The 72089-nt window shown below is 33.7% G+C and overlaps 4 protein-coding genes and 2 long non-coding RNA genes across 6 annotated transcripts; 3 read left to right on the top strand and 3 right to left on the bottom strand.

Moving 5' to 3' along the window:
• Positions 1-15881: 15881 nt before the first annotated feature.
• LOC124448060 lies at positions 15882-22041 on the bottom strand. The gene is made up of 3 exons (XR_006948909.1): positions 21930-22041; positions 21197-21330; positions 15882-15919 (listed from the first exon to the last, which is right to left on the bottom strand). It is a non-coding gene; the product is annotated as an uncharacterized LOC124448060 (long non-coding RNA).
• Positions 22042-25859: 3818 nt separating this feature from the next.
• Positions 25860-26549, top strand: LOC124449348 (secreted RxLR effector protein 161-like). The gene has a single exon (XM_047000277.1). The coding sequence runs from the start codon at positions 25860-25862 to the stop codon at positions 26547-26549; it is 690 nt and encodes a 229-aa protein (XP_046856233.1).
• A 2208-nt stretch (positions 26550-28757) lies between these two features.
• Positions 28758-32741, bottom strand: LOC124448048 (brefeldin A-inhibited guanine nucleotide-exchange protein 1-like). Its single transcript, XM_046999067.1, has 7 exons — positions 32695-32741; positions 32486-32621; positions 32016-32236; positions 31540-31578; positions 31142-31300; positions 30449-30591; positions 28758-29290 (listed from the first exon to the last, which is right to left on the bottom strand). Exons 2-5 carry the CDS (start codon positions 32607-32609, stop codon positions 31259-31261), a joined length of 426 nt encoding a protein of 141 aa, XP_046855023.1. The 5' UTR covers positions 32610-32621; positions 32695-32741; the 3' UTR covers positions 28758-29290; positions 30449-30591; positions 31142-31258.
• Positions 32742-35746: 3005 nt separating this feature from the next.
• On the bottom strand, positions 35747-59249 carry LOC124448046. The gene is made up of 3 exons (XM_046999066.1): positions 59004-59249; positions 50678-50679; positions 35747-37539 (listed from the first exon to the last, which is right to left on the bottom strand). Exon 3 carries the CDS (start codon positions 37202-37204, stop codon positions 36293-36295), a length of 912 nt encoding a protein of 303 aa, XP_046855022.1. The 5' UTR covers positions 37205-37539; positions 50678-50679; positions 59004-59249; the 3' UTR covers positions 35747-36292.
• LOC124448056 lies at positions 50418-51149 on the top strand. The gene is made up of 2 exons (XR_006948905.1): positions 50418-50578; positions 50773-51149. It is a non-coding gene; the product is annotated as an uncharacterized LOC124448056 (long non-coding RNA).
• On the top strand, positions 52914-53546 carry LOC124449347. Its single transcript, XM_047000276.1, has one exon. It carries the CDS (start codon positions 52914-52916, stop codon positions 53544-53546), a length of 633 nt encoding a protein of 210 aa, XP_046856232.1.
• Positions 59250-72089: the final 12840 nt, after the last annotated feature.

Genomic DNA, 72089 nt, shown 5'->3' with positions numbered 1-72089 from the left:
AGAAGAGTAGTAGTGCTCGAAGGGTTAGCATTTTGAAAAATTATATCTTGTTCATGACATATATTACACAATTCCAAAAAACTGTCAGTAATGCACAATAATATCTATAGAACTTGATAAATTTCTTCAACTACACTGTCAAATAACTATTTTGCCTTCATGCAGCAATAGACAGTGTTTTTGTCAGAGAAACCAATGCACTTTAGTTTCCAAGTTTGTAATTTCAATGGAAATTTAATGTAGTTCTGTTCAGTAATAGATCCAAGATTCTGCCAAGCTGTTTACAAAATACAAATTACCAAGCAACAGTGTCATGGTGTTTTGAATTTTTCTTTTTGTAGCTCTTCTATTTTAACATACTTTCTTTATGAGTTTTCAGTAGATTTATCAGGTAATGACAATACACTTATGATACTTATCCATGGTAAATTTTCAGTTGACTTATGTCGTAGGACTGAAGCAAACATTTTATCGCTTCCTTAGGAGCATTTTACACAGATTTATCCATTTGAGCAAGAAAAATAGTTGCACCAAACTGTTTACAAACAGTCAAACACACAGAAGCATGAAATAATGTATAAGTTTGACGAGATTGACAGGTCTACTAATGCCGTTTGATTTTCACTTTTAAAAGGTTAAAATGTCATAAAATAACTTAAATGTTACAGCCAAAATATGCGTTTCTCTACCGTCGATTTTCTTTATTTTCATGTGTGTTTTCACGCAATGCTGAAGCATTATTTTCACTGTGAAAATATTGCCCATTGCATGAAAAGAAGCAAAATAGCAATGATAAAAATAAGCTAACTTCTCTCGTGAACCGTGGAGATGAACAATGATATACTTTTTTGTATAGACTAAAGAGTTTAATCGATCAAACAAGTTTGACGCTGGTAAGAAAACGTCATACATGTGTAGCCGATATATAACTCTTTCGTCGATAGTTATAAATGCATCCTCGTAGGAGCAGATAACTGACAGCCACAGTTGACTCACTGTTATGAATTTAAGTTTTTACCTTGATTTTCATCAAAAATTGCTTGCCGAATCCCAATATACACATACATTTTCCTCACTCTTTCCTCAGGAGGGAGTGGGAAATTATGGAATTTTCGGAAAAGCGGTCAATTTCGGTAAATCTCAGCGGCAAAGGACGAAATCCGCCATTTTTTGGCATCATCAGATATCTAAGGCCGCGCTTGAGATAGCCGCTCCAGTTATTATAGAACTCAATGGTTTTGACCACCAAAATCCGCCATTACCGCCATGTTTTTGACCACGGGGTCCAGGCCCCTTTTCCCCTCCAGGTTTTATAGAACTCAATGGGAATAACCGACTTATAAGCGGGGTGGCTTGACCATTGAGTTCTATAAGACCTGGAGGGGAAAAGGGGCCTGGACCTAGAGCCCTGTATTAGTAAGAATTGGGACATCTATTGTTATCCGTTTAGCTTACGTTGATTGGGTAATATTGATCACCTGATCAATTTCCGCCATTTTGGTTCCTAGTTTTGAAATTTGAGCCAGTGTTTATACAGCAATTGCTGCTAGTAATACAGTATTTTGAGATAATATTGCGTTTTCTATTGATAAGTTTGTAATAACTGATTGTTGACGGCTACTAAATGTCATTACATATCGCCAGAATCGAGGATTACGAAAAAAATGAAAGAAATGCCTTTATGTCGAACTTACGAAATTTGATTGCGTATGGTGATTGTTGTGCTGAACTGCTTTTGATATAAGGCTCAATTAACTGACTCAAGTAGAGAAACATTTTGGGCCAAATAACATTGCAAAGTTCGTGCTGATGCAGTTTCAATAGTTTTCTTACTCCAAAGCTTGTTTTTTAATCGAAGATGATTTCTCATTATGTTCTGAAATTGGTCAATCTACAAACCTCTCAATTCTCAGCCACTTCCACACTAAAACAAACAACTACACCAAATCACAGAAACTCTTATGATTTTCCATGTTGTATTTTGTATTTTCCATGTTGTATTTTGTTCATCATTTAAAATGAAGTAATTATAATTAGGATATTCACTGAAACAGCTGAGTACAATATATTTTTGGTAATGAATTGTACAAATGTACCCTACTTCTGTAGCTGAAAGTAAAACATTACTTCTCTTCTAGACTTTTCAATGATATTTTAATTGTAGGTTTTTTTATAAGGTCACAGAGGCATATCTCCATAATTTCAGCTATTTGGGCTTTTTAATGTATATTACAACTGTTGCTGCCTTTCTCATATATATTAAAATATTGCTGGCTTTCTAATATATATTTAGGTGCTGCTAGCTTTTTGATATATATATTTCACTGGCAATACAAGGCATAGAATTTGAACAAATGGGGCAGAGCCTCCTCCAACACACCCTGTTTGATCATTAAACACATACAGAAGTTTTGTCATTCCTCAACCAATAAATTTAACTCATTGCTAAATTAAAGATTGGATCAGACTCATATGCTGTATAAAAGACTACAAACAGTAGCATTTATAGCAAACAGACTGTTCTTCAACAACAGAAATGTTTCATGTTATAGAAATAATATATTCATTTTAAAGAAATGCTTCACCAAAATTTTCAGCAGAATCCTTAACAAACTTTACTAGAAATAAACTTTAATACTTTATAAAGTGTTAAGGAGAAATAACTTCATATAAAGGAATAAAACGTTTAAGGTCAAATGCATCTTGGTCAAATCATTGCATATTTCAATAACTAAAAGTAAAAGTCTGTCATTTTCTGCTGAGCAAGAAAATTTTGTGATCTTTCAGAATAAAAATGCCATGCTTGGATTAAATTGGGGGGCATAAACCACTCACTACCATTAAATTGTTACAAATCTTGAACACAAATCTCTCAGGACCAAAACTGCATGATTACTATGATTCGAAGTTTCGAACGAAGTCTTGTCCAACTATTTGATAACACTGATGCCAGGATAACATTTCCGCTTGCCACCAAGCTTAAAGATCTTGAAAACTTGCTACAGAGTCCGAACATAAGCCGAGAAAACACGTTCACGTACGAAAAATACTTCTTACAATGGGTCATGATCAATTTGAAGAACGAACTAGTAAACCGCAAACGAAGCTCATACCAATGAAATTAAATCAGGTCTGCCGTAAATCGTTAAAAAAACGCAAAGAGCTTGCTATTATTCCTAATATATTTGATACTACCATGGAATAAGCTTAAATTGCCTTCTTCTTTGCCTATAAACCCAATTTCCAATAGTATTATTATAGTTTCACTTTGCAAGTAGGAACCAAAATGGCGGCTCCGTGCTCGCCCCAGACCGTTTGTCCCAACTCTTACTAATAGAGGGCTCTGGCTGGACCCGTGGTCAAAAACATGGCGGTAATGGCGGATTTTGGTGGTCAAAACTTCCACTTTAAAAATTTTTTTTAATATTCACTCCCTCCTGATTTCCAATACTGTTTATATGAACGATAACAAGTGAAATTACGATACCGACAGCATCATGTGAAAATAGTGCTTTAGCATTGCGTGAAAACACAGTACACACACATGAAAATAAAGAAAATCGACGGTAGAGAAACGCATATTTTGGCTGTAACATTTAAGTTATTTTATGACATTTTAACCTTTTAAAAGTGAAAATCAAACGGCATTAGTAGACCTGTCAATCTCGTCAAACTTATACATTATTTCATGCTTCTGTGTGTTTGACTGTTTGTAAACAGTTTGGTGCAACTATTTTTCTTGCTCAAATGGATAAATCTGTGTAAAAATGCTCCTAAGGAAGCGATAAAATGTTTGCTTCAGTCCTACGACATAAGTCAACTGAAAATTTACCATGGATAAGTATCATAAGTGTATTGTCATTACCTGATAAATCTACTGAAAACTCATAAAGAAAGTATGTTAAACTAGAAGAGCTACAAAAAAGAAAAAAATTCAAAACACCATGATACTGTTGCTTGGTAATTTGTATTTTGTAAACAGCTTTGCAGAATCTTGGATCTATTACTGAACAGAACTACATTAAATTCCCATTGAAATTACAAACTTGGAAACTAAAGTGCATTGGTTTCTCTGACAAAAACACTGTCTCTATTGCTGCATGAAGGCAAAATAGTTATTTGACAGTGTAGGTGAATGGTTATTTGACAGTGTAGCTTAATCTTTGGCAGAAAAAAATTTTGAGTTTTTTTCTCAAAAGGTGAATTTGCTGGCACTGTATGTGTAGATGGGTAAAGGGTTACAATAAACTTGCATGGTTTGAAGTCTGAGGTTTTCTACATCTATGAACTGTCCCTTGTAGCACCAAATTTCTAACTTAACTCATTACATAGATGTTTGAATGGAGGTATCTAGGGGGGGCTTATGCCTGACAACTTGGTAGAAATTTTTAAACACAATATCTTTTTTGGAATAGCATTATTGTAAAATAAATTTTATGTTCCTAGACATGCTATTGAGGCATATATTTGGCATGATAATGAGCCTAAATATTTTGCAAAACATTCAAGCATTGTTCACTTCAGGGTTTTTGAAAGAAACGTAAGCAAAACAATTTTACGATACGCAATTTAAATGTGGTATATTTGGGGTATATGCTAGACTAGCAATTTGTTAAAATATTTCGTAAGCGCGTGTCATGTATAAATAACCATGGTTGAAATCAACGATAATTTTGTGTTATTCAATTATTGAAAAATCATATGCAAATAGTTTCAAAATACTGCTCCATAAAATTGATAAAGAAAATCGACAACATGCAATGTCTTTATTTATATCGTACCAGAACGCAGCGTTGAAAGACGTGCTAGAAATATGGATTGTTACTTTATAGGCATATGAAATCAGTGCATTATTAAATCTAGCTGTGCAAACAAGGTATATGTACAACTTTTTATGGATTATTCATATATTATTAATAGAGAAACAAAGAAATAGCTAAATTATATATAACAAATCTTTCCTCTTCCAGGATCACATACATATGAACTATAAAAATATCTTTTTGACATTCTTTATCCTCTAGTCAAAAGTTCACCTCACACCATCAAAAACGCCACCACCTTCCTCGCAACATTGACATCGTTAAACAACGACCAGACACAATTATGATATCTTACGACGTGATATTATTCTTCACAACCATACCACTAGACACAGCCATGAATTACAAACGAACTATTCACAAACGACAAATCTTTGACGGCCACGACACAACATGACAAAAATGACATCTTAGACTTACTCAATCTTTGCCTCTTCACTGAATTCTCCTTACAGAACTCATACCATAGACCAATTTCAGGCACATAAATTGTGTCATCACTATCCACCTTCATCGCAGAAATTGTAATGCAACAACTCAAATCACAATCAGTCACCAACAACACAGACATTAGACTGAGGAAAAGATGTGTCGACGACATCTTTGCAATAGTCAAGAAAGACAAAACTGAACAAATCCAACACACCTTAAACAATACTACAAAGAGCATAACCTTGCCTAAAGATGAAGATATGAAAACAACTAACTTTTCTCCGTATCCTATTGACTAGAGCAGCACACTAAGCACACATGTTGTACTGCAATACGACCCACACAGACCAAATACTCGATTTCAACTGCACTCACCCAACACAACACAAAATAAGCTGTATACCAGCACCTTTTCAACAGAATCAACCCTCATTGTAACACCGAAGAAGCCAAGAAAGCAGAACGCAACCACTCATACTCCACATTTATAAAACAATCACCCTAGAAAGTTTATAAACAAAACTATAAACAAAATACAAAACAAAACACAAACCGACAAAAGTAACGAAAAACTTGATGAAATAAAAAAACGATCACATTACCAGGCATACATCAAAGGAACATCAAAAATGACTGCATGACTTCTTCGACCATTCAATACAAACGTCCTAACCCACAAACCAACAAAAAAACTCAAATCATACTTCACCAAACATAAAGGCAAAACAACAATTTATGATGCAACAGAATGGAGCGTAGAAAAACGTACAAAAAATTTTAACTAATTAATATATGACATATCAGTATATTATCAAGTCTAGTCTTGCAAAATAGGTATGTACAAGTTTTTATTAATGTTGCTAAGGATGTTAAAATTACCTTTTATACATTCTCGTTCATTCACTGCACCAACATTGATGATACTTTTACCATCATTACAGGGGAGACAACGAGTTTGTTTTGGGTATGGTTGATATGTATAGATGGGAAATTTTTCACATTTCTTACTTTCAAAGGAAAAGAATGAACCAATGGAACAATCTATAAAGAAGATCATCAATAATAAAACGTTGAACGACAATTAAAATTTTTGATCAACCATTATAGTAATGCTCGTAAAGAGATCGATTTATGTTGTTCTAAACGCCTTGTACAGTAAGATAATTAAGATTTCTGTGTAATTGTAAAATTTATTTCACCAATTTTTTATTTATAAATTTATGAATGAAAAATTATCGTGGTTCAGGAGGGGCGGAAGTGGGCGAGCAGGGGCGGTTATATCACACCCATCCGGGAACCCTATAACTCTCATGTCGTGGAAAATGTGACAGATTGTCAAGGGTAGACAGAAAATTAAGAGTTTCCAATTTCGATAGTTGTTGTTTGTTTGTAGCTTTAACCAGTCAGAGCTTTTGAATATAAAAAAATTAAGAAAAATTTGTTTTCTCAAAGATTCTAGCTTTTGGATTTTGCAAAAGGCAGTAGATAATTTTATTACGTTGAAGCAAACTTCAACGTTTGCTTTTGCTATGCCGATAGCTACTTTTAGTGCTCTGGCTAAAGATGTTGTATCAATCGTCGTTTTCTTCGATACATGATAATTAAGTATATACCCCTACGACACCTAAACTTTCTTCGGATATGTTTACGATTAGTATGACCAAAGTCCTATAGCTTTGTTATAAGAAGTTGAAAGCCTGTAACGTAAGAGAGAAGTTCTAAGTGTTCTCAAGTGAGACTAAAAGAATGGCCAATTATGTTGATATTCTCGAGAATGTACAACTGGTTAGTATTAAAGAGGCTACTGTGCTACTGGATCGATATTTATTGCCATAAATTTCGATCCTGTACGAGATCAAGAAAAACATTAATGCTAAGTTGAAGAAAAGATTTGATGACAAGAACATTGTCGTGATGAGAGGAAATCGCAATTACTGCTTTGTCCACCGATTTTACAACATTTATGCATGAAAAAACTTTCAGTTTTCGCTGACTCATTTAATGGCACAAGTACCAATCTCCTCTCTAAACGTTGCCATGCATATTAACACTTGCTATAAAGAAGTTAAAAACAATAAGGAAAAACAAAACAAATAAGAATATTCTTAAAGAAATTAGAAGAAGCCTTATCTGAGCGTTGACTGCCTGCAGTTTGCTCGTGTGACGTGTCATCAACTAAATTCAAATGGAATTTCAGCTCAATTCAAAATCAGAGTAGTCATTTTTGAAAACAAAATCTCACTAAACGATCTCCATCTAATTCATCAATAAAGCCTCTCTACTATATAAAATGACATCATACCAAAGCTGAAGCCTTCCTCATTATAACGTAATCTTCCATATAATCTTCCATATGTGAACTAAGTCTTCAGTCAAAGTCGTCATTGCCCTCCACGTTGCTTTACAAACCTAAACTCCAAGTCATCCACATACGAATTGGGCTTAGCACCGTCTGCACCTCACAATTCACAAGCGTAATTACATTAAGTAACAACCAATATTTATTATCTTACTCGCTTTACCAAGCTATCCAGTTCTCCATTTACAAAAACTCACTCAGTGTTGCAAGAGATCAAATCAGTTTTTATCTTGAACTCGATATTTTTTCTACTTGCACACAATTAAAAAGCTCACCTGTTTCAGATGTTACCAAACGTCAAGGAATTGCGGACAATCCAGTTGTAATCATCAACTCCCTCAACATTGTACCATGGACATAAATTCGTACTCAGGCCATGTTCAAAGTCACAGACTTTAGAGTCAACACTCGCTGTAGGTAAAAGGGAGAGGAATCAAGCAAGGCAAGTTATATTTAAATACAACATTGAAAAAAGAGTTTTTGTTTCATTCTAATTCGTAAGATTGCTTTTCACTGGCTATGTAAGCCAAAATTAGTGTAAAGAAATTAGTCTAAAGAAATTTTTTAATTTTCTTGCATACATACGTCGAATGAAATTTATTGGACAAAGGAGCTGGTTTAGAAAGAGAATAGAAACTTTACTTAAAAAGTACAAAAAATAAAAGCTTTGTTTGCAAAAGCCATTCTTACCTTCGATCAAATAAATACATCGTCTTTTTTATGTATTATAAAATACATACAATTTTTGCTGATATTATCAAAAAAAACTTTCAATGTGAAAAGGTAAAGATTTATTTAAGATTTAATACCTTGTGAAAACGTAGTACTGACCAACAGGAAAAATGTCAAGTCTATCATTTTAAGTGGGCTGCTGAAATGGAAAATGTGAAAAGTATGTTTCATTTTGTTGTCATTTTTTGAACACCTTTTATGCCTATAGTAGTCAAGGCTTCGATTACTTTATATATGCGATTTAAAGTTTAGAGATCGTTCAGTTTCTTCTTGCACCAGCCACAACACTCGCTTCAACATATCCGTGCGTTACCAACTCTGCATTAATACAATGTATGCATTTTTTAATCCGAAAACGAAATTTACAATTTTAATGAATTTTGAAAAAATTCGAATATTCATGAAGAAAAATTATCAAACAGCTCAACTATCTATTACTAAAGTTGGCACATTAATATGGCCACGAAAAAAGTCAACTTCCGCCTGAAGGTTTTTGTTCGTACGCAGCTTACATCGAAAAAGTATCCATATGAAACCATACACCATACCCGAGATAATTATCCTCGGGGATAGTCGTAAATACGAGCGATGATGAGGAATATCGTTTTGTGCGTTCGTCTTTTTGTCGGAAAAATATCGCAGCTTGTTTTGCTAACAATTTTTTATTACATTCTGTCGATTGACTCACTCTCAGAATAAGAGTAAGGGAAAACTAAATTTTGTGTGTTAAAGTTAACTAAAGTAAGTATTTTATCATTTAGTAATTACGCTTGCTCAATTGCACTTTCTGATGGAAGATTTATGGTATAATTGTACTGTGTGTAAGGTTAATCAAAGAATGAATATGAATCCAAGCGCACATACATATCATAGTATGAATGTAATATATTGGCTATATGTCAATGTTAGCACTGCGAAGTTTCTATCCGCGTACAAAGATAAAGCAAAAGCTTTTTTGCAATCACAAAGAGGTGGTGGCTTAATCCTAAGAAAATGTTGTTATTTTGATAAATATTAACTAAAAACATTACGGCCGAAAAATTGACTTGTATAATTGTACGGTATTGCCTGTTGTCATCTATTCAAGCGGAACTAAACATAAGCTCGATTTATCTATTGTACAAACAATCAAAACATTACAAACCTTCATAAGTGTTCTAGCAACTTGTACTTAGTACTTACTATGTTGTACTGTCTTGTATATGGTCGAATTAAGTATTATATGAATTATTTATACATTACTCTGTTGACTTATACAGACTTACAATACTCTGCTGGTGATTTTAATCAACCACAGAAACCAAATAAACTTGTTTTGCCGACGAATATTGTACGAAGTACAAATATTATTTGTGTCGATTAACAATTTTACATGAAGTAAAATATGAGACGTGTTAAAGTGCCCTTCCACCAAAAATTTTTTTTAGCAATATCAAATCATATGTTTTTAAGCCTCTTTGAGAAAAAAATTTTAATTAGGTCGAATCGTTTGATTTTTGTAAGCCGTTAAATTCTCTAAAATCGTATACTCTAGTGAACCATGTCCGGGATAATGAGGAGGCTGAAACCAGCTAATTTTCTAACGTAATACAAGGTAATCGTGTTACACGAGTCGTGTTTTCAATAGCTATCAAATTACTATTGCTAAAGCACAGCTAAAGACTATAAGATTCTAAAAGCATTGCCTTTGCACTAGTAAGAGCAGAAAAATGGTAAATAGTTGCGTTGCAGCCAATTGTACGAATAAATCAAGCCTTAGCTCTTGTATGAGTCTTCACACTACGCCTTATAATTATAAAACGACAGAGGCTAAGCGAAGACGGAATATTTGGGTTTTGAAGAAAAAAGAGCGTATTTGAACCTTCCAGTGCTTCAATATTTTGTTTGGCTCACTTAAGACCAGAGGATTTGGAGCGTCAATTTAGTAGTTTAATTGCCGAATCGAAAAGAACGCTAATATTTCAAGGCTTAAAAAAGATGAGATTCGAATTTGTGTTTTTCCGACCATCTATGCTTTGGAGTCAAAATCCGAATCATTATCGCTGAAGTTTTATTGCCTTCCGAGTTTTCTATCACGTATCCCGGTATAAAGTTTTTTGTCAGAGTTATCTAACTGAACACTAAATTTTGATTCCGATTCATTGCTTTCTTAGCAAGACATAATTCCCTCGAATATAATGATAAAACATCGTGAAAGAACGTGTATGCTTGATATAAGCTAAATATGCCCAAATGCCGACTACCTTGGATGACGTCAAAATACCTTCTAGTGCCAGTTTCTTTGTATTACAGAAAACGACGGCGATGGGCCAAAATGCACAACTTCAAGACACCATAAAGCCTTTTGATTTGATCAAATTCGAAATTTTTTCCCAGAGAGGCTTAAAATCATAGAAAGATTTCATAATGCTATAAAATTTTGGTGGAAGGGCACTTTAAACTATGAACAGAAAATGCAAAAGACTTTAATCACTTGAATTATAGTGCTTGCAATATGAAAAGCATTTTCTTTCGAACATTGTTTGACTTTTATGGACTTCTCAACATGTGATTTGAAAAAAGTAAAAGTAAACAGGACGGTCCATTAGATAAAAACACAACTGTCTATAATAATTATGTTAAGCACAATAATACAATTGTCAGTCTATGTATGTAGTCTAATAGATGTCATAAACGTGTTGATTTAATGGTTGCGTGAACAACAACACAGACACGTAGTAAAAATGTTTTGAAACACAACTATAGCAACTGATTTTCACTTCATTGAGTGCATAGTTGCCCAATTAAAATTTTGACCTTCATGCAACCACATGTGACGTACAAATGTGCTTCAATTTTAGACACAAAATTTTTATAAGATAGCAGAGAAAACATAGTATTGTAATTACCAAGATCAATGGCTCATCGAATATGTACTGTTTACATTGAAATAATAAAATCACCTGCAGATTTGATTAAAATCCAGTAAATAATAATATAGCGAGAAAATGCACCAGAAAATCAAAGTCAAAATGTTTGATTGCTGCAGTTGAAGTCAATTTCTTATGGCTGCTGCACACAGTTTGATTCGGCTTCATCATCAACTTCCTCAAGCAATGTTTAAGGCATCAATATAACGCATGTGGTTTGAATTACAAAGAAATAAGTTAATTTTTATGCACGCACAATATATATAAAATTTATTACTGGCATCAGTAAAATAAAATAAAACAGGAAAGTTGAAATAATGAACCTTGCAAAATCTTTGCACACTAGTTGTACAATAATAGATTACATTTCGAACAGGGTTATTTTTGGTAATCCAAAAGGAATAAATTTAACTTCCATGGAACTGTCGGTGATATTGTGAACTTATAAAGAGTGTGGTGCAAAACGTGGTTTTATGTAAACCATCTAAAATTTTCAAAACATCATCTAATTATAGCAAATATAATGCACAAAAATCGGATTAGATAAAGTATTGAATAATCATGATGTCGAGTAAAAAACGTCAATTTTGAGATAAAGTGTTCTTTCCCATGAAGTTAAATTTAAGTAAACATTCTAACCTAGTGGTCGTATCTTTCCATATATAGCTTATCCTCGTCATCATCATCAAGGTTCCTTTATTCGTCCTCACTTCTTTATATCGATAATATTATGAAATTCAATCAGCTTCCAAGCGAATTCTCTGAGGTGTTAAACCAAAATGAAGCATTTCATTGCTGGAGAGCGATAACCACCAACTGTTTTCAAAAGTCCTTCTGGAACTGTGCTGTGGTCATGAAACGGAAAATGCTATTTATGGATCGTGGAAAGTCCGTGAGGGTAAGCAATCGGGGAGGAAGGTTAAAAATTGAAAGTCGAACAATCCTTAAAGAGTATAATGCGGAATATGTAAAACACAGGATAGATAATACAACAACTAAAATATGGAAAGTAATATTTAGTTGAAATATAAATTATTACCGTGACGATGGATTTTCCAGGCGGGAATATTAATCTAATAATGAATTTAAACAGGAACATCATAAAACACATCGACTGGATGGGCTTTCTTTAAGAGGATACCAAGCGTTAACGCTGTATAAAAGCATTTAAAAGAAGAGAATTTCACAAAGACAAAAAGTTATTTGTGACATATTTACACAGCGATGTAAAAACAATGACAGTACAAACAGTACTGACAACAAAGTTTTGTCATCATGAGTAGCCTATGTTTTGTTTCAACTCAATATACGTAAGATGCTATTTTTTCCTCGCGAAAAAGTCGGAACTGATTTCTATCCAGAAAAAATATTGCCTGATTGTGTGTTTACAATTACCTTCATTAATAATGAATAAAAGTGCGCTCGGAAAGCCCGAAACATAGAAAATTTAAATGATAAAACACTTCAGTATTAGCAGTTCAAAGGAATATTGGTGCAAGGAAACTGGTTTGGAGATGTTGTTTGTGTGTATTGGAATCGTTTACGATAACACTTATTTTTCCAAAATTTTAATTATTTTTGGTAAAATTTTGCGACAATGCTAATTGTGTTCATTCTGATGGTTCATTCGTAGTCGTTGCTTACGTTGCATGACCTCAATAAACAGACTGTCATGTGACGATCATTTCCTTCAATGCAATGACAGGAAATTGGTCTGGTACATCGCCCACCGTTATTTTAAACCAAACACATGTCATATGAAAATATTCATGTGAGAGGACTAATGACTAGTGAAAAAATAACTGAGAAATGTGACGTAGTTTCTCACGAAGGTAAATTTACGTCAGTTGTGTCAGTGGTATTAAATAAAGCATTGGATAATTATGACGTCGAGTAAGAAAAACGTTAATTTTGAGGCGAATCTTTCTATAAAGATAACTTTAAATACATTCTAACCCGGTGCTTTTGTCTTTCAATATATGCTTCATCATCACCATCATCAAGGTTTCTATATTGTTTTTCACTTCTTTCTATCATTAATTTTTTCAATATTCAATCAAGCCACAAAATTCTCCAGTGAACTCTACAAGGAAATGAACAAAATAAAACATTTCATTGATGGACGGCAATAACCTCCATGCAAATTTTTTCAAAAATTCTGTCAAACTGTGATCATATGCCATCAGGATTATGAAACCAAAAATGCTATTTCTAAAATATGGAATATCCGTGAACAGATGGAGAAGTTAAAACATGGAAAGTGAAATGATCCTGACGGAGTAAACGTAGAATCTGTAAATCAGAGGATGTCAAAATAATGAACAACTAAAACGTATCTTCGGCAAGTCGATTAAAACCACACTATACTTCGAGGGCAAATTTACCAAGTCAAAAGTCTTCTTGTTCTCGTGTTACATCGACAATACTTGAGAGAGAAATAAATCTTTCGTCCTTAGCTCATTTCTGCTTCATAATTTATGTCATTGTATGGTAACAGAAATCGTCTTTCCCTTGCGTCTGCAACTTTCTTGTCACTAACTTATTTAAACCCGTGATCAACCATTAAAAACTTCGAAATTCCTCGAAATAGTTTCAATCATACTTTTCCCTTATAGCATTGTCACAAACATCTTTAATCATGACCAGATATAAAGTGGTTCATCGGTCACCATATTGGTAGAAAATCTCATGTAGTGAAGTGGAAAGACTTTTCTAGTGATTTCATTCTGTTGAATTAACATGAAAATACTCTATTATTCAGGTACGTATGTAGAAAATAAAATTAAAGTCAATGTTCGCTCTTTTTCAGTGAAAAACCATTAATTTGATTTGAGTGAACTGGATATTCATAAAACGAGACATCAGATATCTATATTATCTTACCTAAAGAAAGGAAACAGCTGTACAAGCTAGCATCATATTGCGTCTTAAAAAAACAAAGTTTATGAATTGAATGCTTCTCTTCTTTGCTCATTTATGGACATATCGTCTGTCTTTGATGATCGATGATTAATTAAGCTTGTGCTAAAGAAACAGGTTGTGGATGAAAACAGCATCGACATGATATTCATACTTTGTATGCAGCTAAAACTAAAAGTTTAATTGTCGTGCTTGTAATAGCAACGTATAAAAGGTCTACGCTATTTGCAATCACCTGTTTAAGCATAGAAATTTGCATTTTAAAATAACCTTTTATAAGTAAACGAAGGGGGATTTACTATAGCTCCGTTTTCCTTTGAATAAGCAAAGACAAAAGGAACCACAAGTTTTGCTTTTGTGCGCATGCATTTTTGCAATTTCAGAGCGGTCTGAACGATAATTTAAGTTTATATTGATGCCAGTTTGAATTCAAACTGTTTTGAACTCAGTCAGATCGGTTCACCAGACTGTACGACTTCAGACAGCTCTGAGTAATTTTTGTACATCTCCCATGTAAACATCTACGATAAATTATACGATAACCTACACGAGCTGAGACCGGTTTGACTTTATTCCGATCTCATGTAAACAGGGCTTAAGTCTCTCGAGCTGTTGTGTAAGGGTAAAGCACGCGATTAGAAATTAACGCAGAATATGGAATGCAGATGATGTTTTTGTCCTCGCGCATGTTGTGCCACACATATCGGCAGCATTATTCCAGTAAGATATTTAGGGTTTTCACTTGTTCTCAACCACTGAAATAACACGACGTCATTTCTTGTATTGAAATATTTTCGAGTTCATTGTGAAGAAATGACGTCATGTGATTGCAGTGAAAATGAAAAACCTAAAGTATTATGCTGGAATGATGGCGGCCGTGAGGACGCGGTACACACTTAAGTAGGCCTTCTGTATAATTTTTATTCTGTGCGTTTAGTTCGTAATAACATGGTTGCTGAGGTTTAATAACTGCATTGAACTCTTCCGTTTTTGCAAATGCCAATATCTTGATCAAACAAGTTTAGTGATTTGAATATAGACAACAAATTGATAATGTTCAAAGCGTATATAAATTGTTCATGGTCGGCGAGGGAGAAAAGGAATGAATGAAGCTACCTAAGTTAGTGATAAGGAGTTGCCGATGCGAGGGAAAGACAATTTCTTTTACAACTTAACGACATATATTGTGGAGCAAAAATGAGATAAATCTTTTAACAAGGAGTTCCACAAATTTTAACAAAAAGGCGAAATAATATACTTCTGTCTGTAATATTGATTGTAATAGTCGAACAATTAAGAGAACAGTTGGCATGGTAAACTTGCGGCCCCTAAAATAGTGTGTTCTCAATCGACTTTAAAGCGGAAAGTATCCTGTAATTAACCTTTTCCATTCACCAGAGTTGAATTTTTTTAGCTGTGGAAAGTTTGCCAGCTTGCGTTTAGAAGTTCATTATTATGGCATAAGAATAATCTGAATTGAGAAAAAAAAACAACAATTGCAAATTCTTCCAAAGTCAATAATGATTTCACCGGAAATCTCGATACGGCAGCTTGAGAAAATACAATTTTTTCAGGCGCTTAAAAAAACCAAAAAAAATTATTAGTATTTGTGGAAGACAAAAGATGACTTTCGTAGGTCTATTGCTTGACCAGACGTTTTCTAAATAGTCAGTTATTGCTTTGCATGCGATGAAAACTTCCAAATGATCTCGTTGGTATATTGGTCGGCCATTGCCAGATCTCGTCTAAATAGTCAATTAAAGTTGCAATAAAATTGCTATTTATTAAATACTTCCTAATGATCATCGGTGTCGGGTTTTAAGAACCGTTTAAAAGGCATTTACTGCTTCAACGTCAAATGTCGATTGTTTTTGCTTATTCTTTTTTTACCATTTTTTTGTTTTTCTTCATTCGCCATCTAAAACGACAACACAAGACAAGAATACAAAACAGAAACAAAATTGCAGCTACTGCACAGAAAATAACAATCTTTATCATTTTTCCTTTAGATTTGTGTGAAGGACCTGGAAAGAATAGAAAATCAATGTGAAAAAGTTTTTCGACTAAATACTTTGATTGAAATGTAAAAACTTAAGTTTTTATATTCATACAAATATTTGCTTTCTTCTTATAAACTTATTCAGCCTATTTTATTTAAGTAGCGACGAAATTGCCAGCATTTGACTACGCTAGAAAAAGAATATTTTCATTATCGACCTGCATGTTATTGCTATATCCCACAATCATCCAATCAAAACAAGGTAACCATTGATTATTCCTTTTATAGTGAAGTATGTTTTAGTCATCGTATCACTTCGTCATTAATACTGCAGCGTATACTAAGTATAATAACTATTTCTCCTATCTAAAATTACCAGATAAATAAATAAAGCATATAATTGTTGAGTGCTTTAGAACAATCGAAGAAAGTCATGAACAACTGTAGGACTTTCTCCACTTTCATGTAATCGCTGTGAAAGTGCAAATACGAAATGAATGTTTATTCACGCAAACTTGCCGAAAACTGGACTTGTTCATCAACTGATGCAAATTGTAATATACGTATATATTTACAGAACATCTTCTTCTGAACTCTTAAGCTTCACATATGGGTCAGAAGAATTAAAGAAAATACGATGTTTCTATCGATATAATTGTTTAACAATAATAATAAAGCAATGTGATGCATGAATGAGAAATGTATGATAACGGATAGTCGCGTGGGTGTAGATAAAAAGCGGGCGCGGACGACGGACGCGGACGGCGGACGCAGACGACGGACGCGGACAGCGGACGCAGATGTAAGACGAACGTCTGTTTGTACGAACGTCTGTTTGTACGAACGTCTGTTTGTTGTGGGCGGGAATTGCAAATGATTTATTGTAGGAGTTTGACAGTAATTTAAACGAGCTTTATCTTTCAGGGTATATTTTTTGACTTCATTATTTAAAGCAATTAAACATGCATATTTCAATTTCAGTCAGTCATATAGAGTGTAACGCAATGAAACCTCATTGTATTTTTTTCGTGTTTTGTCAATGGCATTTCACTCATGTTGGCCTTACGTGAGTGAGCCTTGCTTTTCCAATTTTAAAAAAAGTCAATCTTATATTACTCAAATCATACGATAAAGAAAATATGTATTAATTGAAACCATAAGTAAGTAAAAGCTTTGCATGCACTTATGCAAAGAATGTCCTAAAGGTAATTTCCTTTTTAAAGATAAGATAAGAATATTTGTTGAGGTCCCACTTCTCTGCTGGTCCACATTTCTTTAACACAATTCGTTTTAACTTTAAGTCACTGAGGTAATTCTATGTGATAGAAATAATTACTTGCATCCTTAGATACGAACGGTAGTTATATTGAAAAACATGAGTCCATCCTTCTTTTATAGATGAATCGCTAGCGTTACAGTTTCTCACGCATTGCAAAAAGAAAGATTCAAGCAAATAAACAAAGAACTTTTATATTGCTCTTTAGAAATATTAACGGAAAACTAACCTAGCGACGATATTTCTATTGCTATGACTGAAAGAATGCAGTGAAACAGAATTTTAAATTTGACTCTAAGTTATACGGAAATTACGACGGAAAATATCATAAAGGCTTTTTGAATGCGTTTGGCTAATATTCATCAAAAATTGGCATATAGCTACAGCAAACATGGAAACACATCGTCTGTACTCGGAATATACTCAAACTACCATATTTGAAAAACATGCTTTTCGTCATTTTAAAGTTGTTGTGCTTCTTACCTCAGTTTTGACTTGTCGGCTAGAACCTGCGTCAGATTTCTGCCGTTTGTCAAATTTCAGAGAAGTGGGACCTCAACAAATATTCTTATCTTATCTTTAAAAAGGAAATTACCTTTAGGACATTCTTTGCATAAGTGCATGCAAAGCTTTTACTTACTTATGGTTTCAATTAAAACATATTTTCTTTATCGTATGATTTGAGTAATATAAGATTGACTTTTTTTAAAATTGGAAAAGCAAGGCTCACTCACGTAAGGCCAACATGAGTGAAATGCCATTGACAAAACACGAAAAAAATACAATGAGGTTTCATTGCGTTACACTCTATATGACTGACTGAAATTGAAATATGCATGTTTAATTGCTTTATATAATGAGGTCAAAAAATATATCCTGAAAGATAAAGCTCGTTTAAATTACTGTCAAACTCCTACAACAAATCATTTGCAATTCCCGCCCACAACAAACAGACGTTCGTACAAACAGACGTTCGTCTTACTTCTGCGTCCGCCGTTCGCGTCCGTCGTCTGCGTCCGCCGTCCGCGTCCGTCGTCCGCGCCCGCTTTTTATCTACACCCTAGTCGCGTGCCTAATGTTCATATTATGTTCCGCTACATAAGTGCGCATAGGAAATTAACGTTAATTTATGCAACCTTGGAGCAAGTTGTGGCTACTTCGTGTATCAACTGCATCAGATGCCACAAGAAATACTACGGTTTTCGATAGACCACGGATTCGTGTTATTTACACAATTGTATCTCTGACAAAGACAATCAAAACTCAAGTATTATCTACAATATAAGTGTGTGAAAAACTGATAAATATAAATCAATAAGTCTAAATATAAGTCTATACAAACCCATTGGCAATTACAAATCATTTATAGGCTGCTGCAGAGTATTTTCGTCAAAAAACGAACCCCTTAGCCTTTAATATAATTACTTCTCACAATGAATGTCAGTTTTTCCAAACGCCATAGTTAGATACTAAGCATTGTTGAAACACATTTTATTTTCCAGGCTTAGGAACATTTTTTCTGGGAAACTTTGCACTATCCTTGGATCCCTAGTTATCTTTTGAGATTAACCTCTATTCTATTGACGCACTTTCTCTTCATTGATTATTAGCGTATTTGTTATAAAGTGTTTTTATCATACAATTTGACAACGGTTTCTATTACAAAGCCCTTTGTTCAAAAATTGGCATGCCATTGTTTCAACAAACATCTTTGCCATAGAAAATTAAATTGATCAAACAATTTCCAAAACAGTTTCTTATAAGAAAATTTTAACATAAATTAATTAAGAATGCATTTTAAACTTTTCACCTTACCGAAAAATTTTTGAAGCTTTCAGAATCAGTTACGCCGATTCGCGCACAAGGTTAGTTTGTGAATGCCTACGATTTTGAGTAGACCACAGCCGTACCCAAAATCCTCTTTATTTTCTTTGCTTATTTTCACATTTGTGTAGCAAAAGAAAAGTCGCGATAAAACACGAAAGTATACATTTGCGTATTGAAAATCAATTCCCATATTTTTGCTGTTACTGCATCAATTGCAAAACAAGCAAACAATGGCGTTGCCAGCTCCATAAGCGAAGGGGATTTTATTCATATATTTATGTTTTTCCTTATTAAGTTCTTTTGAAATCAATTGTTTCTTAGTGATTAAAACATGAATATATGAATATCGCTTATCTTTCTAGCGATACTATTGCAACCAATGAACAAAATATCCCATTGACACGAGAAAATAATCTTTGTCAAAGAAAACTTTGGCAAATAGACATTTTACTCATTTACATGGATATAGTCCTGCGGCATATAATTTTGCCAGAGAAACTTTGCTCGTGTAAATTACGCTTTACGCTGTCAGTCAGGTGAGTTTTCAACGAGTTTTTTGCGAGGAAGACGAAAGCACACCTTTATGATTATTTAATGTCGTAGCACAAAAAACGTTTTGGCTTCCATACAAAAATAGTTTTAAGACTTGTATATTTATAATTGGGCAATAAAACAAACATTGACGTTGGTATGAATAATGCACAGTCTCATTCAATAATTGTCAAATATTTCTCGCCTTTATTTTCATTGATCAATGTTTGTTTCATTGATCAATGTTTGCATCGAATTACTGACAGAAGAATTTCGATATTCATCAACACGTTTACCATTTGCTACATTATCATTCTTCAGCAATGGTTGATAACCGTCATTTTCTGTATCATGTTCATTTCCTGAAAGTTTTATCAAACATTTATATTGTTTACCTTTCTCTTCATTATTCATCAAATCACTGACAAAAGAATTTTGGTATTGATGAACACTCTCACCATTTGTTACATTACCATTCTTTAGCAGTGGTTGATAATCATTATTTTCTAAGTCATTTCTACAGCCTGGAAGTAATATCAAAGATGTATACTGTTCACCATTATCTTCATTAATCATTGAACCACGGACAGAAGAGTTTTCGCATTGATGAACACTCTGGTTCTGCGGAGACTTGTCAAAGGTTACAATAATAGGTTCCTCATATCCGGGAGGACGAGGTTCAAAGCTGATTTTCACAACATTGGAATGATTTTCGGGTTCCCATCTCGGTTCTTCATACACGTGATTCTGACTTTGTTGTGATTGAGACTGGAGCATAAATTCGTTGCCAGATACGTTTGTTGGATCATTTAAGTTGGTTTCAGAGTTGTGATCTATGACAAGAGATGGAAAAGTGCCGTTTCATTTCAATGACATTTAAATTTACATGAATACTATTTTAATATGTGGTACAATTTGTGACTTCTATAAACATAACATTTTCATAAAGCTTTTATGACATCAAAAGTAACAGTTACTATGTTGTATTTTTCAGTAACGTTTTCAACACAAAATTTAAAAGGACAAAGTAAAAGTCTTTCGATTTTTTCGTTCAACCAAAAGATTGTGTGTATGTATATAACTTGATATTATATATATTATGCATAAATAATATCGATGTTATTTGAATAACTGATGAATCCTTTTGTTGAAAAATAATTATGAATTTATTGTATAAGGAAGTTACTGTACCTTGACTTAAGATGCGATCGCGTTGGTATATGCGATCTCATTGCCAGATCTCGTCTAAATAGTCAATTAAAGTTGCAGTAAAATTGCTATGCATTGAAAACTTCCTAATGATCATCGGTGTCGAGTTTTATGCACCGTTTAAAAGGCATTTACTGCTTCAACGACAAATGTCGATTGTTTTTGCTTATTTTTACTCACCATTTTTTTGTTTTTCTTCATCCGCCATCTAAGGTGATAACACAACAAGAGAATACAAAACAGAAACAAAATTGCCGCTATTGCATAGGGAATAACAGTCTTTATAAGTTTTCCGATAAATTTGCGTGAAGAACCTGGAGAGAATAGAATATCCATGTGAGCTCATGATACTAATATAGATTGGACAAGCAGATATATTTCATTGGTTGATATGTGTTTTTTGGACTGGGAACACAATCTGATTGGTTAAAACTGTACATGTATCCTGGATTGCAGTCTACAAAAACACATGGATATTTTAAAATTGCAAATTCATGAATCATTATATGGCTGGTGTACATATACAAGGTGTAGTTGGCAAAGCATTTATGACCTTTGATATAGTCAAGATGGCTGATTGTCCCATTTTCAACTGTAAATGTACCATTGCGACAGGCAATGCATTTAATTTGACCAAAGTTAAGTTGATAAAAATTCACTGGAAAATATTCACATTGGTTGGTTTGAAGCGAGTAGAATGAACCAGCAGAACAATCTATAAAAGATTTTAAATACAAGCGACACATTAAAATGAGAAAGGAGCGCTTACGATAATAAATATTAGATTAGAAATGAATATACTTTTAGCAAAATATTTAATAACAAGTAACAGGTGAAGTAGTGAATTAAAGTATAATGACTACTTATCATCAAGAAAATAATTAACTAACTTCATAGTCATTATTTAACCTACCTTCAATGCATTGTGTCTTGTCAATAGCGCCAGTTTCTATGGTGATTTTGTTTATTCCACACTTAAAACATTTTGTTTTTCCAGTCTGTGGTTGATAACTATTTCTTTTACATTTCGTACAGTTTAAAGACGTTTTGTTAAAATAGGAACCTGCATTACAATCTAAAGTCAAAAAGAGTTTCATTAAGCCGAATTATTTTGATGTGTTTCAAAAACGTCAACTTACTTTGAATACAATCTGATTGGAAAACTGTTCCTTCCTTCTCTGTGATTGGTAGATTTATTGGACACACGTCACATGTGATCTGTCCTTTGTTCTCTTGTGTCGAATTTCGTGGACATTTTGTACAAACCACTTCAGACAAATTAAAGTAATATCCTGGACGACATTCTAAAAACAAAGTAAATTAATTATTGACGATATCAACATTAGATCCATGAAATACTGAAATAAACATACCTTCTTCACAGTGGGATATATTGACGTGAGAATCATCTTTATACGTCATTGTTGTTGTAAATTACACTCAGCATTCTTAACTACGTTGTTATGAAGTATTAACTATGTTGAAGGTTATATCGTGGGCGCATGTGTATGTTCGCACGACGTTCGTTGTGTGTTTTTCTTTTATCGTAATAAAAACTTACTTTTATGTTCAAAGTGTTTTCTCTGCTGAAATATATCGTAATACGAACAGGTTATGGGCCAGGTACCCTTGGAAATATTGTTTATTAAAGTAAGAAGTGTTTAGTGGATTAAAAACAGTTGAAATGGCGCAAGACGACAAGTTATTTATCGATAAACTTATCGGTGCAAAGAATTGGCAAGTGTCGAAATACCAAATGCAATCTATACTTGAATCGAGGGAATTGTGGAGACACGTCGATGGATCGGTGACTAACCCAGACGCTTCTGACAGCAGTTCAGGGGCAAGAATAGCCTTCTTAAAGGCACAAAAGAAAACAAAAGCCCTCCTTGTAACGAGTATCAACGGAACGCTTGATACTCGATAAATTGAAGGAACGCTTTGAAAGAAACACTGTGGCAAACAAATTGCTCTTAAAGCAGAAATTCTTTTCTATGAAAATGAGAGATTCGGATTCTTTGGTTGAACATCTACGTCACATGAAGGAAATCACAGACCAACTTGCAGCCATCAAGGCATCAATCCCTGAAGATGAGCATATTGTAGCTCTTTTACTCAGCCTTCCACGATCACACAACACTCTAATAACTGCATTGACTGCAAAGGGAGATGAGCTTAGCCTAGATCAAGTGCATCAAGCACTCATGAGTGAAGAAGAAAAGCGTAGCTTATACAAGAGCAAGGATGATTGTGGCAAAATCGATAAAGGTGAGATGGCTTTGCAGCATGATAAAAACAATCGAAGGCCCATCAAATGCTATGGACGTAGGGAAGAAAACCATGTGATGAAAAATTGTCCCAAAAAAAAGAAAGGGGAGAATAAGTATAGAAACAAGCAGGGAAATTTATCAAAGCATAAAGCAGCTTCGGTGGATAGTGATGGAAACAAAAATGAAAATTCTGGAGGTAATGTGTTTGTCTTAGGAATGACAGCAACAGAAGGAAACAATTGCTGGATAATTGATTCAGGAGCCTCGCAACATATGACAGCTGGTCGCGATATTTTGATAAATTACTGCGAGTTCCCAAAGCCAGAACCTGTTACACTTGAAGACGGTCGTTATGTAAATGCTTATGGGTATGGACAAGTTGACATCACCATGATACTTGGACGTAAACAGAAAGATGAACAGAAATCAATTTTGACAAAGGTACTGTACTTCCCAAAGATAGCTATAAATCTTTTTAGCGCACGTGCAGCAGCATCTAAAGGCAAAGTGGTTCAATTTGGACACAGTCTTTGTTGGATAAAGAAATCCAATGGACAAGCTGTAGCACGCGGTCGACTAGTTGGGAACATGTATCAACTTGATTGTAAAGTTGACAAACCGGAAAACCAAGCATCAGTTGCTAATGAAAGTGGTACTAAACTTGATCTATGACACCAAAGAATGGCACATCTAAATGTCGGTCAAATGAAAACTATGGCTTTAAAGCAACTTATCACAGGTATGGACATACCTAAATCTTGCAATTCAAGCTTTTGTGAGGCATGTGCAGAAGGAAAGGCACACCGCACACCATTTAAGACAGTGGGAGATATTCAATCAACCAAAAGATTAGAGTTGGATCATAGTGATGTTGCCGGACCTATGAAGACTGAAGCCTTGGAGGCGCAAGATAGTTTGTCACTTTCATTAATGATTACTCCAGATGTGTTACGGTATATCCAATGAAGCACAAGTCAGAAGTGCTTGGAAAATTCAAGGAGTGGGAGGCAGCAGTCACAAACCAATCAGAGTGTAGGATAAAAGCACTACGCACGGACAATTGGGGTGAATATACATCCACTGAGTTTGAAGATTTTTTAAAGGAGAGAGGAATTTGTCATGAGACAACAGTGCCACATTCACCCCAGCAGAACGGGATAGCTGAGCGCATGAATCGGACTATCCAAGAAGCAGGTCTATCTATGATTTTGCATGCTGGACTGTCCAAAGCTTTTTGGGCTGAAGCAGTATGCAATGCAGCCTACATAAGAAATCGAGTCATTACGACTGCAACTGCGGTAACTCCTTATGAAAGATGGTATGGAAAGAAGCCAAATGTGTCCCATTTTCGTGTCTTCGGCTGTACTGCTTATGCTCATGTTCCTGATGCGGTGCGCCAGATATTCGACCAAAAGGCAGTCAAGATGAGATTTGCTGGTTACAGCCTTACACAGAAAGGATACAGGCTGTATGATGAGAATCGACAAAAAGTCTTTATTCGGAGGGACGTTACATTTAATGAAACAGATTTTGGATCAACAAAAGCTCAAATAAAGTGTGGTGAAGATATTACCGAGTGTTCTAAAGAAGAAACAGAAACAAAGGGACAAGTTCGTGCAACCAGAAATGAACCAGAAGATCCCCCAAATGAGCCTCGACGCTCAGGAAGAGAGAGAAATCCACCAATATATTACCACGACGAGTATGCTGGGATCACTATATCGAGGTATGCAGCACTTTATGTATCTGAGATCACAGAGCCAGAAACCCTAAAAGATGCTCTTAATAGTGAATATGCAACGGAATGGAAAGCTGCTGCAGATGCAGAATACCAGTCTTTACTAGAGAATGAGACCTGGGAATTAGTCGAATTACCAGCTGGACGTAAGCCTATCAGTTGCAAGTGGGTCTTTAAAGTTAAATACGATGAGACAGGAAAGGTAGAGAGATTTAAAGGTCGTCTGGTGGCTAAGGGTTTTCTGCAAAAATATGGAATTGACTATGAAGAGACATTCTCTCCAGTGGTTCGTTTTTCGTCAATTCGCACTCTTCTGGCTTTTGGTGTATCTCGAGGTATGTTGATCCGTCAAATGGATGTAGTAACGGCATTCCTCAATGGAACATTAGAAGAGGAAATATACATGCAACAACCCCAAGGCTACGTAAAACCAGGAAAAGAAAAGCTAGTGTGTCGTCTCAAAAAATCGCTTTATGGTCTAAACCAAAGTCTACGTTGCTGGAATAAGGTTTTCAGAGAGTTTATGTTATCATTAGGATTTGTTCAGAGTGAAGCAGACCCTTGCGTATTTATTCGTTTTCTCAAAGATAAGCAGGCGATTGTCACTGTTCACGTTGATGACCTCATACTTCTGACTGAAACTGAAGAAGAGATGAATGATCTAAAGGCCAATTTGGCAAACCAATTCAAGATGAAAGATATGGGCGTACTCCACTACTGCCTAGGAGTTAGTATTACTATAAAGAACGGTGTGTTACAAATTAATCAAGAGCAATACATCAACTAGATCCTGAAAAAGTATAAATTACAAGACTGCAAGACAGTGTCTACGCCAATGGATGCAAGCGTCAAACTTGTTAAAGAAGATGGACACAGCAAATCAGTCGATGCCTCTCGCTATCAGTCAATGGTAGGAAGTTTGATATACGCGGCAATTGCTACCCGTCCAGATATAACTCAAGCAGTAACAACATTAGCTAAATTTAACACAGCACCGAACGAAGCACATCTTACAGCTGTGAAACGCATCTTTCGTTACTTGAAAGGAACTTGTAAACTAAGCCTGCAGTACCAAAAAATCAGTATCGATTTAGAGGGATACTCTGATGCAGACTGGGCCTCTGACACAGACGATCGACGGTCAACTTCCGGAAATGTGTTTATAATATCAGGTGGTGCAATCAGTTGGGCAAGCAAGAAACAACCAACAGTGGCTCTTTCAACGTCGGAATCGGAGTACATTGCATTATGTTATGCAACTCAAGAATTAGTATGGCTGCGACAACTGATGAAAGACCTACAAATAGATTGTACTGCGGCTACAACCATACATGAAGATAATCTAGGTACAATCGCTATCTCAAAGAATCCAGTACTACACAAGCGGACAAAGCACATTGATATTAAACACCATTTCGTGCGCGAGAAGTACTGTCCAACCAAGGAAATGAAGGCAGATATTTTTACTAAACCATTACCAAGAGAACAATTTGAATATCTGCGATGCAAACGGGGACTTGTATAAACATTATGACATATTGAGTGAGTGGGAGTGTTGTAAATTACACTCAACATTCTTAACTACGTTGTTATGAAGTATTAACCATGTTTAAGGTTATATCGTGGGCGCATGTGTACGTTCGCACGACGTTCGTTGTGTTTTTCTTTTATCGTATTAAAAAACTTACTTTTATGTTCAAAGTGTTTTCTCTACTGAAATATATCGTAATACGAACAATAATATCATCTGCTTATCTACTGAAAATGTGGATACACAGTCAATGAATACGAGTGGACGAGTATTCTGCCATTTAGTCAAACCTTTGATACAATATAACGAGTAGCTAAACAATACGGCTTTAAAATCAATGTTTTACACAATTTTACTCACCAAACATGACCCAAAACGACTATTTCTTCATTTCCACACTTATTATTTCGTTTCACAACGTAGAGTCAAGGTCTTATGTTGAAATATTTCTTCAATTTTGTCTTTAATCGTATTGTAATGTACACATTGAAATGTAAGGGATGGGCTCATCACGAGATCATTCTGATTTACTTCCTTGTTACTGGATACAGCTGAAATGTGGACAATAATCATGTTCATTGTTCATATATAGTTCTCACCAGATTTATGTTTTTGACATAGACTTTTAAAATAAATTACCAATATGATTCCGAAAAATTATTAGGATAGAAAATAGGCCAAAATTTATCCAAATATTGATACAAATCGCCATTTTTCGTCAAAGTTTGAGTTTCCAAACCAAAGATCAGCAGCTATAGTCAGACAATAGTTGTTACTACTTGAGTCAGTCATTTTCAAACGAATAAAAGGATCATGAAAAAAATACATAAATTATGTTGAATTCTTTGTGACTATAACCGTTTTGTGCTCATAAAAATTGGAAAACTGAAAACAGCAAAAGAAATGAGCAACAGACAGTTTTTTGCAACGTGACCTGCTTGTCGTAAATTTTATCAATTTATCAATAATAATATGGACGATGTAAAACTTATCAGTATAAAATAGTATACGAGAAGAAATTTTCATAAATAATAAAACAAGTGAAGTATCTTTCTCTTGCTGTGAGCACGAACATTACTAAAGAAGTAAGAGCATGGTAAAATGGGAACTATTTACGTTAAATTACGCACATGCACTTGTCATGGGAAGCTTAAAGCATTGAGTTGCTGAGGAAGACCTTCTTTCCAATCGTGGCAAAGAGAAAACTTTGTAATTTTATATTGTTGAATGTTTAGTATATATAGACGCTGCAAACGCTGTTTCTGGTTGTTTCAATACGCATTTTTTATGGTCGCATTTTATCGACGCATTTGATTAATGCATGGTAACTGGATAAGCATTTTTTGATTTTAATACTCGTGGTAATGAACCAACGTTTGTCTTTAAAAGAATCGTGATTTAGTATCCCGCACAACAGAACGCTTAGGTTGTGCGACAATGGCACTATAAATCTATAATTACCTATCAATGTTGTATAATGTATAATTGATGCATATCGTTCGTGGTTGATTTAAATATTAAAATATCGTCGTTTTGATAGGTAAACAGATTATTTGTGTTTATATGATGAAACGCAATTTGATAAACTAAGCATAAATATATATTATCGCATTGTCCAATAGATGTAGCGCTATTTCTCTTATAGCTTCGTTTCACGTTGATTTTTCTTTTCTCAGAAGTTAGAATCGTATTATATACGGCATAATATGATCTGTGTATCTGTGTATCTACTGAAAATGTGGATACAATTTTGCCTTTCTTCGTATTGTAATGTACACATCATCCAAATGTTAGGGATGGGCTAATCACGAAATCATTCTGATTCACTTCCGCACTTGTAACTGGATACAGCTGAAAAGTAGACAATAATCATGTTCATTTTCCATATATGGTTCTCACCAGATTTATATTTTTTGCAAAGACTTTACAAAATTTGAAGAGAATAAAAACCAAAAATTGTCCAAATGGAAATGGCGAAACTATTTTTCCGAAATTCCAGGGTCAAAGATCAAGAGATGTATTGATGTAATAGGTACTAAGCACCGATCGGCATAACAGAACTTCAATTTCTTATTGTCGTATTGTAAAGAATCTACAAAAATTTGACAAAACTTTTAGATTCAATACATTATTAACTTCGATAAGCTCCTTGAAAAATATGGGTATGTACCTTATACGGTTTTGATACATGGTTGGATACTCTTTTCTGTGATGATTTTTGTAAGTAATTTATAATAACTTCATAAAATAGAAAGTTTGATAAAGGCTTTAAAAATTAAATTAATGTCCTGTTTTTATAAAAGATCAACTTGTCTTCCTAGCATATTTTTTCTTATATTTATATAGCAAATAGCTCTTTCCCTTGAAAGAGACATCGTTCCTGCAAGTTCAATATAGTACGAGAATATTTTTTGTGAACCTTATGTTATATCTGGTGTAGGTGACGTAATATTAAAAATAATAAAAAATTACACAAAAAATGTAAAAAACATAGGGATACATATGTCGTTACCCTCGTTAAATTCCTCAAGGATATATCATTTCTCTCATTAAATACTTTAATAGTTTGACATTACTTTTATAAATATCTTTATAATTTGTGATTGAACGTTTACATCAGTATTTACACCGGTAAAGTAAGTACAAATAATCTTGATAATTCTGTCAATTAAACGCCTCTCTGGTTCAATGGAGTCTGGTGTATCACCAACAATATGACCATACGCAATAGGTTTCTAAGAACAAAGAATATGAAATATAGAACTTTATATAAGATGAATGCATGACCTACATAGACATATGGAGGGATAAAGGATTTTGGTGAAAAGACACATAAGACATTGGAGGATTGGAGATGAGTAAGTACTGTGGATAGATAAGAATAGCAATAATGACAAATTTTTTGAAGTATGGATCCTCTAGCTTATTCTGAAAGGAATTAGGAGGAAACTAACAAAAATGTTCTGTTGGAACTTTATTTTGTGCTATCCAATTGTGATGGCTTAGAGACAATGTCCTAACACATCAAACAAAAACAACTTACTTGTATACAGTCAAGTGCAATGGTAACAATCCTGGCACATTATGTTTGACAAACTTTTTCATTGATTAAATTTATTCCTAACAACTAAAGATGCCAAGTGTCTTTTCTGTATATTACATATTAGGGAGCTTTAGCAAGAGTACGACTACGACAACGAGTACGAAGTTTGACCGTGAAAGAGAATGGCACGAGGAAGTTTGTTGTCGTTGTCGCTTCGTCAAAATTTTGTTATAAACAACAGAACGAGCCTTTTTATTGTGAAAAACACCGAAGTTTGCGAAGCAGCTAAGGCTCTATTTGTCAATAATGATATCAACGAATCAGTAATACTGATTTTGCAAGAATATAGGACTCATTTGACTGAAAAATTTTCACTATTTTAACATTTATGAACGATATATTTGTACTATTTTATTGTTTGTTTACCGTTCACTTTGCGTACGAAATACATGAAAGTTTGCAGGTCATATTTTCATTTTAAATGTACATCTATGCTCAAAAAAGGTTCTAAATTAAAGCCTGGATGCTCGAAAATAGTACTGTAAACTAATTTCTTACAGAATGAAGAAATATACCTACTTTCTTTGCTTAAAAAGACATCGTAGTCACGACTACGAATTTTTTACAAAACATCGCACTCAGATTGATGACGGCTACGTGTTGTTAATGTCGCTACAATGTTTTCGCTCCAAAATAACGTAAATGAAACTCGTAGTCTTTGCTACAGCTCCCTATTCTGTGCTTCAGCTAAGAATTTTGTTATGGCATCAATGGGAACTCTGATATAACAACATTACAACAAAGCCATTTTGTCTCAATATTACCTACAATGACCGTAATTACAACAGACCTGTAATTCAGCCATAGTATCTTCATCTTCTCGCTTGCTGGTGCTTGGGAAAAAGACGACATTGTCGATCATTTGGATAAGTTCCAATTGAACGACACACTTAATGATCAATGAATTGAACAGCATCCTCTCCGTCTGCACAACTAAAATAAAGAGATGATTTTACGACGTTAAAGTACATACATGAAAAAATTAAAAAATGTCACTCGGGTGTTGGTTGAACATTTCCGTATTCCAGCTCAGACGATTTTTTCATTCGAACTTTTGAATATGCCAAACAAAGGGTTAATTTATCTTATATGAGGTCTTCTAAAATAAAATAAAATAAGCAACGAATGCCAAAAAATAAAACAAAAATGAGTTTCTTAAGTTAGTGCTATTTTTTATGAAAAATAAGTGTTAACAGGAGAAGTAGTAATAATTACTAATTAGTAACATTATTAGTTCTATTAGTAACAATTAGCAAAATTATTGTCTTAAACATTGCAAAAAATGTAAATTTTTAGAACATAAGCAGTTTCAGGAAATGTTACATGACGTCGCTACTCACTTCAGATTGCGTTTTTCAAATGCATATATCAACTATACGTTTTGCTACGCCTTTCCAATAAACCAAAGTAAATTAAACACGTAAATGGCAGCAGGCTGTGACAACAAATTATTAATCTCAATTGATTTCTAACACATAGTTACCTGGTTCGTGTTCTTCGACAGGTTCAAATCGTAAACTAGGCGTACTATGTAAACTAATGCTATCTTGTTCTTTTGTTTCTTCAACTGTTTCTTCAGGCATTTCCTCCTCCGTTTCATTTAAACCTTTGGACGATTGCTAACCATCTTGTTGGTCCTCGTCTAAAAAAAACACTGAAATTTTTCACTTGTTACTCAAAGAATGCAGGCTGTTGGTCCATACGAGTTAAAGATTCACAAGAGCTATATTGCAATATGCAAACTTTTGCTTCATATGAGCTTTTGGTTCAAATGAGCTTTTTTAATATGCGAGCTTTAGCTAACCATGAAATATTTTCCAATCTTGGAGACAATTGAAGCAAAAATTTTCCTTTAAAAGAATTTACAAAATTTTTGTTTACCTTCCGGATATCATCCTCCAGGTCGACAGGTGACATTATCTACAATATACGTCAAATTCAAAGGTAATAAATACATAAAACAAACAGAATAGTTATGAAAGTTTGTCTATAATTTTAGAGTGTCGGGCTTTAAAATATAAAAAATACTAAAGGGTGGATTATATGATCCCAGTAGCCGGGATTCAGCCAAGCGTTAAATCAATTTGGCAAATGGAAACTATTCAATACTTATTATAGATAAATTTTCTCAAGCAATTTCACAATATTATGATTTAATAACTACGCAAAACATTTAAAATTAAAACAACCAATTTGCCATAATTTGACAATTACAACCGAAATGACGTGTGGAGCTTCGCAAACAGTTGTAATTTTTAACCTTGAAGTTTTGGCTCTTCATTCTCTTGAAATCATCTGGTTACCTCGCTATCCGGGTCAGCTCGCCTCCATATAATCAGGCCCTAAGTGTAACTTACCTTGAGTGGTGATGACACAGTAGTGACATCGGGTGTGGGTAGACTCATAACTTCTTGGTCAGCGGGTCTCCATTTGAATAGTTCGTGAGGTACGGTTGATTCAAATATCGTCTTAACACATTGACATGTCTTTTCCCAGACGTCTTCGGAGAACGTGCTGCCATTGGATATGATGAGATTTTCCAAGCAACTGGTACCAGACCTCGCTAACTGCTCGTTATCTAAAGACATGTATTGAATGAACGAGCAAAGCAGGACATGGTGTTACAAAGCATTTACAGTCCAACCTGTAAGAAACTCTGATACTTCTTGTATACTAATGTACCTCAAAACAAACCAATAACAAACTCTCATACTTCACAAACCAATCACTAACTCTGATATTTCAAACCAATCACAAACTCTGGCACAACGAACCAATCTCCAAGGCATATGCCAAGCACAAACACGTTGCGTAATCTCAAGCTTACCTTGTTTGATACACCATTCTAGATGGCCATACATACCCTCTAGAAGAATTTCAGCAAGAATATCAAAATACTGAGTAAAAACATCGATGATAGCATATAGAGCGTGATTACAAGTTGTTGTCATCCATTCTGATTTCTATGAAAAAAACATCGCAAATTTCAAAACATTCTAAGCTGATGTCTCATTTTATAACGAGGAAATACAACACCTTATACACGGACTTTATTCTATGTAAAGGAAACGACCTTCTCGCAGTTTAACACTACTCATTTACAAATGATTTACAACATGCAATCGGTGTGTGAATAGGGAATACAGGAGGATAAGAATGGATAGAGAATAAAGTGAATACGAGTAGATATATAGAATAAAGTGACTCTATAATGAAAGTGGATAGAAGTGAATAAGAAATAGAGGAAGATATGAAATGAATCTTATTCCATGTGGAACTAGATAGTCGTGTGTGTAAGTTGACTTTTTGCGATATAATGCGTGTTTCTGGCAATCATAGACAATAAGACCTTAATAACGACATATTATAAACTACGCGTTTCGAACCGTGGTCGATTTTGGGAGAATAATGGACCGGCAAAAATGTTTCTGAGCCAATCAAAGCGCGCCATTTAGCCGGAAGTAACGCTTGCCATATAATAAGAGCAAAATAATGACAGTTTTTTAACCTCCTGCTAGTCTATCTGTCTGTCTGGTAGTTTCATGTTGTCGAAAATTCGAAACACGACTTTAAACACATCACGCCACCAATGTTGGAGAAACGTGTTCCCGTATGTTTTCATGATTTCAAACATCACGGTTTGGCCTCTAGTTGATGGATGGAAAATAGCTCACATTCAAATTATACAATACATACTATTCTATACAGTACATACAACTCAATATTTCCACCATACGTTGTTCTGACATCTAGTTTACATCGGTTGATGATACACGAAAGCTCAAAAAGGACTGGAAACCAGCCTTTCACCCAGATTCTCTCTTGCTCTGATATCCCAGCATCCTCTACTTCGTAGTCTTAAACATCTGTTTATAAAAGAAAAGAAAACAGACGCCATTGGAAAATGTTACACGAAAAAGCGATTGAAAACGATGATTTGGGTTGAATTTCATCCAAAGTGGTAAGCTTTGTTGTGATTTTACAAAATTTTAAATCATTTCAAAGGTGAAAAGAAAGTAGATTTGCAATCGTCGTACCACAGGATTTTCGGAAACAAATTTGGCAATTTCGTATCAGTCTTATTGCTTCCATACTCGTGTCCGGGAAACTTGCGTTGCATGTGAATTCCGAGAGACAATTTACGGCATCTTGGAAAGAGTCGATGGTCGCGGAGAAATATTTCTCAAAAATCGTGGCTGAAAGAGAAAATGGGGGATGTGAAATTATACACTGATAATCTTGTGGGATAAATGAATCTGTCAAAGCTTTGATTTACAAGTGCCGTGGAAACAGTAGAGAAACAGGGCTAGAAAAGTTTAAAAAACTCTGCCTTTTGACTCGTAATTTGCATCAACGAAAACATGTTTCACATTTATTTCATTTCTCCATTAACTCTCGTTTAATTTTCATTCATGCATCATGAGAAAATCCATCGACTTTATGGTAAATAAAAGTTTACCTCGAAAACTTATACGAATATGACTGAATAACCATGGAAAAGAACGAACACATAAAATTCTTGTTGCAAAATAAACGAAGTTCTCTGTCACATCCGAGAAACACATTTACTAAAACGATATTAAAATTCAATTTGAATTTAATTTAATATTTTACAGATGTCTAATTATTTTAAGCTTGGAAACGGATTCACCATCATTTCTTCAAACATATGCAACCATTTTTATTTTAAAATTTTAAAATTTGCACCGATACAAGAACCTTACCCAAGAGCACAACAGACAGGTCGGCGGTAAGATGAGAAGAAAGACCTCCTTAAACTACAAACCTCTTGTTAGAAAAGCGAATTCTACGATTCCTTCATCATGATCGGACGCAGCCAAATGAAAACGGAGAAAACATTTTTCCAACCAGATTTGATGTTTGCGGCTTGCAAATGCCCGATTTGTGTGACACATCGTACGACCATATCTCGAATTGTGGAAGAACTAAAATGTGAAAAATCCAGTTGTTGATTCAAGCAAATCGTAGACTGAAAATTGCAGTTCCTTGTTGCAAAGTTAACAAATTTCTTGCCAAGTTCATAAAGATATCGAAGAAAGAATTTTAATCAAATCCTTCCAATTATAACAGACAAAACAGAGCGATTGATGAAAGACTTCCTTTGTAAAATTCTTCGTAAAATTTCAACTTTGAAAAGAATCTGCAGTCTGCCACAAATTTTGTTTATTTGAGAGAAAGATTTTCAAGCTGCAAGAAACTTTATATTTTCTGACAGAATTGACTCCTGCATAAACTTACATGCTTTTCTTCACTATGTATTCAAAGGGTCGGAGAAAATCCTTTTGAAATCGAAAATTTGGCAATTCCCCCAATTGTCGCAAAGAGTCGACACAGAAGAGCGCAACTTCTTCATTCAAAATAACTATAGTGAAAGCCAGTCATTTATCGCAGCACGTGGTCTCATATATTTACAAGTAAAAATTGAAAGATTTAATCACAAAATCCTAGTTTAAAGATGACTTCTAATTATCTTCAAATTGCAAAATAGACCACGTAATCCTTCATAATAACCACATACACATGCAAACAAAATTTAAAACTTGTCTACTCTACTTACGAACTACGAACTATAAAACCTGGATCATGTTCCTCCATTTACCTCTTTTGCATTTGCCTCTTTTCCATATTTGTAGAATGTAGTCAGTTTTCATAGTCCAATGTAAATGTTCATACATACGTATGACGTTGTACATGTTCTTTTAATAACTTTATATCATTCCATTTATGGTGTAACCTCCATATTTAACCAATACAGTACAGATATCATGGACCGTCCTTTCTGAACATATTTGCCACTCTAAATTTAATCCCATTGGTGGCGATTGGTAAAATCGTTCACATTACAAAGGTTCTAACAAGGCCTGTTGATTTCTTCCATATATTTCTTACTTCACCAGTAAATACACAGTATCTTCGTAAAAGCGCTGTTGCTAATGCGCATTTAATATACACGACGACTTTTTTTAGAATAGACATGTTTCGACATCTCATGATGCCATCTTCAGTATGAGTGAGATAATGAATGATACATGGTTTATATACAAGTTATATGAGTGACATTCTTTCATTTCTATGTAGTGAACGTTTAATATATAATAAAAATAACGAAATTATCTAACCATACATTAGTATTAAAAAGTAAACCATCAACATTAAGTTCGTTCAGAGATCAAAAGTTTCTCACTTTTGGTAATTTTCACATGTAAAACAAGCGACCATCTTTACGACAATCATCATCTTCGCGTGATATTCTCAATTCCATCACAACTTTGACAATGTTACAGTGTTGAAATCTCCAAATATAAATTTGAAAGTTGACGGGAATCATAGGATGAAAAAGATCTTTACTTGACATTACAAAAAACTAATCTTTCTCTCTGTCCGTGATATTTTTACATAATTAAAAACTGACAGTTTTTCCACGGTTAAAACAAAGAATATGGACAATTTTTTCTGCAACAGTTTTGAGTTCGTTGTTGATACAATAAATAACTGTCCTTTTGTGATATAAAGAACTTTTATGTTCGTTTTAAGTGATATGTAATGTTAGTAAATACAATAGGCTAATAACTAAAAAGGTTGAGTTAGTGGATTTATTCAGGAACATTAAGTTTTAAAATTTAATTCCGCATCCACCATTTGTTACTAAAGCTAAAGTTCCTGTGTTGTAATGTATAGTTATATTAAATACAGAATCTAATGAGTAAAATTTAGCACATCTTTTACCACTGTTTAAATCTACAGCAAACAATGTGCCAAAAGATTCGCCAATGAAATATGATTTATGTACGAATGTGCTTGAACATAAAAATCCATCGATACTCTGCCAAATCGTACTCACATCGTTGTTTTTATGCACATTAATTACATAAATGCCAGTTTTCCGTTTGAAATTGTCGTTTTGAAAAGAGAATGCAATGACCGCTTGGTTACTATCACTTATAGAGCAACTGACTTCAAGACAAGTTAAAATTATCTGTTCTCGATCAAATTTTTCAATAAAAGACGTTATGGGTATTTCTGCAGTATGCCAAGGTTCCAAGTAAAGTTCATTGTTGGTATTTTTCCATTTCCATAATGTGTATTCTGTTTTGTTTGCAGTTAAAATAACAGAATTATCAGGTGATACAGCTGCTTTAACTTTTGAACTACGGACAAGAAGTCTTTCGTTGTACTGTATCTCACCCTTGGCAATTCTAACAACTTGAACAAAATCTTGTTCGTCAACACAAACTAAGACATCACCATATGTTAAGATTTCTTTAGGTTTAAATCCAATGTTAACATGCTTTGCTTGAGTAGAATCTAAAAAATTTTCAGACGAAGTTGATATCTTCGTAAGATGATCTGAACCATCCCATATCCACAGTAAACCATCCGACCACCAACATCCTAATGCATTCTTCAGTTTCATTGGTACAGTTTGAATAATAGTACAACGTTCAATGCTCCAAATATGAATGTTGACGTGGTCACCAACAGCGAAAGCAGCAAAAAAAGATCCATCCAGTGAAAACAACAACATTTAATTTTCAATTCCTCAGAAATAAATGAAGATTTCAAAAGATGATCAGTTTTGAAAATATTCAGCTTGGAAAAATACGGCACAACGTAAAAGTCCTTAAACGAGAGGGGATGGACTCCGTTACGATTCCTATAAATACATGGACACCTAACATTTGGTAAACAAAACTCGATTTTTCCTTGATCGTTGTATTTTGTCAACTGAGTGATTTCAGAAAGCTTTCCATTCTGGCTTGTATGATAAAAAATACAATCACGATAAAGGTGTGTTATCATTAAATGTAAAGGTTGGGAAAAAATATCGATTGCCTTTGGAAATTGAAAAACATACGAAATCTCGCCGAATTCTGCAACATAGAACTCTGAATATTTATAGGTGCATTGTAGTTTTTGGTAATCAACAACGCAGCGTCGATCGATTCTTTGCAAAGTAAATGAATTCCATGCAGTGAACACATCTTTAGAAGAAATTCCATCATATCTTGCTGTAATAAACAAACCAGAATCTGAGAAAGAGCATCGATTAACGACATCATCTGACTGTAAACATAATAACAAACGTCCATTGTTAACGTCCCACAACTTTACTTCAGTAGATCCATCACTGGTTACCAGTCTATTTCCGGTAGGTGAAAACGAGCAACAACAGATGTTTCCACCGACAAAACCTAATTCCTTTGTTAATGGATCGTAATATTTGTCATATAGGGACATAAATTTGTCTACATCATCTACTACATCATCCCATTTATCCAACCTTGAATCATCCAGTGCAGTGCCGAGGGTGCATCGTAGTTCGAATTTTGGAAGTTCATAAAAAGACATTTCACCATTTTCAAATCCTACAGCAAGAAGTTCTTCATTGGACGACACACAAAGAGATGTAACGTTAGCACGCAAGGAGACAGTCAAATGATGATGGTTTGTTAAATATGTTGAGTCTAAATCCTCAAACCAAGAAAACTTTCCTTGTTTCAATAAATCCCATGCCAATAATCTTTTTTCGTTACTGCCATCAATTCTGTTTGCAATAATTTGTAAATAACGATAGCTATCATGAAACCAATATGAGTTATATCTCCTTGTCATAAACAAATGAAATAGTTGTTCTTCAAGTACATCTTTCCTCAAGAAAGTTCGTAGTTCCTTAATGATTTCTCGCAATTCAGACCTAATGGTTTTCACCTTAATGTCTTCCACACACATTAACCTTGCATAAACCACTTTGACATCTACTGCCCAGCTAAAGTCAACATTTTCGCCACATTTTGACATATGATAGATTCCATTCTTCAAAGCATATTTAATCATAACAGTCTTCATCTGACCTTTAAAAATGTTCATCTTCTTAATTTCTTCAAACACTTTCTCACAAGCATGCCATAAGAACTTATGACCATTTTTTGGGTTAACTGTAAACTCATGCTGTTCGTAACCATCTGATTTCAACCAATCAATTAGAGATTTGTGATATACGGTTAAACAATCATCGTAAACTGGCAAAATTTGAGATAACAGTTCGATGATGTCACCAGAAAAACCTAAATGGCTAAAAAGTAAAGTTAATGGTAAAACCTCCCGACAGGCAGCCAACAATTCAAGAAATTGCTTAAAGATAACTTCGGAAATAACTAAATTTCCGGTTGAAAGACTTTTCTCTGTCAGCATTTTTTTTACTGTTTCGAATTGATTTGTGTAAACACCGCTTAACCCACTAGGGACCAACTGTTGAATGTTTTCGTAAGTAAGCTCAGTATTTTCTTCTTTCAAGCTCCGTTGTGCGTAATACGCATAAAGAAATGATCCTCACATTTTCAAGTAATGACGATAGAACGTAGCAATTTCTCTGCACACGATCATTCAACTGATGTCTCAAAATAGGCCCTTCAATTTTTTAAGTATTGACAAGGAAGCACCATCACTATTTTTTTCGGCCGGAAGACTCAACTGATGTCTCAAATAATTGGACAGGTCTTCTTCGTTGTTTTCATCACGAGGATTAGTTGTAATTTCCACAGGTTTCATGTCTTTCAACTTCTTTTGAACTGAAAGTTCTGGACGACTTGTGATGAAGATTTTAATCCATTTAGGCAGTCGTTTGAACTCTACTGCAATCAATTCCAACAATTCACTTTTGCCATCAACTTGGCTTTCATCTAAGGCATCAATAACCAAAAGCATTGGTTTATGATCTTTTAATGAATGCAATGGATTATTTAATAAAACAAGGAATTTATCGGTGATGGATTCTTTGGAATTGTTTCTCGGTAATTCTTCATTTAGTTTAGATTTAAAATTTGATATTGTATCACACATGCTACTAGCCAATGATTCTATCAACATTCGAGGATTTCTATAATCTGATCTATTATATCTGCAGAAATGAGAAGCAGCAAGTTTCTTCTTTTCAAAATATCGTCTACACACCTCAGCAGCAAACACACTTTTACCAACACCAGGACCGGCAATCAAAATCATGACATTGGAAGCATCTTCACTTGTATCGTTAAACCAAGTGTCGAGTTTTTCAAATAACCATTGTCTAGTGCCTTCAAGGTATTTCTTGTTAAGCTCTTCTATAAGACCTTTGAAATTACACTTCGCAAGATTCGAACATGTTTTTCCCGCAACATTTCTCTGGCTTCTATTAAATCCGATTTGATTGCCATATCTTGTTTCATTTCTGCTACATCAGCTTTTGTTGACACAACTTCTTTAATTTCCTCCACGTCAATTTTATATCTTCCACATCTTCTTTTGTTTTCTCAGCAACAGTACACCAGTTTTTAACATTTCAAGATAATTCGCTTCATCGTGACTGAGGGAGCTTTCTTTAATTCATCGATTTCAGTTTGTTGAATACCCAAACCAACCAATGCTTTTGAGATTTCATTCCACAAATGCTCAAACGTACTGTCATTTACACTAGTTGTAGTTATGTGACCGTACACTTTGTTTCGATAAAACTTTATTCTTGCAATGTTTGCTGAGATTGAAGCATCTGAAGAGGAAGGAAGATTATCCCATCCACCGTGTGGCGCTGTTAGACCACATATGTTACGCAATAAGACAGTCAATAATGAAATATCAAAGTTGCTAATTTCGGGTGTACCAATAGAAGGGTAAAGAAGGTCCCATTGCTTTTTGTTGACAACTTTGTTCTTTTTTAATGATTCCAATTTCTTTCGGTTAAAAGCATCATTAAGTTTGTCTTTTAAGTTTGATGATTGAAGGTTTATAATGAATTGCAATGTTGTTTTTAAGGCTTGGGTTCCTTTATTGATTAAAAGTTTATTCAAACGAGATCCATTTTCCTCATGCTTTAAGTTTTTAGGTGGCAAAGCCATATTTTATTCTAGAAATGACGAATGAATTTGTGAGCAAAAGGTATAATTTAAAATATACAAAATATTCACAAAAGTAAAAGGATAAATTAAAAATAGTACTAAAAGTCATTTATAAAGACTTGTGTGCTTTATTTCTTTCTCTCGATAAAAATTGTGTTCACTGCCTAGTGACATGACCCAGTAATTGATCTTACATCAAGGCGTTAAAATAGTAAACTTGATACAATGAAAAAGTACTTAAAATGAGAACATTTTTGCCAACTCGGCGCGAGAGGCAGCAACTACCTTGCGATAGTAACTCCTTGTTAATACATAATATATCTTATTTGTCTAATAATCGTGTGGTGAAGAGATACGTCGTTCTTTTAACAGGATATATCAAACTGGTTTGCTGTGTTCTATGAATATTTACTTATTAACATTTTGATAGGACTATATTGCTGATGATTTTGTTCCAATTTAAAATTTGGCTAGACTTCAGTTTAGCGGACACCCGAAACGCTTATGACCGCGGGCTCGTTTTTTGCTTGGGATTATAGGGTAGGGTTTGGGTCAGCGTCCAAGGTGTCCGCTAAACTGCAGTAGTCCCCCATAGGACCATAGCTTGACTCTAACCATATATTTAAACTCTTTGTCATTTTTGACAATCTGTTAAATTCAAATTGTTAGCACTACTAATTGAAATGAAAATAAAGAAAACTATCTTCTATCTGCTTCACATTTTCCTCACTAAAACACAGAACACAGGGTGACAGATACACAACGCGACATATGAATAAAATACCGAACAAAGTACAGTACGGACTGCACAGAGTTCCTTGTATTTTTTGCTCAAACGAGATATATTTCACGTCTGTAATCACCAGTAAAGCGTATAAATAAATGATATTTTCAGCTTCAAGATTATGACTATAGTCACTAAAACAAAGTGCAGATTATACGCTCTAAATCATAGGTAATTGAAGAACAACATAAGTATTGTCTACAAGTACGGACTGCACAGAGTATCAAGTGCCTTGTATTTTTTTGTCCAAACGAGATTAATTAGACATCTGTAATCACCAGTAACGTGTATAACTGAATTATATTTTCAGCTGCAAGGTTTTGACTATAGTCACTAAAACAAAGTGCAGATTATACGCTCTAAAGCATAAGTAATTAAAGAACAACATAAATATTGACTTTACTTAAAACAATTCTATTCGTGATCGTTCGCATATGCGACTATCACCGATGACACAGCCGAGGATATCACGACGAACAAACACTGCCTGCCTCACTCAGACACTTTTTCAGTATGGCATAGTGGTTAGCCGCGCATGCACAGTGGCTACCCACAAAAACTAACTAGTGATAAATTATATTACTGTTATAATACAGTATAAATTGACGTCTACAACTGCTTCCCCCCCCCCAAAAAAAATGTTGCTCCCCCAATATTAACATTCTAGCCACATGCCTGCTCATATTGATAACACATAAAGCGTGATTCCGTTTGAAGATGCCACGACAATTTCTAAAAACTTAACAATTGATGAAAATTTTCTACATGATGAGATAACGTAAGAAAAGTACAAAAAATACACAAATCATTAAATACTTTTTCTATAAACTTAAATTTTATAATTTTCATGTGTCCAAAAGGAAAGGCGCCGGCCCCTATTATATTACAGGCCCAAGGCAAAATGCTCCCTTGCCTATCACCTCACGGCGGGCCTGGCCTGACAGTCAGTGAAATTTCTCGACTTTGTGTTGTTACACGATTTAATTCAAGTAACTAAAACAGTTAGACACGTTGCAAAACAAAACAAGTATCTTGATTTCAGTTTCTCAGTGTACATGCTATATCAAAGTTCATCTAAGAATAAATTACGTGCAAATTGAATGATGATGAAATATGAACGTTATCTGACGTTCATTTTGACCACTTGAACATAATCTTTACTATATATTTATACATTGTATTGTTTACTAAAGCGTAATTATATTAAAAAATAATGATTGATGATGAAATATATACGTTATCATGAGTTTATTTTGACCCTGGAACCTAATCTTCACTTTACATTTGTACATTGTACTGTTTACTTAAGTTTAATTATATTTAAAAAGAAATGTCGCATTATGAAGTGGCATCTGTGAATGTCAAGCGCATCACTGACTCAGAATTATTTATTATCAAGTCTTTTCTTCGTGTAAGAGCCGCAATTTTCTAGAGGATAATTTGAATTAAAAAATGAATTCTACTTTCCAGTCGTGGTATTAAATATAGCTTTAAAAGTCACTTATAGAATAATTCAAACGATTTTAATTTTGGAGTGGAAATAAACAATGATTTTTTTATAGTCATACTGCATACTACGCAATGCTTTGGTATAAATATTGTTAAGTTAGAAATGTAAATACAAAATCTCGGTTAACTTACGTAAAATTACCTTTGTTTTAGAAATAAGACTTCATATACGACGATCGTGTGGACAAAATTATGCTTGCTTTAGTTCTTTACATGTTACGTACCTAACAAAAGATAAGAAATTTAATATAAAAAACGCGACTACATACATATCAGTTTAAAAATGGTGATCATAATTGAAACATTATTGAAACATCAACTTTTTATCCATATGAGTTTTGTTACATAAACACATTTAAATTACGAACGATAATGAAGAGTGAGTCAGGATCTTTTTCAACAAACAGTATTATTCTATAACTAAGTATACATCACTGACTAAAAATAATTGTTATAGAAATAAAATACATAAATAAGAACCTCATGCAAAGTACATATTTAACATTGAGATTAGTCAAATTCCAAAGGACTGCTGTTAAACGTTATAAAGTTACACAAGTTTTAACTCTGAAATAGATGATCACCTATCTAAGACAGGATTGGAATATCGATGATTAAGACACGATTTTTGATACTGTGAATGAATTTTTCCCTTCATTATTGAAAAATTTCATATATTTATATTGTTGAATAAGTCAGTTCATATTATAAAAAATCTTTGTTATTGAATAAACCATTGTAAATTATAAATACATGGCAAACATCAACTACACGCAATTATAATTACTTATGATCAATGAAGACACTGTAAATACAACAGTAAAGGATACAATAAAAGTAAACCTTAAAACTGTTAAACTAATATGGTCAAAAGTATAATTTCAAAAGCTCACATTAGTGCATGAATCAACATTTCACAAAAATAGATTCTGTCGCGTTATTACTATGTGTATATACATTCTTCCCATGTTTCACATTTGCTTATTTTAAAAATTTGTTGGACATGCTCGTCCCCCCCTCCCCTACATAAAATTCACGTCATCAATTTTTCCATAGACAAGTATAGTTTATAAAGAAAAATTCAGCGTCCTACATGTAGAAATTGTTCTCATGTTATTCTGCCTCCCCCATATTTTTGAACAGGTTTTACTGTCCTTTACCATGCAGCTTATTGTCAATAGTTAGAAAGTTGGTACATCAACTTAAATAGGATTTCTCTTGAATGTTTAGTCAATGATAGTAGATGTCATCTAGATACATATAGAAAATGTACTTAGAATTAGATAGGAAATGAACAAACAACAATCAAAACAACAGAATATAAGTAAAGTATCATTACCGATTGTTCTCATTTATATCCAGATCGCAATGATGAGTATATTTTCGATAAAGAGTTAGAAGTACTTATAGATTACGCGTTCGTAAGTTTACATTAACAACAATATTGTTTCGATTTTGGGGACTGGTACTAGTGTCAGTTACAGTTTATAAAGAAAATTCAGCATCCTACATAAAGAAAATATTCTCATGTTATTTTGCCTTCCCTATACTTTTGAACAGGTTTTACTGTTCTTTACCATGCAGCTTATGGTCAATAGTTAAAATTTGAAATATAAACTTAGATATGATTTCTCATTCATGTTTATTCATACTTCATCTAGATGATTTTTTAGCTAATTTGTTAGGTCGGTAATGTAGATATAAAATCTAGCTTTACTTTTGTAAAATTACCTTTGTTTTACAAGTAAGACTTCATATATGACAACCTCGTCGACCAAATTATGCTTGCTTTAGTTCTTTACATGTCACATACCTAACAAAAAATGAGAGATTTAATATAAAGAACGCGACCACATACATATCAGTTTAAAAAAGGTGATCATAGTTCAAACCCTATTGTAACATCAATAATGTTCATACGTTGAATGTGACAATGTGAGCAAAATAAGCTGTTCGTCTAAATCAAACTGATTTTCTAATTTCATGCAGCAAATGTTTAAAAATTTATCAAATGACATCAAACGAAGCGATTGACACAAGTTGCTGTCCAAAGATAAAATCCGCACTTTTATTCAAAACAAATAAATATCTTATGTTTGAGAAATCCAAGCGTTTTTCTTTCTAACTTGATTCCTCTTTGATGATAAAATCCTGTGATTCTTGAAATCAGTGAATTAGTCGACTTCCATGTCAGGCATTTTTAAACGAATAAAACGATCATCAAAAAATGCATGAATTATGTTGAGGTTGTTGTGGCATTGAAAAGCAGCAAAAGAAAAGGAAAACGGACACTTTTTTGTTACAACATGACTTGGCTTAATTTTTTCAATTTAAATAAATTTAATTGTGCATTATCATGAGAGTACTGCGTGTGCCATTGCATTTTAAATCTATATTTAATTTATAACTGTGGTAGTGTATAATTGAATCAAATCGTTTGCAGTTGATATGAATATTATCATACAGTCGTTTTGATAGGTAAACAGATCATTCGTGTTAACAAGATGATATGCAATCAACTAAACCAGGCATTTATGAACAGTCAATGTATCCAAGTGGACAAGTATTCTGACATTAAGTCAAACCTTACACATGTATCTGTGTATCTACTGAAAATGTGGATGCACTGTCAATGAATCCAAGTGGACAAGTATTCTGACATTTAGTCAAACCTTACATGTGTATCTGTGTATCTACTGAAAATGTGGATGAACTGTCAATGAATCCAAGTGGACAAGTATTCTCACATTTAGTCAAACTTACATGTGTATCTGTGTATCTACTGAAAATGTGGATGCACTGTCAATGAATCCAAGTGGACAAGTATTCTGACATGTAGTTAAACCTTACATGTGTATCTGTGTATCTACTGAAAATGTTGATGAACTGTCAATGAATCCAAATGGACAATTATTCTGACATGTAGTCAAACCTTACATGTGTATCTACTAAAAAAGGGGGATAAACTGTCAATGAATCCAACTGGACAAGTATTCTGACATTTAGTCAAACCTTACACGTGTATCTGTGTATCTACGGAAAATGTGGATGAACTGTCAATGAATCCAAGTGGACAAGTATTCTGACATTTAGCAAACCATACATGTGTATCTGTGTATCTACTGAAAATGTGGATGCACTGTCAATGAATCCAAGTGGACGAGTATTCTGTCATTTAGTCAAACCTTACATGTGTATCTGTGTATCTACTGAAAATGTGGATGAACTGTCAATTAATCCAAGTAGACGAGTATTCTGTCATTTATTCAAACCTTACATGTGTATCTGTGTATCTATTGAAAATGTGGATGCACTGTCAATGAATCCAAGTAGACGAGTATTCTGTCATTTAATCAAACCTTGCATGTGTATCTGTATATCTATTCAAAATGTGGATGAACAGTCAATGAATCCAAGTGGACAAGTATTCTGACATGTAGTTAAACCTTACATGTGTATCTGTGTATCTACTGAAAATGTTCATGAACTGTCAATGAATCCAAGTGGTCAAGTATTCTGACATGTAGTCAAACCTTACATGTGTATCTGTGTATCTACTGAAAATGTGGATAAACTGTCAATGAATCCAGACCTGCCAACCCCAAGGAACACAAACCTTGAGATTAATGCAGAAAAACCGGGAGATCTGGCAAAAAAACTGGATTTTTCTATTCTTGTATACGACATATTTTTAGATTGATTTATTAGGCAAAAGGCAATGATTACCTCAAGTGTTATGCACAAAAATTTTAGCTGGCAGCCATTTTGTGTTACATAATTATACGAAAAAACGAAAATCAATGTCATGCCCATTTCCGGCGCACCGCGGCTACAATACGTTATGTTTTGAATGCTATTCATCGAGTATTTCTTTCCATGCGATGAATAAAAATGCCAACAAACTTCTAAAAGCCTAAGCTTTAAAAAAACCGGGAGATTTAGTATCTTTGTCCGGAGGTCGGGAAAATGCAGCAAAGGGAGTCTCCCGGCGAGAGAATTGGCAGGTCTGATGAATCCAACTGGACAAGTATTCTGACATTTAGTCAAACCTTACATGTGTACCTGTGTATCTACTGAAAATGTGGATGAACTGTCAATAAATCCAAGTGGACGAGTATTCTGCCATTTAGTCAAACCTTACATGTGTATCTGTGTATCTACTGAAAATGTGGATGAACTGTCAATAAATCCAAGTGGACAAGTGTTCTGACATTTAGTCAAACCTTACACGTGCATCTGTGTATCTACTGAAAATGTTGATGTACTGTCAATGAATCCAAGTGGACGGATATTCTGCCATTTAGTCAAACCTTTGATAAAATACAACAAGTAGCTAAACAATACCGCTTTAAATCAATGTTTTTTACAATTTTACTCACCAAATATGACCAAAACGACTATTTCTTCATTTCCACATTTATTTTTTCGTTCCACAACGTAGAGTCACAGTTTTATATTAAAATATTTCTTCAATTTTGTCTTACATCGTACTGTGATGTGTACACACTACCGTGAAATTGGCACCACATTGGGACCACATTCAACACAACACTCATCACAACATTCATCACCACATTCAACTAAAAATTATCATTCAAAATGATAAATCGAAAAATCGTCTTTAAAACACGTTTTCCATCAAATACAACAGTAAAAAACAATTCTTAACTGTTTATTACTATTTTACAGTCCTTAACCATCACAAAAAATGTATAAAAGTCAAGAAATTAAAGAAAACACTAAGATTTATATTACAGTGTACTTTCCATTTCTCTTAATTAGCCTATAATTTAAAAACTACACGGTAGAATTTTTTTAAACTTGGCCAGAATATAGATAATTATACTGTCTAAAATATATCCAAAATCTGGAGGTGGCACAAAAAAATAAGTTATAGAAAATCATCGACAAAGTCGGATGACACGGATGCGCGTAATATAATCTTATATAATTAACTTCCTATATCCATGTAATTTTTCAAACAAAGGCCTATAAATAAAAAACTACACGGTAGAATTTTTTTAAACTTGGCCAGAATATAGATAATTATATTGTCAAAAATATATCCAAAATCTGGAGGTGGCACAAAAAAATAAGTTATATAAAATCATCGACAAAGTCGGATGACACGGATGCGCGTAAGATAATCTTATATAATTAACTTCCTATATCCATGTAATTTTTCAAACAAAGGCCTATAAATAAAAAACTACACGGTAGAATTTTTTTAAACTTGGCCATATTGTAGAGATTCTTATTGTCTATAACATATCCAAAATCTGGAGGTGGCACAAAAAATAAATCGTAGAAAATCATCGACATAGTTAGATGACACGAATTCGCGTAATATAATCTTATATAATTTGGTTGAGAATTTCAAGTCATTGCTAAACAAAGGCTTGTAAATAAAAAACTACACGGTAGAATTTTTAAACTTGGCAATATTGTAGATATTCTTATTGTCTATAACATATCCAAAATCTGGAGGTGGCACAAAAAATAAATCGTAGAAAATCATCGACAAAATCGGATGACACAAATGCGCGTAATATAATCTTGCATATTTAAGTTAAGAATTCCGGTTCTTTAATAAACAAAGCCTTATAAATAAAAAACTACACGGTAGAATTTTTTTAAACTTTGCCATATTGTAGATATTCTTATTGTCTATAACATATCCAAAATCTGGAGGTGGCACAAAAAAATAAAAGAAATAATATTCCTTGAGAATGTACTCTGGTATTAACCGTGAAGTTGGCACCACATTCGACAAACAGCTCTATAGCTAAAAAACTACGCGGTAGAATTTTTTTAAACTTGGCCATATTGTAGATATTCTTATTGTCTATAACATATCCAAAATCTGGAGGTGGCACAAAAAAATAAATGATAGAAATGTTAAATTATTCGCGATTCTGCAATAACGCTCGGAAAATGTATGAAATATTAGGATTTTTATTCTTGAACAAAATAACAAGTTAAGTATCTACGAACAACAATATTACCATGACAAGTTCTGAATGTCACTTAATATGACATGTGTCATATCTACTTAATACTATATTGTTTATATCTTTTCGTTAAATGTTCGTATCTTAACAAGAAAATCATCGACAAAGTCGGATGACAGAAATGCGCGTACTATGATCTTATATAATTAGGTTGAGAATTTCAAGTCATTGCTAAACAAAGGCTTGTAAATAAAAAACTACACGGTAGAATTTTTTTAAACTTGGCCATAATGTAGATATTCTTATTGTCTATAACATATCCAAAATCTGTCTATAACATTATTGAAAATCATCGTTGATGTATGGTTACAGATGTCCGTAATATGTAAATAAGTAGCGGTTCCTGTTCTATTGGAAACAAAGGCGTCTAACTTTTAAATCAAACGACATGCGTATTTGGCTGACAACAGTATTTAAAGTTTTATTTATTTTGAAGTGCAATGATCAGCACAAAATAGCCGCTTCCACTTGTGCCTCAAACTACTGGTATGTACCTGTAAAAGCACATTAATTAAGCCAAGTACGTAATTGCTAAAATCTGCCGAAAACCAAATTCAATTCTCCAACAATTATTGCAATAACGTATTTTGATTTACTTTCAGTATACATAAATAACATTTTCAGAAAAAAATCTCTCCATGGATATTCCAATTGTAACCGTTGTTAACACAATTAAATTCTTCAAAATCAACAAAAACATACTGTGGAAGAGAAAAATGAAGACTTTTGCTGATGAACTGTAAGTGTTGATTTGTAATTGTAAAAAAAATAAATATACTAAAGCATTATAAACCTGTGGTTTTTTATTTATAAGGCTTTGTTTGTTAAAGAACCGGAATTCTTAACTTAAATATGCAAGATTATATTACGCGAATTCGTGTCATCTAACTTTGTCGATGATTTTCTATCATTTATTTTTTTGTGCCACCTCCAGATTTTAGATATGTTATAGACAATAAGAATATCTACAATATGGCCAAGTTAAAAAAAACCGTGTAGTTTTTATTTACAAGCCTTTGTTTAGCAATGACTTGAAATTCTCAACCTAATTATATAAGATTATATTACGCGAATTCGTGTCATCTAACTATGTCGATGATTTTCTATTATTTATTTTTTTGTGCCACCTCCTGATTTTGGATATGTTTTAGACAATATAATTATCTATATTCTGGCCAAGTTTAAAAAAATTCTACCGTGTAGTTTTTAAATTATAGGCTAATTAAGAGAAATGGAAAGTACTTTGTAATATAAATCTTAGTGTTTTCTTCAATTTCTTGACTTTTATACATTTTTTGTGATGGTTAAGGACTGTAAAATAGTAATAAACAGTTAAGAATTGTCTTTTACTGTCGTATTTGAAGGAAAACGTGTTTTAAAGACGATTTTTCGATTTATCATTTTGAATGATAAATTTTAGTTGAATGTGGTGATGAATGTTGTGATGAGTGTTGTGTTGAATGTGGTGCCAATGTGGTGCCAATTTCACGGTAGTGACACAGAATAGATATATACAGAAGCGCCACTCAGCGAAAAATCTGTCTCTACTTGTACCCAGTTCTTAAGTGCGCATCTTTTGCGTCCGCCATTACTCCAGCCAGATAAACTGGCCAGAATGTATATAGATTAATATTATGAAGAGTTGTTTTCGAAAATTTGACGAATTTAAATTCACTTATGGACAAAATTTTTAATGCCATCGGATAGGATACCAAGCATATGAGGTGAGAAACAGTTTTGTTGTAAAATACGTTCTTCAAATATAATTTTACGGGTTTTATAGTTTCTTGCCTTGAATTGTATGCGAGATCCATGTTTAGAACGTCTCTTATATTGAACGGCAGTTGCCCTAAGAATTTATAATTTAGGACAAAAGTAATAAATATATTTAGTGTGATTCCATTTATGTATTTTCTAGTAAAGAGTTTCCTATTAGAATGGTCAACGGATTTGATAGAAGCGATAAAACGACCTACTGTGCGTAAAGAACGTTCTTCAGATGAAGACGTTATTGGTATAAAATTTGGACTAAACTAATTTATATTTGATTCTTGAATCGGGGCTTTTTATTTGCAATGTAGCTTGTCTGCATAATTGTAATTGAAAGTTTTTATTTGTAATTGTATATTGAGTTCCTGTGGCTATCATGTCTGTCAAATTTGTATTAACTTACAAATAAAGATGTTTTTTGTTGCCTTATTTTTAATAAACAATATATGAAATTACAATTTTTTAAAGAATGAAGTTATTGATAAATTGTTACAATTAAATTAACAACTTTACCATTATGTCAAACATATTGTCAAGCTCCTACAGCTTACCTCTTTGGTTAAACTTCACTTGTGAGTTGTGACCAACAATTGTATGTGAAAATGATTAGAATTATGTTTGATTCACTGCATTGATCAACCAGCAGAGAGAAATTATTGCAACAAAGGGTCATAAACTTCATTCAGTAAATTAAAATTTTTATTGTAAGTAATCATGTCACAAACAGAACTTATTCTGACAAAAACCAGTTATAGTTACTCTTAATGCCATTATTTAAATCGTAATACTTTACACAGTAAAATGTTTACCAAAAGGTGAAACACAGATACACCAGAAAACTTTTTTAAAACATTTGACAGGGGGAAACTGCCAAGCCAACACCAATCCAATTCACAAAAGCATTCAGGAAGCTTTTTTATGTTCACTTCTCACATCATCAATAAGCATCCATGTCAAATATATAAATAATCTCCTGATTGAATTTAAAAAGGCAGAAATAACAAAGTTAAATCATGTGGACCATATGGCAGTATATGTTTTACAAATTGCTATTCAAGCACTTTATTGGTGGAGGCCAACATGCTGCTGCTTATGTTCCAACTTGCTCAAAAAGTCATTCAAGCTTCACAAGTCACAACTGTGATGAATACAAAATATTTTGGCATCAGATGACTTTCATAGTGGCCATGCAGCATCGCTTCTGATAGTTTAAAACACCTGGGTAGACAATTTTGGTGATTCGAATGTCCTGCCAAACGTTGTTTGCAATATATAAACTTAACTGGAGGATAATTTGATTTGTCACTTGTTTCAGCCACGACCGAGATTTCAAATGTTAGAACAAATGTCTTCAAGATTCTCTGTAGAATTCTTATATGATAAAATTAAAACTGACGACAAACCATATACCGAGTACGCATCTCGTCAGATACATATCTACTTTGTAAATATTCCGAATAAACCCTCATTTATCAAAACGGACGTCGAATTAATGATAAATTGTTGAGAGCTTGATGTGTTAACTGTATCCACACAAAAAAATATTTAAAAAATGGCCAATCTATAGAAATATTTGGGTTTATTTGCCAAAACCCATCCGTAGAACTATATATTATATTGCGATCTGGCTGCATTTATCTGGCTGGAAACATGGCCGCCGTGTAAAGTTGCCCGGATGCTGCGGACACGAACATCAAAGGCTCCGACATCGAGTGGCGCTTCTGTATATATCTATTCTGTGGTAGTGATGTACACATCATTCAATTGTAAAGGATGGGTTCGTCACGAGATCATTCTGATTCACTTCCTTGTAACTGGATACAGCTGAAATGTAGTTAACGATCATGTTCATTGTCCTTATATGGTTCTCACCAGATTTATGTTTTTTACATAGACTTTTATAATAAATTAACAATATGATTCCGAAAAATTTTAGAATAGAAAATAGGCCAAAATGTATCCAAATATCGATCCAAATGGCCATTTTTCGTCAAAGTTTGAGTTTCAAACCAAAGATCACCAGCTATAGTCAGAGAATAGTTGGTACTACTTAACGGACATTGGCAACGAAAATTTTTATGGCATACATTTGAGCCTTTGTGATGTCAAACAACTAAAACAGCAAAAAATTTTTTCAAAAATATTTTGTTGCTGAGATATTTGCCAAAGTTTTATAAATTATGCCATCTTGGATAAAATTTTAATAAAATTATCTCGAGCGGTAGTGACGTCATTGGCTGGTGAGAAGTAAACACATTTAAAGCGTATTTTACGGGGCTTTTTGCTGTCATGGATGACATACACGAAAATCAACCGAGTGAGGCTCTGCTCTATCAACATGAACCTGAAGTGCAAGCCGAAACAAGTGAAGAAAGCGGTTCCGAACAGGAGAGTGAGCAGAGCGACTTGTCCTCGTCGGAGGATGAAATAGATGCTGAATTTGAGAGAGCAAATGCTTGTCGCCTTCAAACTCTTAGTTGGTGTAAGTGTGAATATTGTACTTTGTCGAAAAAGGCAATCGAGTGTCTTTGTTGCCACGAAAGAGCGCTTGAATACGTTGAGTATGAGGCTTTGCTAGGCCAAACAGAAACTCAAGGAGAGTATTGTTTGACAACACACCTAGAATTTAGAGACAATATGATGTCAGAAAGTGTGTTAAAGATAGACGTGTGTCGGTATCTTGAAGAAAACTGGCCTCTGTCTGATGAGGATCTGGAGAGAATACACAAGCTGTATCGATTAGTCGCAAATCAAAGATGTTCTAGGGGGATTTTTCAAATTTTAGGGAATAAACATCGAAGACCATTTCCTGCTTGTGTTTATGCTAGCATACGAAAACGCTTCGCGTCACCAGACGGACTTTATACACATTTTGTCCGAAAATTTGACAATTGTGAAAATTTAGTTTTACGGAAATTTTAACGGTTGAATTTATAAATGCGTTACACTGATTAATAGTATGCATAATGAAAGTCGCAAACAGGGATTTTTCAATAAGGAAGGTTGTTTCTTCGTACCTTTGTCCAACTTGATCGTTCATTCAATGTCTAGTTATTACCCTACAGACATAATTACTCTATAAAAACACATTATAAATGTCAGCATAATGACATGAATTAACCACATTAACACATTATGAATGAATAAAACCAGAAATTATATATTTTAAAAAGAATAAAACTTTAATACCGGATTTTCAAGCATTCTTCTGGTCCGTCTGATCCAAGCGTCTTAGTATGTCTCTTCCACTTTTTCACAGCGCAGTTTTACGTGTATATCGTAACATTTTTATCTTAAAAATTCAATGAACCCTACTTGCAGCATTGCAATTTTGTTTATAAATGTTTAATTAAATTAGTAAAAAGTAGCGAGTGAAAGCCGGCTATTATCTCACAGCAATTGATACCTTTTATTGACTTGTTTTTTAGCTAATATGGGTGTTTTTTATGACTATAGTCCAAATTATAAAAATAAACCATCAGGATCCTTCTTGAATAGCACATGCAGTTACTCATAGCTATGAGTAATTTTAATACTCATCTATTCAACTTACATACCACAAGACATGGATCATGTTTTTCCACTCGCTTGTTTTCCATCTTCGTAGATTATAGTCCAATCATTTCAATGTTATTGTTTACACGTACATATGCCGTTATGCAATGTCCATTCAATATGTTCATACCATTCCATACACAAAGCAATTGACGTAACCAATAAAGGGGCTACTGATATTATGAATCACCATTTCGATAGATTACTGTTTACAATGCACTTATGGTAACTTCAAGTGAAGGAAAATGGGTCGCTTCAAATTCTCCAGTTATATCATCACTCAAAGAATGCTTAGTGTAGATTTGATCTTCTATGAATGTCAGCTGATCACCTTTAGGTGAGTTCATATAATAATGGGGCCCATCATCATTATATGAACAAACAACTGACATCCAAAAAGAATCCAAACTCCAAATGAACATTTTTGGCCATGAATCACTATGACACATGAGTAATGACAAACTAGGAAGAGTAATTGAAGTGAATGACACAAGAGGTAACGGGACTTTCACAACTCTATCCATGTGGGATCTACAATATAAGAAAATATGAAACTTATGTACGACATTTCAAGAAGAAGAACTCTACATATGACGTCAGTTTGCGTTTTTAAATTCTTAATCAGATATATTGAGAATGAGCAAATTGTTATATAGTTTCTGTTTGACTATCCAAATAGTAAAACATTCACCAACATTGCATGAATCGCTTTAGCCGGTTAAGTTTGAAAGATGTAACAAGTTTCAAACGATCAAAGGCTTTACATCGTTATTAAAGCATTTTACATTGAAAGCTTTCATATCACGAGGCCTACCATTAAGACTAGTTGATTATTCCATGCAACTCATACTTTAGTACTTCGTCAGTAAAGAGACAGAATTAACATTACTTTCTACTACGTTTAAATGACTAGTTTTCCGTTGTTAAAATTTGTTTAATTTTTGTCATGAATAAAATTTTTTATTGTGATTGGCTCCTTAGGAGCTTTTCACCTTTCACAAAGACAATAAGTAATTATCCTTCAACGTATTTAAATAAAAAAATTCATCAGAATCTACAATTTTTTGGCGTTTTAATGTCGTTATGCAAAGCAAATATGCATGATGTTGTGGGGTAAGATACATGAGACGATAATGAATTTATAAACTGGACCTTAATTTTTTCCATATATTCATTGAATCTTGCAATCATATGCTGCTAAGTTAAGGTTAGGAGAGAATTTAAGGGCGTTCTGTTTTCCCCGAGGCTCTACTACTAAAAATATAGTAGAGAGTCGTAGAAAAATGAGCAAAAAAACAGTTACGGCTCTCATTTGTTGCAAGTCTACACCTTAATCTACGATAACTGCACTTCTATGCACTCATCCACATAGTGCATTGGAGACAGATGGCAAATTTAGTGTATTTATATTCATTGCATATATTCAGTTATAACTTATGTTACATTGAAGAAACAAACCAAAATCAGTAGCATCAATAAAACCATTGAGATTTTCACAAGATCAATAGAGATAAATCCAAAAACAAATTATCGTTCATCGTCAGTTTTTTCACTTACATTTGTAGTTTCCAGCCGTAGGATCTATTTTCATACATGATTTTAATCCAAGTAGCTACGTGTGTAACACATTTCATAAGGGTTTTCCTCTTTCAAATTTCTCTTTGCTGCTGCTATCAACATTTAAGACGTAATATCGATAGAATATATCTGTACATCGTGGCTTTCAAATGTTTAAATATGTGTGGTATGTCATTGTTCAGTAGCATTCAGATATTGGCGGTCTTGATTTTTTATCAAAACGTTTAAATACATCTGCAATCAAATGAGACGTGTTTCGGTAACTTGTCTTCGAGGAAAGTTGAAGGCAACAACTTTATTTTGCTTTGCACAATCACAAATCTTTATACTTGTCGTCTATGTGCAAAGTCTTCTTCCATCACATATGAACAACATCTGCTTTCCACGATGCCTCGTGGTTTAAATGTGGCTTGAAATGAACGGTATCTTTATAAATAGTGTTCAGCATGTCATTATATGTATTTGTTCCGCATGATTGTTTAACCCACTGGGGGCCGTGCCTTTTTAAAAGTTCTTACACATCTCGTTCGGTGATTATTGCCTGTGAGAAACAACGGCCTCTATAGGGTTAAAATTCATTGTTTGTACTTGAACAAATTACCGGATACCTATCAAATCTAATTTTTAAAAACAAAATGCATTGTTGCCAAACAAAAGAACTATGCTCTCCCTACATTAATATTTATGAAATGCTAAAAAGTATAGCATCTCACAAACAATTGTAAGCTTTAGTCTGCTTTTTCGAGTCAGAATGTAGTCAGTTTTCATAGTCCAATGTAACTGTTCATACATACGTATGACGTTGTACATGTTATTTTAATAACTTTATATCATTCCATTTATGGTGTAACCTCCATATTTAACCAATACAGTACAGACGTCATGGACATCCTTTCTGAACATATTTCCCACTCTAAATTTAACCTTTTTAGTCGCGAATAGTAAAATCCTTCACATTACAAAGGTTTTGACAAAACCTGTTAATTTCTTCCATATGTTTCTTACTTCGCCTGTTCGCCAGAAAATACACAGTACTTACATTTCCTCTCTATAAAGTTAAAGCGACTTGACAGACGTTAAATAAACACATACGAATTTAAATACTTTAACATTCTAAAATTGATGTCACGATAAAATTTTATATTTTTATTGGCATATGACCTTGCAAACATACAATAATCGTCATTGAACTAAAATTTTACGCCTGTTTCAAACATCGAACTTTACATTTGTAAACTAAAATAAGGCCCTGTTTACAGTTTAGAATTGCTATCGTTGCAGGTTAAATGTTCTATGTATTAAAAGTTAGTGATATTGTTAAAGTCACTCTATAATTTAAACAAAATAATCTTCATCTAAACCAACACCATATTGTCAAATGACTCACAATGAATGAGTTGTCGACATTCTTTCATTTCTATGTAGTGAACGTTTAATATATAATAAAAATAACCAAATTATCTGACCATACATTTGTATTAAAAAGTAAACCATCAACATAAAGTTCCTTCAGAGATCAAAGGTTTCTCACTTTTGGTAATTTTCACAAGTAAAACAAGCGACCATCCTTACGACAATCAACATCTTCGTGTTATATTCTCAATTTCATCATATCTTTGACAATGTTACAGTGTCGAATTCTCCAAATATAAACGTTGACGGAATCATTAGATGAAAAGATCTTTACTTGACATTACAAAAAACTCTTTCTCTGTCCGTGATATTTTTACATAATAAAAACTGACAGTTTTTCCACGGTTGAAATAAAGGATATGGACAGTTTTTTCTATAATATTTTTGAGTTCGTTGCTATCATAAATAATTGTCCTTTTGTGATATAAAGAACTTTTATGCTTGTTTTAAGTGATATGTGATGTTAGTAAATACGATAAATTAATATAACTACAAAGTTTGATTTAGTGGATTCATTCAGGTACATTGAATTTTAAAACTTTAACTCCACATCCACCATTTGTTACTAAAGCTAAAGTTCCTGTGTTGTAATGCATAGGTATATTAAATACAGAATCTGGTCCGTAAAATTTAGCACATACTTTACCACTCTTTAAATCTGCAGCAAGCAATGTGCCAAGAGATTTAGCAATTAAATATGATTTATGTACGATTGAGCAACGCCATAAATATTCATTGATACTATGCCAAATCGCACTCACGTCATTGTTTTTATGCACATTAATTACATAAATGTCAGTTCTCTGGTTGAAATTGTCGTCTTTAAAAAAGAACGCAATGACCGCTTGGTTACTATCATTTATAGAGCAGTTGAACTCTAGATCATTTCCAGTTTCCTGTTCCCCAACAACTTCTTCAATAAAAGACCTTATGGGTATTTTTGCTGTATGCCAAGTTTTTAAGTAAAATTCATTGTTGGTATTTTCCATTTCCATAATGTGTATTGTGTTTTGTTTACTGTTAAAATAACAGAATTATCAGGTGATACAGCTGCTGCTTTAATTTGAAAACTTTCGACAAGAAGTCTTTCGTTGTATTGTATCTCACCCTTGGTAATGCTAACAACTTAAAAAAGCTTTTCTTCGTCAAAACAAACTAAGACATCACCAAATGTTAAGATTTCTTCAGGTTCAAATCCAATGTTAACATGCTTTGCTTGAGTAGAATATACAAAATTTTCAGACGAGGTTGATATCTTCATAAGATGATCAGAACCGTCCCATATCTACAGTAAACCATCTGACCACCAACATCCTAATGCATTCTTCAGCTGCATTGGTACAGTTTGAATAATAGTACAACGTTCAATGCTCCAAATATGAATGTTGACGTGGTCACCAACAGCGAAAGCAGCAAAAAAAGATCCATCCAGAGAAAAACAACAACATTTAATTTTCAATTCCTCAGAAATAAATGAAGATTTCAAAAAATGATCAGTTTTGACAATGTTAAGCTTGGAAAAATACGGCACAACGTAAAATTCCTTAAACGAGATGGGATGGACTTTATTACGATTCCTATAAATACATGAACACCTAACATTTGGTAAACAAAACTCGATTTCTCCTTGACCGTTGTATTTTGTCAACTGAGTGATTTCAGAAAGCTTTCCATTCTGGCTTATATGATAAAAAATACAACCACGATAATGCTGTGTTAAAAGTAAAGGTAGTGAATATTTATTTTTACTTGAAAAAATATCGATTGCCTTTGGGAATTGAAAAACATACGAAAACTCGAAGAATTCTGCAATAAAGAACTCTGGATATTTACCGACGAGTTCTGCACCAAAGAACTCTGAATATTTATCGGTGCATTGTAGTTTTTGGTAATCAACAACGCAGCGTCGATCAATTCTTTCCAAAGTTAATGAATTCCATGCAGTGAACACAAGTTCAACAGAAACTCCATCATATCTTGCTGTAATAAACAAACCAGAATCTGAGAAAGAACAACGATTAACGACATCATCTGACTGTAAACATAATAACAAACGTCCATTGTTAACATCTCACAACTTTACTTCAGTAGTTCCATCACTAGTTACCAGTCTATTTCCATTAGGTGAAAACAAGCAACAACAGATACTTCCCGAAACCAAATTCATATCCTCTGCCCCATACGGCGTATGTGGCGGATGTTCATAGATGTTATACAGGGACATACATGGGACTATATCTACCATAACAATTATCCAACCTTGAGTCATCGAGTGCAGTGCCAAGAATGCATCGTTTTTTGAATTCTGGAAATTCAAAATAGATATTTGACCATTTTCATATCCTACAGTAAGAAGTTCTTTATTGGACGACACACAAAGAGATGTAACGTTAGCACGCAAGCGGACAGTCAAACGATGACGGTTTGTTACATATGTTGAATCTAAATCCTTAAACCAAACAAACTTTCTTTGTTTCAATAAATCCCTTGCCAATAATCTTCTTTCGTTTTTGCTATCAATTCTGTTTGCAATAATTTGTAAATAAAATAAGCTATCATCAAACTCATATGAGTCATATCTCATTGTCATTGACGTCATTAATAAATGAAATAGTAGTTCCTTAAGTACATCTTTTTTCAAGAAAGTTCGTAGTTCTTTAATGATTTTAAGCAATTCAAACCTAATGGTATACATGTCAATGTCTTCTACAACCATTAACCATGCACAAACCACTTCGACATCTACCACCCAGCTAACATTGACATTTTCGCCACATTCTATCATATGGTGGACTCCATTCTTCAAAGCATATTTAATCATAGCAGTGTTCATCTGATTTTCAAAAATATTCGTACACTTAATTTGCCCAAACTCTTTCTCACAAGCATGCCATAAGAACTTATGACCATTTTTGGCTTAACTGTAAGCTCATGCTGTTCGTAACCATCTGATTTCAACTAATCAATTAGAGATTTGTGATATACGGTTAAACAATCATCGTAAACAGGCAAAATTTGAGATAACAGTTCGATGATGTCACCAGAAAAACCTAAATGGCTAAAAAGTAAAGTTAATGGTAAAACCTCCCGACAGGCAGCCAACAATTACGAGAAATTGCTTAAAGATAACTTCGGAAATAACTGAATTTCCGGTTGAAAGACTTTTCTCTGTCAGCATTTTTTTTACTGTCTCGAATTGATTTGTGTAAACACTGCTTAACCCACTAGGGACCAACTGTTGAATTTTTTCGTAAGTAAGCTCAGTATTTTCTTCTTTCAGGCTCAGTTGTGCGTAATACGCATAAAGAAATGATCCCTCACATTTTCAAGTAATGACGATTGAACGTAGCGATTCCTCTGCACACGATCATTCAACTGATGTCTCAAAAATAGGCCCTTCCACATTTTAACTATTGACAAGGAAGCACCATCACTATTTTTTTCGGCCGGAAGACTCAACTGATGTCTCAAATAATTGGACAGGTCTTCTTCGTTGTTTTCATCACGAGGATTAGTTGTAATTTCCACAGTTTTCATGTCTTTCAACTTCTTTTGAACTGAAAGTTCTGGACGACTTGTGAGGAAGACTTTAATCCATTTAGGCAGTCATTTGAACTCTACTGCAATTAATTCCAACAATTCACTTTTGCAATCAACTTGGCTTTCATCTAAGGCCTCAATAATCAAAAGCATTGGTTTATGATCTTTCAATGAATGCAACGGATTATTTAATAAAACAAGGAATTTATCGGTCATGGATTCTTGGGAATTGTTTCTCTGTAATTCTTCATTCAGTTTACTTTTAAATTTTGATATTGTATCACACATGCTACTGGCCAATGATTCTATCAATTTTGAGGATCTCTATAATCTGATCTATTATATCTGCAGAAATGACAAGCAGCAAGTTTCTTCTTTTCAAAATATCGTCGACACAACTCAGCAACAAACATACTTTTACCAACGCCAGGACCGGCAATCAAAATCATGACATTAGAAACATCTTCACTTTTATCTTTAAACCAAGTGTCGAGTTTTTCAAATAACCATTGTCTAGTGCCTTCAAGGTATTTCTTGTTAAGATCTTTTATAAGACCATTAAACTTACACTTTGCAAGAATTTTGAGATCTGGGCATATTTTGTCCTGTTTCATTTCTCTCACTCTGGTTACATCAACTTTTTTTGGCATGTTTTTTTCAATTTCTTCTATTTTATTTTTCATAGCTTCAAAATCCTTTTTTAATGCTTTTACATTTTTGTTGGTTTTCTCAGCAACATCGATTAATTGTCGTTCTTCGTCATAACATTCTTTAAACATTTCAAGATAATTTGCCTCGTCAGGACTGAGTGGAGCTTTTTTTAATTCATTTATTTCAGTTTGTTGAATACCGAGACCAACCAATGCTTTTGAAATTTCCTGCCACAAGTCCTCAAACTCACTATCATCTACACTAGTTGTAGTTATGTGACCGTACACTTTGTTTCGATAAAACTTTATTCTTGCAATGTTTGCTGAGTTTGAAGAATCTGAAGAGAAAGGAAGATTATTCTATCCACCAGATGGTTCCGTTAAGCCATAAATGTTATGTAACAAGACAGTCAATAATGAAATATCAAAGTTTTCAACGTCAGGTGATCAAAAGTTTACTTAAACGAAATCCGTTTGCCTCAAACTTAAGTTTTTGAGGTGGTGAAGCCATTTTTCAAGCTAGAAATGAAGAACGAGTTTGTGCAAAAAGCATCAATTTGCAATGAGAAAATGAGCACAACGAGATAAATTTTCTTCAATCTTTAATTTATTAGGTAGCGAAACCATTTTTTATTCTAGAAATGAGGAATGAGTTTGTGAAAAAAGGTGTAATTTAAAATAAACAAAATGTTTACAAAAGTTAAAAGGATAAATTAAAATAGTACTACAAGTCATTTATAAAGACTTGTGTGCTTAATTTTTTTCTGTCAAAAAAATTGTGTTCACTGCCTAGTGACATGACCAAGTAATTGATCTTACATTAAGGCATTAACATAGTAGACTTGATACGATCAAAAAACACTTAAAAGGATAATATTTTCGCCTACTCAGTTTAGCGGACACCCGAAGCGCTTGTGACCGCGGGCTCGTTTTTCTTGGGATTATACGGTAGGGTTAGAGTCAACGTCCAAGGTGTCTGCTAAACAGCAGTAGTCCCCTATAAAACCATAGCTTGACTCTAATCTTATATTCAAATTTTTCGTCATTTTTGACAATCTGTTAAATCCAAATCGTCATCATTACTAATTGAAATGAAAATAAAGAAAACTATCTCCTATCTGCTTTACATTTTCTCACCAAAACACAGAACACAGGGTGAGAGATCAACAACGCGACATATGAATAAAATACCGAACAAAATACAAGTACGGACTGCACAGAGTATCAAGTGCCTTGTATTTTTTTGTCCAAACGAGATTAATTAGACATCTGTAATCACCAGTAACGTGTATAACTGAATTATATTTTCAGCTGCAAGGTTTTGACTATAGTCACTAAAACAAAGTGCAGATTATACGCTCTAAAGCATAAGTAATTAAAGAACAACATAAATATTGACTTTACTTAAAACAATTCTATTCGTGATCGTTCGCATATGCGACTATCACCGATGACACAGCCGAGGACATCACAACGAACAAACACTGCCTGCCTCACTCAGACACTTTTTCAGCATGGCATAGTGGTTAGCCGCGCATGTACAGCGGCTACCCACAAAAACTAACTAGTGATAAATTATATTATTGTTATAATACAGTACAACTTGACGTCTACAACTGCTCCCCCCCAAAAAAATGTTGTTGCTCCCCCAAATTTTACAACCTAGCCACATGCCTGCTCATATTGGTAACACTTAAAGCGTGATTCCGTTTGAAGATGCTACGACAATTTCTAAAAACAATTGACGAATGTCTTCTGCATGATGAGATAACGTAAGAAAAGTACAAATAATACACAAATCGTTCATTATTTTTTCTAAAAACTTTAATTTTGCAATTTTCATGTGTCTAAATGGGGAAGTCCGGCCCCTATTATATTACTAGCCCAAGGGAAAATGCCCCCTTGCCTATCACCTCACGGCGGGCCTGGCCTGACAGTCAGGGAAATTTCTCGACTTTGTTTTATTACACGATTTAATTCAAGTAATTAAAACAGTTAGACACGTTGGAAAACAAAACAAGTATCTTGATTTCAGTTTCACAGTGTACATACTAAATCAAAGTTTATCTAAGAATAAATTACGTGCAAAATGAATGATGATGAAATATGTACGTTATCTGACGTTCATTTTGACCACTTTAACATAATCTTTACTATATATTTATACATTGTCTTGTTTACTAAAGTGTAATTATATTAAAAAATAATGATTGATGATGAAATATATACTTTATCATGAGTTCATTTTGATCCATGGAACCTAATCTTTACTTTACATTTGTACATTGTACTGTTTACTTAAGTTTAATTACATTTAAAAAGAAATGTCACATGATGAAGTGGCATCTGTGAATTTCAAGCGCATCACTGACTCAGAATTATTTATTATCAAATCTTTTCTTCGTGTAAGAGCCGCAATTTTTATAGAGAATAATTTGAAACAAAAAATGAAACCTACTTTTCAGTCGTGGTATTAAATATAGCTTTAAAAGTCACTTATAGAATAATTCAAACGATTTTCATTGGGAATGGAAATAAACATTCATTTGTTTATAGTCATACTTAATTATGCTTGCTTTAGTTCTTTACATGTTACGTACCTAATTATACAAAATTATGCTTGCTTTAGTTCTTTACATGTTACGTACCTAACAAAACATAAGAAATTTAATACAAAAAACGCGACTACATACATATCAGTTAAAAAATGGTAATCATAATTCACACATTATTGAAACATTAACTTTTTATCCGTATGAGTTTTGTTACATAAACACATTTAAATTACGAACAAAGATGAAGAGTGAGTCAGGATCTCCTTCAACAAACAGTATTATTCTATAACTAAGTATACATCACTGACTAAAAACAATTGTTATAAAAACAAAAATATATAAACAAGAACCTTGTCGAGGAATGCGCTTCTCAGCTGGTTTACTAACACTCTTCGTTTTGAACCTTTTTTTTACAAGCTAAACAAGCTACAAGTACATCACTGGAGTATTTTTACGCTATCTATTAGAGTTAATTATTTACATGTATTTATACTAACGGTAATTACAGCAAAACATAAGTCGAGCTTTCCTTTTAAATCATTAGCAGTACTCTTTCGTTGCGTTTCAAGTTCACATGCGTTGCAACAAAAAGGAAGAACTAACTAAACAAACAAAGAACTTACAAAACGTACTTAAAACAAAGAAATGTTAAAGGGAAACGAACATAGTTACGACGACAATGTTATTGCTAAGCTCAAAAGAATGCAATATCACACACACACCCCTCCTTGAACACTTACGGTTCAAGCATTGCTGAGGTTTTCCACTTATAGTCTAACGCTGCGGCTCGACGAGATACTCGTCAGGGGCGGATCTAGAGTATGTCAAATCCGTCGCGCGACTGATGTTTGAAATTCAAAAATTTTCTATTCATATTAATTAAAAATTCATTAATTATTCTTACTTTAGATCGAAAGACTCCAAGTTTCCAAACACATCAAACAAAAACAACTTACTTGTATACAGTCAAGTGCAATGGTAACAATCCTGGCACATTATGTTTAACAAACTTTTTCATTGATTAAATTTATTCCTAACAACTAAAGATGCCAAGTGTCTTTTCTGTATATTACATATTCTGTGCTTCAGCTAAGAACTTTGTTATGCCACCAAGGGGAACTCTGGTATAACAACATCACAACCAAGCAATTTATCTCAGTATTTCCTACAATGACCATAATTACAACTGACCTGTAATTCAGCAATAGTATCTTCATCTTCTCGCTTGCTGGTGCTTGGGAAAAAGATTGTTGATCATTTGGATAAGTTCCAATTGAACGACACACTTAATGATCAATGAATTGAACAGCATCCTCTCCGTCTGCACAACTAAATAAAGAGATGATTTTACGACGTTAAAGAACACACATGAAAAAATTAAAAAATGATGGCCTAAAGCAAAAAAGACCCTGCACGCATTTTGCTCTGTGAGTAAGTATCAAAAAGAAATGATCAGCCCCAACAGCACCCATGATTTGGAGCAGAGCTTGTTATGTCTTATTTGCTGACAACATGCAGGGAACACCAAAGAATAAAGATGACTGGAAGATGTTATTGACCAGGCAGAGTCTTAAAAAAATGATAATGCTGTAAAGATAATTGATTTATTGTCTGCCCTATCCAGAGTTATTTAATTTCATCATGGTCAAATTCTATGAATGGAGACAATGGATTCACTAAGGATGCCTTGAATGCTTTGAAGTTAAAGTTCATGAACCAAAGAAAGATGGTAAGGTTGTGTATGTTTTGATGCTTAATGAATTGTCAATTCACAAACATATAAAATGGGAAGGCCATAAAGTTTGTGTCTATGTAAACATTTGTACTGAGATGATGATGAGTCGATGCAGATGTGAAGCTTCAAACTGTATAAGCCATTGGGTTTTATATAACTTAATGTTTAAATCATGTCATATCTTTATCAAAATATTTTAGTTGAGTGTTGTTTAAATGTTACTAATATCTAATGCACTATACTGAAGCATTAAAGATTCAGTGATGAAACCTTTAAAGTTACTGTACTGTATATTTCTTCATTATTACAGCTTTTGCTTCAAGAAACAGTTTGAGCTTATTTACCTATTAGAGTACAGAACGGAGATTTATCATATGCATTATTGCTGCTTTTTTTAATGAAAAGTTTTTTCACTTTTCAAAGCTTTTCTACAATTTTTTGCTTCTTATTTCTTTTCATGAGATTGATGATATATGGTTAATATAATCCAATAACTTTATAATTTTTAAAAAGCTTTTAAGCTTCTAGCACCAAAGTACACTATAGGTATTTAATTCGTTTGATTATATTGCCATGCTATGACATATCTACTTGCACTTCATCATTCTTGTATGAACAAAACACCAGATATGGAATATCAGTAAACAAAATGCACTACCAACTACTTATGAAATTTATTATTGAGGTGAAAGCTGTATTAATTATTGAAATTGTGTACTTATATTGCAAATATAGGAAAAACAAAACAAAGTGAAAACGAAAGGTAGAAGTATTAAAACTACAAATGAATTATAAACACCATTGGAAGCATAAGTGTTTTGATGATTATTTGCATTTTCCCAATTTATATATCAATACAACAAAATCAAAATGTGCTACAACTTTACAAGTATTTGATGCAGTTGCACTTCAGAACATCACAAAAAGGTTACTTAAAGTAATTTCTATACAATATTGTTTGTTTTCATTTACCAAACCTATGCAGACTTGAGTCTTTTTGAAATTTAATACGAAACTCAATTACAGAAAATCCGTAAATATCCAGAGATTTAATATTTATTTTTTTAAAGAAACAAGTAAAAATCCTACAATTGTGGCGAAAAAAGCCATTGCCCATTGCATGAAAAGAAGCAAAATAGCAATGATAACAAATAAGCTAACTTCTCTCTCGTGAGCCGTGGAGATGAACTATGATATACTTTTTTGTATAGACTAAAGATTTTAATCAATCAAACAAGTTTGACGCTGGTAAGAAAACGACGCACATCTGCATTCATACATGTGTAGCCGACATATAGCTCTTTCGTCGATAGTTATAAATGCATCCTCGTAGGAGCAGAAAACTGACAACCACAGTTGACTCGCTATTATGAATTTAAGTTTTTACCTTGATTTTCATCAAAAAATTGCTTGCCGAATCCCAAATACACACATACATTTTCCTCACTCTTTCCTCAGGAGGGAGTGGGAAATTGTGAAATTTTCGGAAAAGCGGTCAATTTCGGTAAATCTCAGCGGCAAAGCACGAAATCCGCCATTTTTTTGGCGTCATCAGATATCTAAGGCCGCGCTTGAGATGCCGCTACAGTTATTATAGAACTCAATGATCCAGGCCTCTTTTCCCCTCCAGGTCTTATAGAACTCAATGGGACCAAGGCATTGAGTTCTATAAGACCTGGAGGGGAAACGTCAACAAAATTACTATAAAGTATTAGCGCGCGGCCGCGTGGTCAAAAACATGGCGATTTTGGTGGTCAAAGTCAGCGGAGAGACGCGGGCTCATGAAATAAAACTTTTGTCGCCCACCCTGATTTGACCACCACAATTGCGAGTATAGAAAATATCAAAACTATTTATTTTCCTAACATAAACACTTTTTTATAATTTTATTTATTAAACTGCCAACTTCTGTGGTTTGCAGATGCTGAAATAGCGACAGAAAAGGGAACATTTTTTGACTCCGGCAAGTAGCACAGTATTAGTTTTACTATTGTGTTTTTAACACGATACTTGAAGAGTGTTTCTACTACTAAGTTTTAATTTAAAGTTATTTTGGTCCAGTCTTGTTTGTTCTTCGCTTAATCGCTCGCCAGACGTGTCGAAGCTGTCAATAATTTTTATCGAGTTTTGCATCCATCTTGTATCATGATCAAGGCATCAAGCTAAACTCTCCTGATTTGAATTGAGTTTACCTCCCAAAAATGGGGCATAATTTGTTCATGTTTTTTTTGAAAAGATGAAGGTAAAGTTTACAACAGAGTTGTGTTGAAATTGAATGCAGTGCCTTGCAAAATTAATGAGAACTATGGTATATGTTGTATAATAAAAATAACTATTAAACTGTTTGCCTGCTCAATTTGACTGACTGTATAGTGTAGACAATTATAATGGGATTGGAAAGTTTGATTTATGCTTACAGTTTTAAAGTACTACTTAGCGTTTCTGTAAATGAAGTATTTATTGTTATAGTAAACAGGTTACTACTTCAAAACCAAGATAAAAGTAGTGTGTTGAGCAATGTGCCAAGATTTGTTGCATATTATAATTATATCATTAATATGCATGAAAAATTAAACATATTGTCTCATCTCACCAAATCCATACTTGGTACGATTCCAGGTGATACACAAATTCACATCGGATGCATTGGTTACAATGAAGTTGAATGTAGAAGAAGCAAAAATAGATGGCAAAGAAATTCTTTGTGTCTTATGAAGAATTAGTAGAAATCAACAAAAAGAATTCTTTAAACAAATTGTAAACAAATTTAAATTTGCTCATGGTCAAGCAACCTAGTCAAAGAAGCAAAGTCTGTCTTCAACATGTGACCTTTCCAATTATTTAGTTTCCTTGTACAAAAACTATTTTCGAGAAACTTGATTTGTAAGTCTTTCATTAATATTTATTTACCAAGAGATAAAAGGAACTAATTCAAAGGCTTGATGTAAAATACAAAGATTTAACAAGTAGTTTATCATTTAATTCCCAAATGTTAGTTTGTACATATAAATAATTAGTATTGGTAGCTGTAAGTTTTTTAAGCAAAACAGAAGAGTAGTAGTGCTCGAAGGGGTTAGCATTTTGAAAAATTATATCTTGTTCATGACATATATTACACAATTCCAAAACTGTCAGTAATGCACAATAATATCTATAGAACTTGATAAATTTCTTCAGCTACACTGTCAAATAACTATTTTGCCTTCATGCAGCAATAGACAGTGTTTTGTCAGAGAAACCAATGCACTTTAGTTTCCAAGTTTGTAATTTCAATGGAAAATTAATGTAGTTCTGTTCAGTAATAGATCCAAGATTCTGCGAAGCTGTTTACAAAATACAAATTACAAGCAACAGTATCATGGTGTTTTGAATTTTTTTCTATTTTGTAGCTCTTCTAGTTCAACATACTTTCTTTATGAGTTTTCAGTAGATTTATCAGGTGATGACAATACACTTATGATACTTATCCATGGTACATTTTCAGTTGACTTATGTCGTAGGACTGAAGCAAACATTTTATCGCTTCCTTTGGAGCATTTTTACACAGATTTATCCATTTGAGCAAGAAAAATAGTTGCACCAAACTGTTTACAAACAGTCAAACACACAGAAGCATGAAATAATGTATAAGTTTGACGAGATTGACAGGTCTACTAAAGAACGCCGTTTGATTTTCACTTTTAAAAGGTTAAAATGTCATAAAATAACTTAAATGTTACAGCCAAAATATGCGTTTCTCCACCGTCGATTTTCTTTATCTTGATGTGTGTGTGTACTGTGTTTTCACCCAATGCGGAAGCATTTTCAAATGATATGCTGTCGGTATCGTAATTGTATCGTAATTATAGGGCTTAATGGACCAAGGGTATGGAGAATGATCGCCATTGTCGCTTTAGGCGATGTAAAATAGTATATTTATATATTACCTAAAGCCATTTTTATTCGCATAGGTAAATTGACAACGAAACCAATTACTCCTCAACTGCTCATATTTTATTAGTCAACACAAATTCATACAACTTTTAAATCGTTAAGATGTACAACCTCACATATAAAAGAATGTAAAATAATATTGTCTTCTTTCTTTACTGCTTACACTAACATCTGTTTCACTCCCTGATCTCATCCTCTTCTACTCTCCCTATTCGATCTCTGAGCCCTTGATCGCTGATCTTTCTTCCCTATCTCTATGCTCCTTTGATCTCATGCGCTGAGCTCCTCTATCGACGCTGAGCGATTCGCCTATCGATCTGAGCGATCGCGCCTTTGACTTCGAGCTGATGCTCCTGACTCTGATTCTATGCGCCTTTGATCGACGCTGAGCGATGCCCTTTATTCATTCTTCCTAGATATTTCTATTTTCATGTTTTTTACCCTACATTTTCTTTCTTTATTCTTTCGTTTTCTAAATCTTTTCTCGCTTTTTCCTGCCAAGACCTTTCTAACGCTGGTATCAAATTTCCTTTAGGATAAGGTGGAAAGACAGATGGCTTTGTGTAGATGGTCGTCGAGTTATGTACTTGGAGAAAGCAACGGTAATTATATCCTAATGTTTGTGTCATAAGACAGGAAATTGCTGATATAAAACATTCACTTCCATTCGTATTGTTGTGGCGCTACTTTGTGCTCAAATTTAATTATCTTTCTGTGCACCTATTTTTTTTATAAAATCAAGACGAGTACACAACCCACTGTATTTAAATAGTTTGTATAATATTTAATAATCAGCGGCGTGGGTCTTGCATGATTGTGATCACGCGGTTGATGACGACTTGTTATCATTTCAAATTTTGTTACTTACCCCTTGATGCGTTGCTGGTTTCTAGGACGCGTTCCCGAAAGGCGAATTTGTATTAGGCACGAAAGGCTATGACGTCACCTCAGGTTTTAACAAATACGAGGCCTCGCTCGGCTACGGCTTTTCGATTCACACACCAGATCGAGTTTACGAATTTAGTGCTGGCACGGAGGACGAACGCGAAGAGTGGGTTAAAGACTTGAAGAAAATAGTATCAACGTCATTAACGGAAGAAGATAGAAAAGGTTTGTAAGAATATTTTCTCTTGTGAATTTCCGACATGCTTAATCAGATTGTAATTTGTTAAAAGCCTACTAAGTTAATGTAAATTGTACCATCACCATCTTGACATGGAAAACTGCATAATGATTTTCTTGACCCTATTACGTCATTAACAATGAGAAAGACATTGGTGTAGTCCGTGTTTCATATTTATTTGCATGCCGTGAATGGTAAATTAACGCCTCGGACGTTTAATAAATTCTAGCGGTTGTAGTGAGGAGATAATTTCAAGCAAGTTAAAGGAGAAACTCCCGCGTGTTTCACGATAAGTTCACGCGTCGTTCTCATTATATTCACACTTATTTCATGATAACTGACTAAATATATATCGAGGCAGTTATTGCTTGAGGTTTTACCAACTGGACAATCGCATAACCGTGTTTTAATAATCTCTTTCCAGCAATTACGTTAAGCGAAGATTTAGAAAGAAAAAATCTCAACAAAGTTCGTTATCCAGAATAAGTCAAAAATTTTCATACCATATAAATTATATTAATCTTTATATTAATCTTTATATATATCTATATTTTGTATATGATGCACCTAAAAGTCAAATGCCTTCAGACTTATATTCAATAAACCAAGTCGCCAAATACACAGTAGCGACAATAGTTCATGTTGCAAAATATATGTAAATTATTTTATTGTCGTATAGAAAAGAGCCGTGTTTATAATAAATACTGTAGTATAGTTATTATGTAAATTACTAGTACTTCGTACGTCATATTACGTATAATATAATTAAGTAAAGATCTGTATAAAAGTAATATGATAAAGCAATAAAAGGAGAAATCTCACAATATTACATCTGGCGACAAAGATGGGATAAAAGTAATATGATAAAGCAATAAAAGAGAGAAATCTCACAATATTACATTTGGCGACAAAGATTATTAAGGGACGAAGAAATATGATTTGATCCTGAGAAAGATACTACAGTTCGAGCATGACAGCTTTGCCATCTTCCCGACGTTCAACTTAGAAGAACCAGACCTTAGAAAAGCTTGGGGAAAATACGTATCAAGATTGGAGAATTTGTTGTTGGCAGTGAACCTCACAAACGCCGCAAAAAAGAAGGCGATGCTCCTGCACTATGTCGGTGAAGAAGTTAGTGAGATATTTGAAACTTTAAAAATTGACGAGCCAGATAGAGAAGAAGATGTATTTAGAAAAGCGGAGAAAGCGTTACGAAATTACTTCACTCCACAGAAGAATATAGAATTTGAAGTTTATAAGTTTCGTCAAGCGAAACAACTCTCAGGAGAAAACATATCCCCGTACTATACAAGATTGAAACAATTGGCCAAATCCAGCGAATTTCATAAAGAAAGCAGAGAGATAAAAAACTTAGATCATACA

This window comes from Xenia sp. Carnegie-2017, unplaced genomic scaffold (assembly GCF_021976095.1).
Source record: "Xenia sp. Carnegie-2017 unplaced genomic scaffold, XeniaSp_v1 HiC_scaffold_23, whole genome shotgun sequence".
In the NCBI taxonomy this organism is placed as follows: domain Eukaryota; kingdom Metazoa; phylum Cnidaria; class Anthozoa; order Malacalcyonacea; family Xeniidae; genus Xenia; species Xenia sp. Carnegie-2017.
The sequence above is the reverse complement of the archived record's forward strand: the minus strand, read 5'-3'. Positions and strand labels throughout refer to the sequence as shown.

What these genes read in the sequence shown, in the direction of transcription:
- LOC124449348 (XM_047000277.1), top strand. Translation starts at nt 25,860, where the DNA reads ATGGATGCAAGCGTCAAACTTGTTAAAGAAGATGGACACAGCAAATCA.
- LOC124448046 (XM_046999066.1), bottom strand. Translation starts at nt 37,204, where the DNA reads ATGTTGTTGTTTTCACTGGATGGATCTTTTTTTGCTGCTTTCGCTGTT.
- LOC124449347 (XM_047000276.1), top strand. Translation starts at nt 52,914, where the DNA reads ATGGATGACATACACGAAAATCAACCGAGTGAGGCTCTGCTCTATCAA.
- LOC124448048 (XM_046999067.1), bottom strand. Translation starts at nt 32,609, where the DNA reads ATGACAACAACTTGTAATCACGCTCTATATGCTATCATCGATGTTTTT. An exon ending in CTGTGTCATCACCACTCAAG is followed by an intron (nt 31,579 to 32,015) that starts GTAAGTTACACT and finishes CGTATATTGTAG; the next exon opens with ATAATGTCACCTGTCGACCT. An exon ending in TGGAGGATGATATCCGGAAG is followed by an intron (nt 31,301 to 31,539) that starts GTAAACAAAAAT and finishes TGTTTTTTTTAG; the next exon opens with ACGAGGACCAACAAGATGGT.